Below are 56989 nucleotides of genomic sequence, written 5' to 3' on the forward strand. Positions count from 1 at the left end.
TGATTCAAGTTATTATACTTAAGTCATTCTTTAGGTAAACATCAGATGTTAAAATTGCTAGAAATTCTACATTTTATATAATTATTTTAAATACTGATTTTCTCTAGATTCGGTTTCAATAAAATTTCGGTAACGGTTTCGACTAAAATTTTGATTTCGTTCGTTCACTGCATAAAGCAAATTTGAGTTTTATACCCTTAGTAGTCATCCTTCAATAAGGTACTCTTAACATTCGTCTTAAGATTTTTACTTTTATTATTCAAATAATCAGTGTCCCAGTTCAATAAAAATATCAGGAAATTTTTGGGCTGCAATTTGAGGCAGCATTAAATTTACAAGGTTTTTTGTCCGTGACAATTCAAAAACTTGATCATTTTTTAGATACAAACCTTAGTAGTAGTAGTAGTAGTAGTAGTAGTAGTAGTAGTAGTAGTAGTAGTAGTAGTAGTAGTATATATTTGCTACAACAAAAGTAAAAATAATTGACAAAATACAAATCATAGATTGTCAGATTACAGTTAGTTTTTGTGAAGCTCATATTGCAACTTTCACTAAGGAAAGCTGCGAGCTGTAGTAACATTAGAGCTTATCGAGGTTCGCTTTAAAACTGTTGACAGTTGGATAACTGATTACTTTATCTGGTAACATGTTCCATGCCTTGGCAATGCGATTGTTAAAAAAGTGGAAACGAGCTAAATTGTTGCTGTACTTCTCACGGTGAAGTATTTCTCTGTGATTTGTTCTTGGTGGAATTGTGATGAGGGGAAAGTGCCAGTTGACTGTGTCGATGTTGTTAATAATTTTATATTTTTTGATGAGGTCACCTCTTTTACGACGTTCAACTAGAGAAGATAGGCCAAGTTGTAAACATCTGGACTTGTAGTCTAACTTTTTCAGTTTCTCTGGTATTTTTGTGGTTCTGCGCTGTATTAATTCTATCCCAGCAAGCACACAACGTTGAATCAACGTTGAAATAACGTTGATCAACGTTATTTCAACGTTGTGTGCTTGCTGGGATAGTTTATTCATCTTTCACCTTAAAAATTGTTTAATGAATAAATTCTTTGAAATATTTTAAAATACATAATGTAATCCTAAAATATTGTCATGGTCTATCAAAATATAACAATACAAAATGAAATTTGACTTACTTGAAAATACTCATTTGGCATTATGATATATAAAAGAAATGTTTTTTATTTTTCGAGCAGATCTGTTTCATTACTTTTGGGGCAATTTTTTAAGCTGAACCATTAAGATTTGTTTAATGTACTAAAGCTAAGTTTATTAATTTGGAAGGAAATAGAAATATTGATTAAATAACACATTATTGGCGAGCACTTTGGCTGTTGTTTTAAGATCGCGCAATCAATTAATTGAAACACGTTTTTAAAAATACTCCAACCTAATAACACTGAATAGATATTACCACGCAGTTTATATTCAAGAAAATACGGTAAAGATATTTCAAAGCCAGTTTGAACTTATTTTAAATAGAAATTAATACAAAACGGTTTCATGTTTTTAAATGTACTTTAATGTGCTATTGCTATTTTGAAAAAATTATCAGGGAGTAATTCAGTAAACCATATTTTCTAAGTGTTTTACTATTAGCTCGTATTATTTTCTTCGGATTCAATTTGAAGCGTCTTTTCTACGTATTTCAAAATAAATTATTTAAACCACTTGACATTCCATTTTTAACTAGAGTTGAAACCATCTTGAGCTTAACACGTGTCATGAAAATATTCTTTTTATTGCAGCTCATGAGCTCAGTTGAATTAAACTTTGAATTCTATGCGCCAAAGCTGACAAAAAAGAATGCCTAGGAGAACGCCCATGGACCTAAAATTATATTCAAACATATTTTAATAGCAAAACTTGATAATAATGTAAACAAAAGAGAATCGAAAACAGAAGTAAATAAATAAAAACCTGATCATGGTCGAGCACTTTCATCCAAAGTTGTTCGTTAATTAACGTTGCAGCTTCACATTTCAACTATTCAAAAAGGTCCATAGATTAATAAAAAATAAATCTTAACAAAAATAAAGATTTGAAAAATACGTTAAAATAACTTCAAAACCCGTACTTCTAGTAAATCCTCTCTTTTTATTTTTTTCTCAGCGTTTGTTCCACGTTTTGCGAGATCAACTTTTAAAGGACTCGAAATAACACTCGACGAAAGGCTCCCTTCTTTTCTCGATTAATTAAGACAAAATTGATTCATTAAAACTGGTTCATATCAAAAGGAAATTTTTTAAACAAAAAAGGTTTTCATACCAGTGAGTTTTCGAGCACGCGAAGAAAAATTAGTCTTTGAAAAGCCTCCGTCTTCGAGTAATAAATCGTCACTTGGAATACAGTGGATATAAAAATAATCAAGATGTCTCCAAAGAATATAAACCACGTGCTCTAAAATATCTATAGAAAAATAGTAGGGTTTTTGAACGTTTCACGATGTTCTTGTTTTTATGACAATTTTCGAAATCTTTCATGAAAAAGAAAAAAAAGTAAGCAAACGAAAAAAATTCACTGAGATTTTTAAAAAACAAACAAAATAACATGCATGTAAGATGGTTGGCTTGCTCTTCTCGTAAAACAAGTAACTTCTCAAGAATTCGGTGAACAACAGCCTTTCGTTGATGAAACGGTAAGCGGTCCGTGTCAGGTTCTTGGGACAAAATCTAAACCGATTCAATAAATTGCTATCATGAAAATAAATTCCAAAAAAGAAGATCAATGTCTACAAACTTACCTCATTGATTTCATCGTGCGTCATATCAGATACAGAATTTGCTTTTCTTTTTAGAACATTAGTTGCCTCAACGCATTGTTTTAATTGCTCTGGGCAACCTTTCAACTCGATTAACAGAAGATGCAATGAAGGCAATTGTTGATAGTTAACTAAAACACAAACATAAAAAGTTAACAAACTTTACATCATTTAAAACAAAAGTAAAAACTAATCTCTCTTTTACCTGGCTTTCCACTGTTCAGTCTGGTCTCTTGTGACTGAGTGTCAGTTAACGATGGAGCAAATATGATTCGAGAATAAGGGCCACTCAACCCTTAACAGAAAAGAAATTATAAATGACTAATTAGTATATTAGGGCTACGTTCAAGATTTTCTAGAGCTTCATTCACTAGAAGGTAACTTACTTAAAAATTTTACTTAAGTCTCCTCCTTCTATGCATCTTTTAAATTGTTTTTTTGCTAATTATCAAGGCATAATAACAAACCTTTGCTAGCTACTATGTTTTTAAAAAAGGTGAACACCCGAGAACGTATTTGTAACAACGTGTTTTGCACTTCCACATGGCCAACGTTGATAGGTGACACTGGACCTTCGAAATCAGTTTCCAACACCGTTTCAACTTGCTAAAACAGACTTCCTTTTATCAAAAAGAGTTTGGAACTATCTTTTTTAAAAATTGTAAAGTCCAAATTAAAAGTTAATACATTTAAATAATATAATTTAACATACAAAGTTCGAATAAATACCCTTTACCTTATAAAAATTTGCGAAAGAAAATTTTTTGAGCATTAAAAACATAATTCTTTGCACTCTGTTCATGAACATACGCCAATGCCTTTGTTCGTCGCTTAGTATTTCCCATCCATCGTCTGAATCCTCGTTTAAAACTAATAGCGACATAATGGATATAACCAGCGACAAAAGTTTATATGATTTCTTTGAGAAACTTTCACAGCCATTGTGCAGAATATTAAGGAAAGCATCTTCGTGATTTATTATTAAAGTATGAATCTGTAATAAAAGAAAATAATGATAATATATCAAAGTCAGTTCTGTAGTGTAGTGGTTATCACGTTCGCTTTACACGCGAAAGGTCCCCGGTTCGAGCCCGGGCAGAACTATGTTTTTTCTATACTTGTCATTATTAGTAAACGTCTTTTTTTTTTTTTTTTTTTAGAGATCTTTACGATGGTGTGACCAGATGATTCTCTTGTAAGGAAAGGTTTTCTTGTTATTTTACTATTTATTTCGAGAAAAAAAGAGAAATTAATTTTTTTTTTTTAAGAACATGAAAATGTTAAAAAACTTTTTATTTTAAAGTCTTAAAAAATAAGGATGGGCGTCTTGTATCGCAATACATTTCGATACGATTCCGAAAAAAAGCCATTTTAGTAAACTCACATTTTCGCCACGAGGTATTTCATATTTTAAGATCACATCATAGATGAGATACTAAATAGCTCTTCTTAGATGTCCGCGCATTTTAAAACTTTATGGTTTCAATATATTTTATCACGGAATCGCATTGAAATGTAAAACGATAAACCCACCCTTTCTTATTACGCTGCACTATATGTAAAAATTTTTGATAGGGTAAAACACCCAGTGTTCGCCATGCGACTTAGTCCTCGCCACTCGGTCACTAAAAAATATGCAGAGCAAGAACTAATTGATGGAAAGTTCAAAAATCGTAAAAAAAAAACTTTGATGTTCTCTTTATAACTGACGAAAATTTGACTATTTTAACTTTAAAAATAAAGGCACAGAACTTTTTAGAAAAAAACTGTCCTAACGAAATCCTTAAACTTTAATGACAAATTTTAGAAAAGCTTTTCGATAATCCACTTAAAAAACATGTTTATAATCTAATTTTTTTTTCTTTTTTTCTCTTTTTCAAAATGTTATTAGGATGCAGGAATATCTTATAAATATAGAATTAGTAGATGAATTTGAAAGGGAAGGTGTGGGGTGGTGGTGGCGAAGACTAGAAGCAATGTAGCCCCCTTGCTAGTAACCGCCATCAAAATTTTTTTTTAAAATTTGACTTTTTTTATCCTTATCATAAAATGTAAACTGTGACACATAATTCAATACGCGCATGTCTCAATTTTATTCAAAAATGGCCACGTAATGAGCAGTTAAATCTTTGCTGGTCTTCGCCACAACCAATTAGCTAGTAGTCGCCATCGTTGATAATTGCCATTTTAATTTTTTATAAACCATTAAGCAATACCGTTTTTTTTTTTTTTTTTTGTTTTAAGATTAATTAAAGAAAAAATTAAAACATGTAATTGAATAATTATGATATACTTTTAAATTTAATCATTAAATAGTAGTCGCCGTCGAATAGAAAGATTTAAAAAATTTTTTTTGATTAATAATATCATACGCGTTTATTTTTTTATTTTCAGACTTTATTAACAGGTTTTAAACAATTTTAAAACTAATTTTGCATTTAATACTTGGTACCAGGCTACCAAATTTAAACTTGCTACTACTGTTTAAACTTCAAATATTTTATTTAAATAATCAAAATAAAGATGAATAAAAAAAGTCGTAGCACATCTAGAAAGTCTACTAGAGATGGATATACTGAAGAATATTTAGCGGAGGCTGTTGCGGATGTAAAGAGGTAAGCTTAAACTATGTTTACCTTTACAGAATGTCACTATCTACTAACCTTTCACTATCTAAATAACCTTTGCTGTAAGTTCTTACTGCCTAGGAAGCTACATATTTTATTTATTATCTTTTAGTGGTCGAAGAACCGCAACTGGTGCAGCAAAGCATAATGGCATTCCTAGAACAACCTTAAGAGATAATATTTGTGAAAAAGCCCCTAAGGGTAAAAATGGGCCCCTGGACATTTTTGACCGAAGCTCAAGAGCAAGTGTTGGTTAACATATAATCAATTCACAAAGGAGAGCTCATCCTGTCACCATAGACACCATCATGTCAATTATGTCCTGTCTATTGTCAAATGAATGTTTGATGAGGAAAATAAACAGACCTTATCAATTTGGTAGATCAGGGTCGTTAAAACCTGGATATAAATGGTAATGTGTCACAACAAGAAATTAAACAGTGGTTCGCGGACATTAGAAGCTTCTTGGCGGAGAAAGACCTAGATATCCTATATGAACCCAAGCGCAATTTGAACTTCGATGAGTCTGGGTTTCAATTTTCACCCAAAGCTGGAAAAGTCTTAGCTGAAAGAGGATCAAAAAATGTTCCTTATGCTACGGTAAGTTTCAAAAGAAAATTTCACAGGCCAACCACGTGGTGGCAAAGAGGAAGCGAATGTCATCAGCTAAACCTAAGAATAAGCCTAAAAAGAAATAGCCAGTCATGCAATACTCTTCTGATTCTGGTAAGAATATCTTAAAATTAACTAAAGTTAAACAACCTATCTGCTCTTTTATAACGTAACATAAAAATATCTAGAGCTTTAGGCTAACCAAGCCTATCAATTAGTTGCAATATTGATACAAAATGTGTTAAATTTTTCTTTATTTTTCAGGTGATACGACGTCATTGAGCAGGTGCAACAAAGTTTGAGATGGTAAAACTACATGAGTAAGGAGCAAAAAACCAAACTTTTAGTTGCAAATCATACAAATGTATAAATTTTTTTTGATATCATTCTTTCGTTTGTGTTTATAAATTTTAAATAAATTTATTTCAAAAAACTACTGAAAAAATATTTCTTTTTTTTTAAAAAAAAAAAACAAAAAACGTATAGAAGAACACTGGCGTAAGTCCAAAAACATGGGGTGCGAACATAGAGCACATACCAGTGGTTGCCATTTTTTAATTTTCGGGGGCTATAGCTTCCTTATTCATTATAGGAAGTCATTCGTTCTAAGGGCATCGTAAAGAGTAATCTTTTCTCTATACGATCAAACTTCGAGATCGATAATTTTTCTAAAATTTTTATATGGGACAAGGTCGAAAAAATCGGCGAAACCTGTTTTATCCTATTCAATAGGTTCTTATCGAAATCTGAAACGATTTATTATTAACAGTCCTTGGCATAATAAAATGCCAAGGACTGTTAATAATAAATCGTTTCAGATTTCGATAAGAACCTATTGAATAGGATAAAACAGGTTCCTCTGATTTAAAAAATAAAAATTTGTTCTATTTTTATATTTTGTACAAAATTATCAATCTGCAATTTAAAGATATGTGTGGGTGAAAGTGATTTATTGAAATTTAGACGATGCCATCAGTTCTGTAGTGTAGTGGTTATCACGTTCGCTTTACACGCGAAAGGTCCCCGGTTCGAGCCCGGGCAGAACTAGTTTTTTTTTTTTTTTTTTTTTCCTTCAGACGGCAAACTAAGTGAATTTTCAAACTAAGTGAAATTTCAACATGGAACAAATAGAAGAAGCACAACTGGGAAATTAAAAATACACTGGGAAAAATACACTGGGAAATTCGTCTGTAAAATTGTGACTTCGAGTTTTTTCATATGGTTTTGCTATTATATTACTGAATAGCTGTTTTCTATTTCATTCATCTTGATCTTTTTGTGTTGAAAAGTCAAATGAAAACTCAAAATGACAGTGTTAGGTCAATAATAACTTGAAATAGTGGTCTTACTTTTGCTTATTAAAGATGTTATACATAAATATGTTTCGTAATTTAGTTAAACTGATCTTGGATGAATATTATTTAAAAAGATTTAAAAAGATGAATATTATTTTAAAATATTATTTAAAAAGATTTTCAATAATGATGCTATAAAAGAGTAAGAAAAAGCGAACAAAAAGGTTTATGAGTCTTTTGAAAAAGCATGCGCTACAATTGCTCAAGAAGACCTTCCCAGTTGAGATTATGTGTTCCTACAGGATGGAGCTCCTAACCATGGTTCCTAAAAGACCCAACAGCCTTTAAAAGACAATATGATTAATTATGGTCCAAAGACTTTTGCTCTTCCTCCATTCCAAATTTGAATACACTGGATTACTTTTCACAAATCAAGTTTTGTGGAGGGCAAAGGTTGCAAAAAGGACCGCTTAAATCTCAGGTCTCTCAAATCATCCATTACAAGAGCTCTATGTCAAGAGAATAAATCAGCAGTACTTCTCAACAAACAAGGAGCTTTAACTTTTTTTATAAAATAAAAGTTCCTCGTTTCTTTCAACATTTTATATCACTACTTACAAACTTTTATATAAATAATTAAGCGGATATTATTTAGTTATAACTAAGCTCTAGACAACCGTCAATCGCCTAGGTTTTTTTTTTACGATTTTTAAACGTTTATCTCTGATTACAAATTCATTGATGCACTTATTACTCATAATATTAACTTTTCTAATAGCTCTCTTCCGAATGTAATGGTTCTCATTAAAAGTAACATAGATGTTTGAACAAATAGCGCAGGTTAAACACTGAGTTATAATTACATTTTTATTGAAGAAATTTTGTTAGCAAGCCAAACAACAAACCTTAGTTTTGATTTTCTAAATTTTATAAATTACTAACAAAAGCATAACTCAAAAAAACTGTTTTACCTGTTTTATAGCAATTCGATGACGTACACCAAGAGATGATAAAAATGCAATTAGCAATTGTGAAACAGCAGTAAATATCGACGAATAACGTTCAATTAAACTTGGCAAAAAAGGATCCTGGTTGTTGCTGTATGCCAGAGAGGAATTTGCCATCATGGTTAGTTTATCAATATGAAAATCTAAAAACTGGCATTCACTCAAGCGAGATAATATCCCAACTTGAATCAGAGACTGAGCACCCACATCAGTTAAGGCTATTTTGGTTAACAATGCCTAAATTTATAAAAGAGAAATAATATAGAAAAGATATAATCTACATTAGATACACACGACCCACGTATGCAACAATGATTTAGAAGTACATTTTATTTTTTTTACTCTATGTTCTGAGTACCCACCATTTTTGATTGGAACATATACAATGGTTTCATACTATCTGGCTGCAAGGATAATATGTTAAGTAAATCAGCATCCTCCTCCAGCAACTGATCAACAAGAACACGTAAATACCCCCGAGATGACATAACCGATAGATATTTGCGCTGCCAATCCAATGAAGCAACTACATCTAGGACACTCATTGACATCATCTTAAAAGTGTAAAACAATTTAAAAGAAAAAAGATACGATACATTAAAAAAAAGATTAAACCATCCATAAAATAAGGATAAATATAAAACTTAAACAATAACAAAAAAAAGAAGATGAACCTGTAACTGTTACTTTTAACATTTTAAGAAGGAGACTTACTCTTGATATACAAGATCCTTGACATGTATCTTTGGCAACTACTTCAAAAAACAAGTCACCATATTTACTAAGTTCTTTTGCTGCAACTGTTTCCCATCCTTCCTTAGATTGCTTGGAAAAAAGATCATCTGAAACACCTGAAAAAATTACTATTAAAAGTTGAAAATAATGTAAATGACCATGATAAATGCAAATATTCAAAATAGCCTATCACACCTTCGACAATAGAATTTTGCATATTTCCAATTTGTACATAGTACAACAATGCACCATAGAGATTTGCCCTCATACGAGCATTCTTTGCTGAAGTTATTGCTGAAACAAGGGAAGGGAGTAAGCCAGAGATTGAAGACATAACAGTATAGTTTTTTGAAGAAACTCTGTAAATAAATAAAATGACACCCAACATTATTATGACATCATTCTTAACTTTATGCAAGATAAAAACTTAAAAAAATCACCTTTCGAATTGCATAAATAATAACCATAAGTTAGCCATCAAACTAAGAATAGTCCCAGAAATAGGAGAGGTAAGTTCTGACAAGTGTTCAACATTGTTTAGCTGAAAAAAAATTGAAAAAGAAACTCTGATTTTTTTTTTTTTTTCTAAACTAACTTACCAAATAGTTACTACAGTAAGATTTCAGATTTAAAGCATTAAACTTAGGATTGTTTCATTAAGCACAAGAATTTGATTATCAAACATTTCTACTAGTATACTGTGACCTACCTGCAATAACAATTCTTTTAAAAGGCTCACTAGAACAGTTTGCTTTTCATTAAGAGATAAAATATCTTCAGGGCAGACAGCAAATACCACTTCCACTACCTGACGCCAAGCATCAAAAGCATTGGTCTTTGCTAGAAATGATTCACGTACAAGATTGCGATCAACTGCATGTTTTAAAACTAATTTCACTTCCTATTTCATAAAAAGACAAGATGTTTGTTAGCTTGATCATCACATGGGCAAGAACTAAATATTCAAAATTGAGTTGTATAATGGAAATATTTTTTCTTCACATAAAAATGCATATATACAAAGCAAAATGTTAAAAATCAAAAATAGGAGTTACACACATTTAATACTTCATGACGCTGCCCTGTTACAACCTGTGAGTTATTGATCTCATGCATAAGCACTTTATATAGCTTCTTTACATTACATAAAGAATATCCACCTTCATCTGTTTCTTCACAAGTAATTAACAACTGTTCAATAGCAGCATAGTCAAAAAAATTTAAATTTATATTGGGAGGATATCTCTGAAAAAATGACATTGAGGAAAGAAGAGATAAAATTAAACTTTTAGAGTCATTTAACTTAAAAGACAATCCTGTAAATGATTGAGCTGTGTCATTTTGAGTTATATCAGAGAGGAGAGTATAGTTGCTAGTAGTCGCTGAAGCCCTCTCATTAGAAAGAGAGTCATTAAAAAGAACAGCTACCAGTTGCTGTAAACTTGATCTTGCGTGACTGGTTGCAACAACTTTAATTTCAATTGCAAGAGATTTTAGTAACCATGATTGTTGATTAGCTAGTCGAATAAACTGTATCTCATCAACATCATTTTCATTTTTCAGAAAAGGTAAGGCAGAAGCATGCCGAACAAAAAAGTTTAAGCTTGTACGAAGGTATCTCCTTGTTGGCAAACCCATTTCTTGATGTGAACACATTAAATACAATAAATGATATAGCAGTTCTTTAAATCTTGGTGTGTAATCACACAAACTTGAACTTCGATTCAAAATAGTAATAATTGCATGAAAACATGTTTTGGGAAAACCCCTAACACCTATTCAAAGAAAAAAGCAATAGATAAAGATTTGTATAACTAGAGTCTTTAAGATGCAATATGCCCATAAATAATACCATAATTACTCAAAAAAACTATTAATAACAACAAACATTACAGAAACAATATGCTATTCATTTTTTTTTTATGAAGTAGTACCATATATAATAATTTATATATATATAAAATTACCTGCATCTTGTAAGTTCGTTTTAGAAACAGGAATGTGAATTTCAAATCCCAATAAAAATTGTGCCAGGTTAACTGAAGGTTGTTTAATTGTTAATATCAACAGGTGGATAAGCTCTTGTCGAATCAAATCTCGAGTATTTCCACTGTCTAGCAATTACAAAAAATGTTGAAGTACTAATCAATATTATAGTAACAATTAATACAAGTATATTTCTAAGCAAAAAGTTTAATATATCATTTTTATATTTTTTAACTCTCCAAGTCAATTATCTTTTTTATTTTAATTTAGTTTGTTTAACTTAATTTCATAATCAATTTTGTTAAATTTGTTATATTTTCTTAGCCACTCTTAGATACTCAGGAAATCAAAACATTTTAAATTTTAAGAAATAAATCTACCATTTTCCTTCAATTCATCAACAACTTCTGGTTCATCAATTTCCAGTTGTTCTGAGAATCCAACCAAAAGCTCTCTGGAGCCTAGCTATTATAACCATTAAATAAGTTAGCAAATCATTGTGGGTTAAGGGGAAAAAAGCTAAATATATATACATTAGGATAAGCTGTGAAGTTCTGTATTTAAGCAATTTCTTTCTAGGTCATTAAAAATGATTTCTTCAAATCAATTAAATCAGTTAACCAATTGAACACTATAATCTCTTAATTTCGGTTTTTATAGTAAAACTACTACTGAATGAACTATTGCAAAACATTATTATAAAAAATTCTTAAGAGGGACTCTAAAGTCAATAAAGCTTGATCTTCAAGATCTTCAACACAAAGTTCAAGAAACTAAAAACTAGTTAAACAGTTGAATTTTTCTTTTAAAACTAAGTTTAAAACAATTGCTAATACCCCATTCACACCAACAAAACCAAGTTTTAATAACACTCGCTTTTAAAACGGTGTTTTATTTAGCTACCATTTTTTGAAACTCATTTATTTGAAACATGGTTTTAAAAAGCAGTGTGAACGGAAAAATGCGTCACAAGTTTAAATAACCACCATTAAAACAAGTTTTATTTTTGGTGTGAATGGGGTATAAGATGCTTTGAAAGGAACACTCATTAAGTATATGGATAATAGATCAGAAATATATTTCTAACATCTACTAATTCTGAACTTTTTCCATAGCCAAATATAGAAATTAAGCTTCTAAATATTTTTCTTAAATTTCTAGTAAGTTACTGAATTATAAATACAAAAGCTGATAGTAAACCAAACTAAAATCTCATTCAAATTACTATTGTCAGGCTCATTGTAAAAGGTTATCAAAAACCTAGTGTAAAGGATGGATTACACAACATCTCAGAACTTTTAAATCATCTCATTAATTGGTTCCATAAGAAAGAAATCTAACGTTGTGTCAGCATAAAGTCACTTTCTAATTTAAAACCTCAAAAGAACATTTCATTGACAAGGATATCAAAATCTTGATTGAATAAAAAAGATTTTATAAGAAAGAAATTCTGCCTTTTATAATAAGGAACTTAGCAGCTAATCATTGTATTAAAAATTAAAAAACAATATTTGAAATTAGGGGGAGACTTTCACAAAAGAATAGGAAAAACAGGTGTAGTTTTTATTTAACTAATCCCCCAAGTGTTGATAACATATTAATTTAGAACAAAAAAGAAATAAAAAACCTCATCTTTGCAAAGTATGCCAACAATTTCTTTTTGAACTCTTAAACCATTGCATGCATGTTTAAGAATTCTTAATGCACTTAAAGTAACACTTGGTTTCAAATTGTTTATTGTCAAAAATCTAAAAACAGTATAATAGAAAACTAACAAACTTAATAAAATCTCTTGCGTAAAAATTCAAACCAAATTAAGACAGGTTTAATCTCGGCCTACCATGATAAATATCAATAGAATGGCTTAGAAATTTTACCATTAAAATATTCTCCTTCAATTGCTTAGAAATTTTACCAGTAAAATATTCATCTTCAATTAGCAAATTAGTTGTTATGATAAACAGTAAAATAACATTAAAATTTTATTCCAGACAACAGCTCTACCTGGAAATTAATAGCAAATAATCAGGCAAACCAGTTCGAGGATTGAGAGAGAGCAATAAGTCATCAAGTGAGGATAGTAACTGTGATGCAGCATTTTGTCTAACTAAATCTGTAAACAAAACTTGTTTTTCAAAAACAGACTCCAGCAATAGCATGCACGAACCAACAGCATCTTCAAGAACAGCTTTCAAACCTAAATTAAGACATTATCTTAGAGACATTGAATTATAGCAAATATTCATAAATCTGCTTTTGTATTAGAATTTCAAAAACTAATTCATTATACTGATGTAAGCCATAAAATAAATTGTCTAAAAATAAGTTGAAAAAGCAAGTAAAAGAAACTTTTTTGTAACTTATTTCTTTTATATACTAATATTACACTTGTTAACTACTAGAGTTGGAAAGATTTTAAATTTCCATGCTAGATTGCTATTTTGCTCTTTTTTCTATGTTTATCATTTATTCTAAGGTATAGAATTTGTTTTTAAAAAAATTTGTGTTCTAAAGAATAATATATATAATACCCTAAACTTCAATACACTTAATCAAAGAATGCTATTATGCCAGTACTATTATGCAAGAAATATTTTTTTTGAAAGTTCTCTTGTGCTGCTATGGGTTTTTCATTTAATGAAAACTGCTTATTTAGTTTATTTAGTTTTGCTCACTTCATTACAGCTGTAATGAAGTGAGCAAAACTTAATAAACTAAATAAGCAGTTTTAAACCTAAAAAGTTTAAACTATTACCACAAGGTTTCAAATTTCTTAACAATACCTTATTTCTATTTATTTTCTGTTTTTTTTTTTTTTGTTTGTTTATTTTTTTGCTTTGTTTTTTTTTTTTTTGTTTTTTGTTTTGTTTTGTTTTTTGTTTTGTTGTTTGCTTGATACATTTATAAATAAAATTGTAAAGAGAACACCATAAATAGATTGCTAACATCAGTTTTACATATTTTAGAGGTTATACTGACAATAAAAAAAAAGTAAGTTAAAAAGATCTTTTAGACAATCACACCACTAAGTTTAACAACAGAATACAGCTAAAATGAGCAGGATGATAAAAGATTTAAAACCCTCAGCAGATTCTAAAGAAGCTGATTTTTCCAGGTATTTATTTGAAGAATTTCAACCACAAACAAAGTCATTAAAATCATAAATCATAAAAAAATTATCAGCCTTTCCCAGCTATCATAATTATTATCAAAACTATTTTAAAACCATCAGAATTTAAGTACTACAATTATTTTAAAAAAGAACTTACTACTAGAAGAGGGAACAGTTTTTAAGAGCTCCAACACATCATCAACCACAGAAAATACCATTCGTAGCATCGGAGAATAATTTAATAGTGAACTGAGAAGTTGATAACCAGGAGGTTTGGATGCTTTACCAAAGTTGACTCCTTGAATCAGCACATGATTATCTTGAAAATGTTCAGGTAGAGGATCATAATCTTGGAGTATTTTAACAAATAATTGTAATACTTCTGAACAAATATCCCACTAAATAAATGGTATTCTAATATATTCTATTTACTTTTTTCAAATTAAAAATTTATTTGCATTTAAAAAGAACTAAAAACATAAAAACTTTTTCTAAAACCTTTTCCTTTAAGTCTTTATATGCTCTTGTTTTAAACTTAAGAAATACACTGTCAACTAAAAAGTGAAGATATGGATCAAACCCTGGAGTTCGATTACCAGCCCCTAATGTTTGGGGAATAGCTATATTGGTTAACTGATCAAGTAACTTCATAAAACCACGTGTTTCAGGATAAGTTTCATTTCGACTTTCTATTTCTTGGATTTCAACAGCTATCCCTGATTTTTGTGAAGACATATTGGTTTGAAGAACCTTGTAAAAAGTAATAACTACTGCAAAAACGAAGAAAAAAGCTATATATATATATATATATATATATATATATATATATATATATATATATATATATATATATATATATATATATATATATATATATAATATAAAAGTAAAAACAAACAAACAAACAAAATACTTGAGATGCCTCTAATGAATGCCATACAGATGCTGCAATTTCTGATGTCTTTGAAAATGCAGCTAAAGTCTCCAAAAGCAAACCCTTTAAACTGGTTGGTATTGGACAACAAACCAATCCCAGTAGAGAAGCAACTGGAAGCCATGTTTGATTTTCACAAAAGGCAATTCTAACATTCTCATTCTATAATATATAATTTTTGTTTAACATAAGTAATAATATTTACAAATCTTGCTTCAAGACACTACAGGCTGGAGAACACACCTACATGCAGTATTTGACAAATATGAGGAAAAAAAAAAAACAGAAAATTTAATTGGTTTTCTTTATAATGACAAAACAGGAAAATGTAGAGAAGATACTTTGCACAAGTGCAGAAAAAATTTTGTTTTATTTTGGAAGCTTAGTTTGAAAAAGTAAGTGGATAAAATTATAAAAACTTTAGATGTTCAAGCAGGAAGTGCTTCTTAAGGCCCTAGAAAATGATTTCAACAAACTCAAATCCTTATAAAATGCTTACCAGAAATCTAGAAAGCATTAACTCAATCAGTAATTTAACCTCCATATAGTGAAAAAAGTTACACAAAAATTAAAATTGACCCAACAAAGAAAATTAACCAAAATTTAAAAAATTAAATTTAAAATATAATAAAATATAAGAAACTTTTTTTGTAACTTATTTCTTTTATATACTAATATTACACTTGTTAACTACTAGAGTTGGAAAGATTTTAAATTTCCATGCTAGATTGCTATTTTGCTTTTTTTTCTATGTTTATCATTTATTCTAAGGTATAGAATTTGTTTTTATAAAATAACCAAAATTAAACAAAAATTTAGTAGAAAAAAAATTTTACTTTTTCTGCTACAATTTTTATTAGCTTGATGATGCTTTCCAAACCTGCAAGCTCTTCAGGTGAAATCTCTTGATGTCTGTGTATGTGAGCACGGTGATCTTTAATAAAGGAACCGTTAAATAAAACATTGTTCCAACAACAATGTAAAAATTTTCTATATGCATGATAGTTGATAAAAATTCAAACAGGAGAGATAATGATTTGATTGAAGCATAAAATTTTGAACTAAAAAACTCCTAAGAACAAGTGAAACTCAAAATGTAATATAACAAAAAAAATCTTTTCTGAATTTATTTTGATTTGACAAGCAATGTACACTTTCTGAAATTTTTACCTGGTGCTTCAGTGACTTGTCTTAAACTCAAATAGTATTGCTTTAGTGATAAGAAAAAGTGATCCCAAGACACTATGCAAAAGCTGCTCCTTTCTGTGGATCTAGTTGATGTTAAGAGACGAAAGCAAAAAGAAGCGGCCTCCTCATTATTTGATAAAGATGTTAACATATCAATGTATGGTATATATAGTGGTTGCAGTAGAACATCACCAGCATGCTGTATAAACTTATTTAGCATCAGCTGGAAAAAAAGCAAAGCTAGAATAAATACTTCCAATAAATTTTTTAATCATAAAAACATTTTAGCTTTTTTAATTTGTACATCAAAAAAGAAAAAAATCAAATCAGCCATAATTAATGAACATTTTTGCAATTAATGAACATTTTTGCAACTTTTAAACTAAAAACAAATATCCAATAACCTTTCTTTGATCAACGGCCTGCAACACTTTTTTAAGTGGTTTAGGTGAAAAGATTCCTCCAAGTGGTTCTGGTGGTATCCAATACTCACAACAAAGTTCTAACTGTAGTGGATCTTTTGAATACAATGCACTAACCTGTTAACATCAAATAAAAAACAAAATAAAAAACAAAATAAGTTAATTTTTTATTTTATTTTTATTGTAAACTATAATAAATAAAAAAGTGTTTCATTTTTATAAGAGTAAATTGTAATAAGAAATTATAAAGTTTTTTGCCACAGAATAGTATAAAAAAAAAAACTTTATATACAATACCATATTAGAATAAATAACCTACCAAAAGCATAAAATCTTTGAAGTCATGCCTTAAACCTTGAGGAGGTTCAATACCTTCGTAAAGATGAGCTTGTATAATACGTGCATTTTCATCACCATGGTTACGAATATCTTTAATCTAAAAGTTAGATCAATCCCAGCAAGCACACAACGTTGAAACAACGTTGAAATAATGTTGATCAACGTCTATCAATGTTATTTCAATGTTGTTTCAACATTGTGTGCATGCTGAGATTATTGTGTCGATAATTTTTAAAAAACAATTTTGTAAGTTAAAAATGGTAAATAAATCAATATTAATATCAAATATTTGACTTCATAAGTTAATCATTTTTTATTTCTTTTATGATTTCTTGTGATTATTGACATTAAAATAGAGTTACACCAGGAGAGTAAGGTAACCAAAGACCCATTGTTTAAATGTAAAAAAATTAACACAATTTAAATATAAGTAATAATATATATTTAACATAACAAAATAAAATATAACAAACTTAAATTCAGTGCCTGAATTATTCATTCATAATAGTTAAAATTATTCAACAGAATCAAAGCATATTATTAAACTGAAGAAGCAAATTACCTTCAGAGGGAACTTTACAATAAAAGAAGTGACAAAAGAATGAATTGTCTTCACAAAATATTCCTAAATAAATACATATTGAAGGATAATGGCATCAATAAAATATAGAAACTGATTACTAAAACAATAACAAAAATATTTTTATAAAAGGGAAGGAAAAAAAGGAAAAAAAAACAAACAAACAAAAAAAAACAAGCATATATATAAATACCTCTTCATGAAAATGCTTTGATTGTATAACTGACTTTCTAATAAAATTAAAAGCATCCCCTTCAATTCCTGAATCTAGCAGACTCTCATCATCTTCAAAGATATCAGCAAAACTTACAAAGTGGGGATGGGCAGCACAAGTGCGCAAGAAAATTGCCCAACATAGTAATATTGTGGATTTAAGTCCAGGTGTTTGCCAAAGTTGAATATCAGGACGACAAAGAGTTTGGTTTAAACACTGAAGGAATGATTTATCTTTAAAATAAGGAAGCTGTTCATCTAAAAATAATTATTATTCATTTTCTAAATTGATCTCAAAGCTTTCATTTTTAAAATGAAGTAATGTAATATATTAAAAAATGTTGCTGACTGTATCACCATCAAATTTCATTTAACTCAAACTATGGAAATCAAGACCCCTGACAGATATAACAATAAGCATAAGCTCAACTACTGTTTTATAGCTTACACTTACATTGCTCATTGCCAATATTTTCTACTGCAGCATCCATCACATCACAATTAAAGCTTGACAAGAGGGCTAATAGTACACGAACTGTTACAAAATCAAGACTTCCATCTGGTGTATTTGGCTTTGCCATTTTAAGAAAGTTTAGAAGATTTACACAATCATCAATTGGTAAAGGGTTCTGCTTTGCTACAATAAACAGGCAATCAGCAAGTAACAGCTGTTGTTCCTCTATAAGTTCAGTAATTTGTTTCTTATGTTTACCATCAGAAAGAGCACGAGAAGACTCTAGCTTTTTCAGTTCTTGAGGCAAACTGATATCTTGCAGCAGCTGTAACAGTTTTGAAATAAGACCTGAAAAGATTTTAGAAGAAATTTTTATATCCTGTCTAGGTAAATAAATTGAAAACTTAAGGAAAAATATAAATATAGAGTAAGCAGGAAAGGCAGCTTTTTATTTATAAACCTTAATCTCCTTTACTTATCAATAGCCTGTAGTATATAGACAATTTCTTGGTAAAGACCAAAAATAATTATGTGGCTAGTAATCTGGATACAATTTATGGATACATTATATGATCTGCTTAACAATAAAATTTCTACTGTTATTGACTCTTTTTTAAAAAAATAAGCATAACCAATAAAAACAATTTTATTCTTCTCTTAGTTAATCAAGCAAAATACTAAGTTTGGTGTGTATTTCTTTTACTAATAATAAAATTCATCGGTGTGACTTCCTTTGAAAGTTTTGAAAAATCATACCATTTTCAATTAGTTGCATAGTAAAATTTTCAATAAGCTCAACAATTCTGTCATCTATTTCTAATGTCCATGTAACGCCAGGCCTAGCAGTAAGCAAAAGTTTAAGAGCAGATAGTAAAGACTTTCTTCCATCATGATATAACAATGCTGCAACCAAGTTTCCAGATAAACCTAATTTTAAAATAAAAAATAAAATCTAATGGTTCTTTATGAGATATAAAATGTATTATCAACCATTTTAAGATATAAAACAAAACCTGGGAAGTTTGGTGCTTGTTGCTCTCCAGAAAGAAGAAGCTCTACACATGCATACTCATTTAATTGTAAATTATCACTTAGCAGAAGAGCATCTTGAATGAGTGATTCTTGAAGTTTAATTGCTGAAGCATGTCCTTCTATTTGAATGCCTTCTTTGTTACCTTTTTTAAGTTGTTCTCGATGGAAAGTATCTTTTTCCTAAATTAGAGAAAAACAATTTAGATTTTTAGGTGAGTTATAAATATAAAAACAAGTTACAAAAGGAGTTTTTTTTCCATCAGTAGAACCAATTAAAGATTATCTACTGACTTAACTTCTGGAAAAGAAAAAAACTTACCTTATCTTTTAATAACGTCAGAAAATATGGTTTGTGCTTTGTTAATACTTCATCAAGCTCAGCGTATATATTAGATTGTTTGTGAATTATAGCTGTTTCACAAACAAGTAGTATTTCTTTGGAAGATGACCACATGTCTTACAAAACTATTCTGTAAAATTAAAATCAAATGAACTTCAAATGCAATAGACAATTTATACCTTATACCATAGACAAAAGCTGCTATTAAAAGTATTACAGATTGTATATCAAAATCCTATACTTTTAATAAAGAGTTTTAAAATATACTTGAGCAAAAGTGGTTATTGTTTAATACATAAAAGGCTGTTGCTATTCCAAGATCTCAGCCAGGTTTATTTGTATAGGTTAGACTGAAATTATATAAGACTGAGAGTACAATGTTACTTTTATATATTAGACTGTGATTAGATTGGAGTGAGTATAGATAAAATTGGGCTGATTGCAGTGTAATAGAACATTAGTGTGGCTTTTTCTTGTATTAGAATGTGATATATTATAGGTATCTATTACAATTTTTTCTAATTGAATTAAAATTATATTGAGATACTCTGTCGTTTTTCTTTTTTCTCTCTTTTTTTTTTTTTTTTTTTAAAAGATGCTCTATCATTAAGAAAAAAAAAAGTTTAAAACAATTTTTTAATTTAAATAACAGTTGGATTTTAAAATATCAAAACTCAGAAAAAAAAATACTTAAAGTAGGAAAAAGTAATTCAGGAAAGTAAAAACTATATAGGAATAACTAGTCTATCAAATATGGCTATATTTGCATAATTTTTATTTACAGATTATTCACTCGAATTTTTGCAAGTGTGCACGAAGTGGCGGTAAACACTTCTTCCCTCAAGTAACCGGGAGCGGTAATTTTATGATGGTCATAATGTAAACGGTTGCTACATTAAGTCAGAACGGTAAATTATATGTCAGAACGGAAATACCGAGATATAAATTTGAAACGAAGTTTTGATATGTAACTAATTTGACGATTCGCATTTTCCCGTGCTTTGTGCTTCACTTAAGCTGCAAAAAGGCTGTTTTAGCTCTATGCGAAACACTACTGAGGTGATTTACGATATCTGGAAACAAGACATTTAACATAATCGCGCTTACAACTTTATTGTGTAAAATAATAAAGTCACCTTTATAAAAATGTATTTTTCATTCACTTGAAAAAAGATTTAAGAAATGACTAAATAAAATTACGAAAGTAAGTCTCAGAACTATCAAAAATTTTTAAGCATGTTTTATTTTTATTATTATTATTGTTTTTTAGGCATGTTGCAAAATGGTAAATTTTATTTGGGCATTTTTGTAAAGTCTAAGAGCCATTCTTGTCACCGGTCCTCAGAAAAAAGAAATCTTTTTTTTGGAGGTTCTGGTTAGACACAAATTAGCGTTTTTTCTGCTACATATTCGAATGCCGGACATTGCAGTAACAAAATAAAAAAAAACAAAACATTAAACGCCGTAAAGAGTTAATTCGTCTATGGAATCTGACATTCCAGAAAGTAATTCTTTTGCAGGCAAGATTTAATTATTTGTTGAACAAGGCGATATAAATCTTTTAGATAAATTCTTTTCTTTAAATTACTTTGTTTTGAATCATTTACTTTTATTTAATGAACATAACAAATTTTTTTATATTCAAATATCTCAAGTTTTAAGTTATGAAAAGGATTGAGCTTCATATCAGCACCATTCTGATTCCGTGAACTTAAACTTTAAAAAAGTTACCACTCAGCCGTAAACATAACACAGCATTATTTTATTAAAACATTGATCAAACTATTCACCTTCTTAAGCTACGTTTATTTAAAATTAACCGATTTGATAAAAAATTTATTTAATGGATCATAACATTTTTATTGATAAGTTTTGCTTCAGTTTTAAACTTTTCTGATAAAATTTATTTCCTAATTTTCAAAAAATTAACAAAAAAAAGTCTTTTTAATTAGATTTTAAAATTTTCTAATCAAAAGAAGCTTTTAACATTAGAACCCCCAAGGTGGATCAATTGAAGCACGATTTTTACACAGCTAAAAGTAATTCATTGAAACCAAAGTGGAAAAATACTTTTGTAAACGTTACACGCTTTTTTTAACTCAGAAGTATTTTATCTATTATCCAATTTTTATAGGTTGCTACATTTGAATACAATCCATACGAGTGAGGTTTGGCACATTCGAAACCCGACGACACTATTCCGGCAGCGAACCAAAGTTCTAAAATTATGATTCACAAATTAGAAAAGTAAAAAAATAAATAAAATTGCAATGATTTTAATGAAGAATATAAAAGAACTTTTAATGAAGATATAAAAGAACGAAAAAAAAATTCAGTGCACCGTTTTTTTTGCAAGCCAAAGCTCCACCACTGTCAAAATTACAAGCGTCAACTTTTCCATCGGGGTAACCAGCGCACAATAAATAATCTTTCTTTATGGTTTTGTTGTAGGCTTTGGGCTCATTGCAGATAGTATTTGATACGATCGGTACAGAAGCAGTTTGAAGGGTCTCAGGTTGACTAGTACTGTTAAAAGCGAGGTGTCCCCAACCAACAATTCGACACTTCTCACCATCATTAGCAGGTAAGTAATTTTTGTCCGGTAAACACAAAAAACCACCGTCATCAAATAAGTTTGAATCGATTGGATTCTCTAATTCTAGCAAGGCTGAAATATAAGAATATATACAGATTTTTATTTTTCATCAATCTTTAGTTTAATCTCTCTGAAAGGTAAACCTCAACCTTTCTCCATATTATCTTTTTGGGTTGTAAATGTCCCGTAACATACGACATATTAAAATTTCAATACAGCTTCAAATCGTTTGACTACCGTTTGCTAATTGTTTTTTATAATTCTACGGTGGTAATGACGGTGGGTAATGACATAACATCCTATTATTACATATAGTGCTTAAGACGAGCTTTTGCTTTATCGAAAAGAATTTTGACAGACTTTAATAAATGCGGATGGATTGTTGTACATTTGCTGTAGCGAACAAATTGTGTTGCGCGTTATAGCTGATGTTGACTACATATCATGTTTTCCACATTAATGGAAATTATATTTTTATATGATATAGTATTTATTGACAATTTCACATTGTAATGGAAGGGAATAAGTAATCATCAAGTTCTATTACAAGCAGCTGTTTTCTTATAATGCAAGACTCCGGCTTAAAATTATATAGCGTCACTTGTTTTAAAAATAGCTTACCGATATCATTGAATCCAACAGAATAAAGCCCATTGTTTCCTTTATTGAACAGTTTCATTTCAAACTTTTCGTGTATAATAATTTTTTTCACTTTATGAGCAACTTCGTTATAATCTTTTGTGGAAAGAAGGTAGTCTCCAGTCAAAACCTGCCAATGAGATGCGATTGTACTTGTATACCTGTCATCTAAGATATTATCAAAAGAAGTTTAGCAATAAACGCGATTTAAAAAGAATGAGAATACGCAATCGCTTTATTTAAGAAACTTAGTTCGGGTTATTAAAATGTTGCTATTAAAACGCTACAGTATTTACTGATTTTTTAGAAAAAATAGAACGCAGAAGTATTACTTTATCGCAAATAAGTCCGTCAAAAAAAAAAAATGAGTCATTGTAAATAAGCATACTGTGGGAAGCTTACACAACGGTCTAAAAAAACCAAAAGTCTTCCAGCACTTTTGTAACTGAATAAAGTTTAAACAAGTTTTTGAACGTTAAACTATTTTTTTAAATTTCGACGGTAAACCAAGGTAACTTGATGATACTAAGTCTTTTTTTTAAAAGTTATTTAATGAAACTAAAAATCTTGAAGCAATATTAAGATTAACTAACAGTCAACAAGTTAGTGATTATCACCAAATTTCCACAGTTTACCCTAAAATATCTCGTGTAGAGGTCTCACTAACCGAAGCAGTGGGCTGCAGTTAAAACATATCTGTTTGTGATAACTGAACCCGAGCACCACTGCTTATCTTTTATTCGTAGACTGACATGCCAAGGCCATTGACCCTCAATGCTGTCTTCTCCATAGACTATGCGAGACACTATTTTCTCCCTCTTATTACATTTTAAATTTGTTAGTTCACTTCCTGCAAAAGAGAGTTTAATAAAAGTCATTTATTCATTTAACAATTCCCATAGATGAAACTTTAGAAATAGTAACATATATATATATATAAAGCAAAGAACTACAAAATGGTTATAGAAAAGAACTAAAAAATTTACCTGGGTATTGACAAGCGCAATATTTTGAGAATTCATATGAACTACACGGATTTGGAGCAATTTCCTCAATAGCTTTACATTTTTCACGCAATAAAACTGGAAAGAAAGTATTTCTAACATGGTGCAATGGCCAACATGCTGTAATTAAAAATTACGTGTAAAAGATAATCATTCAGGCACTGAATTAACTGTAAAGCTTTAATGATCTTAATCTACTAGTTAATTTTAAAAAAAGTCCAAACTCACCATCTAGTTTTAAAAAGAAAGCGATTAAGTACAAGAAAACCATGTTCAAACACCTTTCCAACTGAATTAAAAAACAGATATTGCTTGTAATTGATCGAGCACTTAAAACCGGGTCAATCTGTCTGTTTTTAAACAGATGTATTTTTTTCTTGTTCTGCTTAATTTTCATCTGTTGTTACGTTTCATTCTGTTGTTATTAAACTGACTCGTTTATATACGTTTATATACTTGTATATTTACGTATTTTATTAAAATAATTTATATATCGTATGTATAAATTGTTTTAATAGAATACGTAAAATTGAAAAAAAAAAAAAAAAAAGCAAGTTTCTTCGTTGATATTTTAAAAACTTAGAAGACTAGAAAATTTTAAATCACTTTTGAAATTAAATTTAAAATGTTATTCTTTAAATTGAAAATGTTATTCTTTAAATTGAAAATGTTATTCTTTAAATTGAAAATGTTATTCTTTAAATTTAAAACATTATTCTTTAAATTTAAAACATTATTCTTTAAATTGAAAATGTTGTTCTTTAAATTGAAAATGTTATTCTTTAATTATTAAGAAAAAAAAATCTAAAAATAATTTAATCGAAAAACATGCCATTTGTTTATTTTAAGACTCTTAAACAACAATAACTGAAAATCGCTGTTTTAAAAAATCTGCCTGTGTTTAAATTGAAGTTCTTGTTCAACCAAGTCAGAGTCTAAAGTTGTGAAGTAACAAGAATCTCAAAACTATATCCGTTAAAGAATCTCAAACACTTAGTAAAAAAAAAAAACTCCGTTCGAAATTTTTAAATACACCCATCGCTCAAAACACGTTTTATAATTTTAATTGTTTTAGGTCATAACAGAGACGCCCAAGATATATAGCTCAGAAAAGTTAGAAAGTATGGGTGGGTAAAAAAGGAAGGGTGAGGGGGGGGGGGGAGGAAAGGAGGGACAGAGCACCCCAATAATTACATAGGCCATCAAAAAATATGTTGTAAAAATTTATTTTAAACCAATGTCTGTAAACAACTTTTTTTTATACGAAGTACATTTACACCAATGCAAAATATCTTTAAAAATAACAGTTAACTAGTTTTTTAGTGATAACTAGTTTTTCATTTAACAAGTTTTACATGACAAAAATGATGTTTAACATTCAGAAAAGAATAAAAAAGATTAAAAAAAAAAGAGAAACCAAAGTTTCCAGACTGGCATTGAGTTATTCCTAGTGTTATGATATAAGTTCTATCTTACACTCTTTGGTCATTTTATTAGAAAATAGGTTTCTCTGTTTGGTGAAGCTATATAAGCGTCTAAAAAGTTTCAGAACTTTAAAAAAATTTGTAATGATAAAAATACGACCCATTAAAACCATCAAGTCATTTTTAAGGCTAATACATGATGTTTTGATGTTTACAAATTTAGCTTGGTTCCACCTGGTTCCAAGACATATGGAAATATTTAAAAACAAAATGTCATTTGTTGACTTTATCTAAATACCCAATAACATAATTTCACAACACACTATATATAACACCTTTTATGAAAGATTTATCAGGTCATTTCAAACAGGCCGGTTTTTTTGAAGTTCGCAAAAAGGCTAATCAAGCTATTCCAGTCGCAAAAAGACTTTAAAAGTTCCCATTTATTTAGATATATTAGTTTAATGGAATTGATCATTAAGTATTTTGAAGACAAGGGTAAAAAGGAACAAATAAAATTGGGAACTAAATCAAATACCTTTTGCGCATTCCCTAAAAGTGTTTAAATATTCTTTGAATCTTTCAACATCTGTTATATTAAGAAAGGGCCCAAAAGTACCTTTTACGCAACCTGATAGTTATGAATGCTTCTAACAAGAAGATTTGAACAGCCCTGGTGATTTTTAAAATAAGAATGCTAAACTTAAAAAGACAAGTATACTGCAAAACCTTGGATCTTATTTTTAAAAATGTTACTAATCAACACTTTTACTAACCTTACAATGAATAAGAAAAAGAAGATACTACAAGCCTAAAAAGCATCTACTTTTTTTTCCATTTTATGTCATCTGATACTGTGAGTCATCTTTTACTGTGATACTGTGTTAAGTCATCTTTTACTGTGATACACTTTTTCGCAGCACAGGATAAAGAGTTCCTTAGAAATCCTATAGAGTTACTGGAGACTTTTGAGATTCTATAGAAGTTTTATAGTACTTCTCTGAGATTCTAATAGAATTTGTATGATTCAAGTGGAACGATGTCAAACTGCCAATAGATATGTTAATAGCTGATGAAATATATTTTGCTATAGAATCGATATTATTAAAAAAGGGAAATAGGTACAAAGATTAAAAAAAGTTTTTTACATAGGAATTGTAGTGTTTATTATTCTAGATCTAAAAAAATCAGTTATTTACACTGTAAAAACCAGTCCTTTGAATTTTAGAATTGAGAATTAGTTATTACACGATATTTCAGGTATCATATTTCATATTTATGATACAGAATTTACCTGGCAACCTTTGTAAATTAAAATATTAGTTCATATATATATGAATTACTGCATTATATATTTAAGTATAAAATATGTAATTTAATCATGTTTACACTATCTAAATCTATTGTTAGCAACTTCTTTCAAAATACCAATACACTCTAATATATAGGGGAAAGGTGCCTATGATGGCATAGCGCCTATGATGGCATACTGGTCATATTTCCAAAAATATTACTTTTGGTGCATAAGTGATTAGACCAACATGTGTATATTAGTAATTCATTACTTCTGGTAAAAATTCGTCCCTCCGTCATAAATAATGCTTTTGTAATCAACAAACATAAATTTTCGCATGTGGTGTTATAGATTTAATGCCCTCATATATTTAGGATTACGATTTTATTATAGATCATACAGAAGTGAAATTTTCATGCATTTAACCTGAAAGCTTTGTACATTTATTAGAATACTTATTTTAATGCTATGTGTAGAATAAGGTAGACACCGCTTGTTTTAATAAATATGGCGACTCTTTCCTATGATGGCATACCGAGGAGTTGCCATCATAGGAAAGTCTGCAAAATGAATTGAAAAAAATGCCTGAAATAAATTTTAATGCTCATAAAAAGGTGATCAGGCTAAGAACAAAGATAAAATACGAGAGTTTGAGAAACCAACACATTTGGAAATGAGATCTCCCCCATCAGAAGCTTCCATATGCATTGGATCTTCTGTTTCAACGAAAGGATAAGATCTAGTATACAAAAGTTGTGTCCGGTGCCTTTAGCACCCTCTAAAATTGAATTGAAAACGTGGAAAAACTGGACCTCTGAATACCTCACCGGATATCCAAGAATTAAAAGATAAGGCAAAAGAAAAAGATAACAAAGAAAAAGGAAAAATTTGTTAGAAAAACAAAAAGAAAGACAACTGTTGAAGAAAAATACTGCAGTGAGGAGATTAAAAGAAGTAATAAAAAAATGGATTTCGAACCTGATACAGCATTTTTGTATTGTTATGAACTTTATTCGCTGTCTTGCTCTAAAGAACCATGGATTTGTTGTCAAAAATGTGGATCTTAGTGTCATTGTTTATCTGCAAGCATAAAGAAAAGTAGAAAAAAATTTATATGAGAACTATGCTTATAGACCAAATATTTATTTTTAATTTTGTTTTTCTGATAAGTTGTGTTTCCATTAATAAAAAACAAAAAAAAATTCTTGTTTGTCTATTTTTTTAAAGTGTGCCATCATAGGAGCAGTTAGTTGCCTATGATGGCATACTTGTATTTTTTTTTTAATGGTAGAAACTTATAAAAAAGCAAAATAGTAAAAATTCTGAGGTTCATTATTATTCTGCATGCTAGAGGGAATACACCCATGTCAAAAATTATTTTTTAAGTTTTCAGGTAATGACTCAGAGAAACGTTAAAGTTAAGTATGTCATCATAGGCACCTTTCCCCTAATATAGTATAAAAGTATTTTTCAGTTCATCACCGAAAAGTCTTCTGAAATATATAGTCCAGATCCTTTGTTCTGAAAGAGACACTGAATTAAAATTTTTATCAAGCGACCCCATTCGGAATGTTTTAGATTTGATTTATCACTAAAATGCGATTATAGCTAACATATTTCTGGACAAACCTTTCAGTAAAAAATTTGACATTTGACTTGTTTCTTGAAAAAATCAACTCCCCACCTCACAAAATTTTTAATTCGAAAATGAATATATTTTAAACGTAAAATTTTTTTTCTATAATTTTACCATTACACCCACTTTATTTAAACTGTTTTTAATTTTATATATGTTTTCTAATCGATGTAGTCCCGCATGGTCTAGTGGCTAGGATTTCTGGTTTTCACCCAGGCGGCCGGGGTTCGATTCCCCGTGCGGGAGAATTTTCCTTTTAAAAATTTTAAATTTAAAGACTATAGTGGCTAGGATTTCTGGTTTTCACCCAGGCGGCTGGGGTTCGATTCCCCGTGCGGGAGAATTTTCCTTTTAAAAATTTTGAATTTCAAGACTATGGAATGTCTAAAAAATAATCTAGAAATAGTTTTTAAGTGTTAAATAAGATGATGAAATATATGAAGCACAATTTTATCTGCTCCATACAAAATACCTCAAATTTTCACTTTGTTTGTACATACATACATACATACATACATACATACATACATACATACATACATACATACATACATACATACATACATACATACATACATAGGCCCCGAGCGCCGTTTTGGTTAGGGTGGAAAATCGGACAAGTTTAATTTCAATATTTTAAGTTAGTTTATTGTAAAGGTGGCAATTTTCAATTATTAAGATTATTTATCTCCTCCCATCCCATCACTCGCAAGTTTCTTCTATCAATGTCTTCGACGATTCATAACTTAAGTTAAAAAATCTCATTTATGTAATAATTAACTTTTGTAAAAATGCCGTAAAAAATGATATTCATCCAGTATCTCAGAGAAAGAGCAGTGAAAGACTTCATAGAATCTGCCAAAATAACAGGAAAAGCAATTGACATTGACACAGACTTCCCAATTAAACAAAAGAGAAAAGTCAAGCGAATGATGTTTGATGAGACTGATGATGATGGCTTTTTAATCAAACCAGAACAAGACTTTGTCATTCAAATCAACTGTGTGTTTGACAGCATTATCACACAAATGCAATGGCGATTTGTAAAAACGCCGATTACAATGGCGATTTGTAAAAACGGTCAATATGTAAAAACGCCATTCTGGACGCCATATTTTTTATACCTACGTAATATTAAAGAAGCCCAATTAAAGCGATCTTTAAAGAAGCCATTAAAAAGTGACGTTACCGTTAAAGTTTGTTTGTAATTTAATTAAATTAATAATTTGTAATTAAAGCTGAAGATGCTAGTATCAATAATCTAGCGAAAATTTCTTAGATAAAATAAAAAATTAGTATTGAGAGAATTCGTATTTATTGATGTTCATATATCAACTTTATTCAACTCTCATACAAGATGTCGTCATTTAATATATATATATATAGGTATGTGTGCAAAATTTTTAAACTATTCAGCTATTTAATTATTTTACATCATTGTAAAGAGCTTTAAATCAGTATAACGATGGTGAAAATTTCGTAAAAAACTAATGGTTCTACTAAAAGTTATGCCCACTTAAGTGACAAAAATTCATTATAAGGAATGCTAAAGAAAACTGCAACCAACTTAAAAAATTAGCGTTCGGCTTACGGTGGTTTTATAATAGAACTTCATTGTTTAGTTTTTAGCGCATTTCTTTGCCTCGGTTATATTTTTATTCAACTAATAACAGAATATGGTTTTTTTTGTGTGTTTTTGGGTGTAAATCATGTTTTGAATACTTTAAAAAAATCACCAATATTTTAAATAGTTTCATTTTTCTAAAAAAACAATTTTTTAATGAATAAAAAAGTCAAATATACAAAAGGTTCATAATCTTGAATCCCCACCCAACCTCTCCAACAGAAGAATATTTTGTACCTTTACTGCGTGCAAAAATAGAATATGAGCGTGTCATTATTTTTTAATAAAATTTGGCAGGTACATAGAAAATAGATATATAAAATTGATTCAAAAGTTAGAAAAAAAACCCATCATCCCTTCAATGTCAATTCACTTCCAGAACAGGAATGAAGTTTTTAATAGCAATGAAATCACTAAAAACTTTAGTAACTGCAAAAAAAAACAGATTGCAATAAACTTAGAACACTCTACTTTTAAAATATTATCTAAGTCAATATAAAACTCTAAAAAAAAGACGAGAAAAATCCATCCTTACGACACCTACCTCGAGCACGCGGTAAAAAAATGGTCACAGATTTTAACTTTAAAATCGGTGCCGTAAATCGCAGATACGCACATACCTAATATATATATATATATATATATATATATATATATATATATATATATATATATATATATATATATATATATATATATATATATATTAGGTATGTGTATCTGCGATTTACGGCACCGATTTTAAAGTTAAAATCTGTGACCATTTTTTTCATATCAGTAAAAATTTTCTGATTTAAAATAACAACAATTTTAACCCACGTTTTTCCCACTGAAAACTCCGTTTGTCTAAATAAACGAAAAGAACATTTAATTCTATAAAAATTATTTTTAATTTAACCATTACCATATTCAAAATTTAAAATAAATATATTGTAACTTGAATGTGACAGTAGCATGTATTCAATCTACAATTTTCGAACAAGATTGTGAGTAATACTTTTTTTTACTAAACGTTTCATTATCATACTTTTTGTATTGCGAATAAGAATCACTAAAAGGTATGTGCCTTTCAACTTTAACGGAAGTTATGGTTGAATGATTTCGACCTGCAAAAGATAAATATGTTGATAATTATAATCGTATATCTACCAAAAACAAAAAAACAAAAAAAATCGAAAATAGTACTTCTACAAACAAGAAAGGAACCTGTAACTGGTTTAGAAGTTTTACTCTTTGTCGCTGTCATCTTTACATTAAAAGGCTTCGTTATAGAAGACGACGATGATATTGACGAAGTCATTGTCTCACTTTTTTTTAAGCAATCGTTCGCTTGATTGAAACTCACTTTCTTTTCTGTTTTTTCTGAAAGAAAAAAAAAAAAACAACAGAAAAACAATTAGGGTTATTATGCACCAGAAACCTTTTTATATATATAGAAAAAATTAATAATAACCATTTGCTGATTGACTTGTTTGATAAAGCGTTACTGGATTAGATGTAGATGGGATATGGTTTCGTTGAAATACTTCATTTGTGTCAGTTTCTCCTTTAAAAATATTCATCGCCTCCATGTTTAAAGCACATACTCCTCTCATAAATGCCTTTTTCATTGTTTCCTCGTAACATTCTCTTTCAGAGTGCATTTTAGCAATTTCTTCACGTGCTTTTGTTAATTCTTGGTCGAGCTAAATAGAACATGCTAACGTTAGTCATCGTAAAACTTGAATTTATTTTAAAATTTTGAAAACATTTGATTTAAAATTTTTCATAGCTCAAAATTCTTTTACTGAAATCTTACACATTTAAGTCTCTCTTCATAATCCTCAGATAGCTTTACACACACTTCTTGTGATTTTATCTATATTAAAAATTTAAAGAATTCAAAAAAAAAAGATTCTTTCTATTTAAAAGAGGCTAATTAAAAAAAATTAAATAATATAAAACTCAATATTAATCAAGAGCATCAATTTTTAAGTAATGAAAACAAAACCTGGCAAGCTTTTTCTGCACGCTGTTTCCAGTTTTTTTCAACTGTACATCTCCAAGCACTCCACACAGTTGATAACAACATTTTTTTGTAATATTTATCTGCCATCTTTGAACAGAAATGTTGGCGCTGTTTATTGTTGTGCCTTAACCGCCACATGCTAAACAATCGAAGTTTGTCACATCGTTCTTTCTAAGACAAAAACAAACCAAAAAAGATATTTAAAGTCTTAATTCATGTTATTTAACTTTTATGTTTGAATGTTAAAAACCTGCTTGTTAAGAGCATCTGCAAGATTTTTTATAACTTCATCTTTTTGCTTCACATTTTGTTCGAGTGTAAATAACAACTCTCTCATGCTGTCTAATTCATGGCTATGACGTATCAACTCAATATCGAACCTGCACAATAAAAAAATAAATAAAATGGAGGTCAAATACTTAATTATATATTAAACACTGAATGTAATCAAAACAATTCAATAAATTTCTATGTATAATATTTTTTTAATTATCGAATTTCACTAATGTAACAAATTTATAAATATATTTAAGAATTGCTCTCAAGAATTAAAACTTGAAAATATCATTGGTATTTATTATCCCTATAAATATGTAATTACTTGTTTTTTAAGTCTTGAACAACTTGCTCTTGTTGCTGAAGATGAATCATCTTCATATCAGTAAGCTCTTCCTAGAAAGTAAATGAAATGTATAAATAAACCATGTATGACAAAAACAACAACAACAAAAAAACAGCAACTTACAAATGACAAAAATATTACTAAAGTTTTTTAAAACTAAGTAAAAATTAATTTAAAAAAAAAAACAAAGATCATATTTCAAGAAAAAATGTCTATGTAAATGTGACTACAATATACACCAGATTACAATGTATGAATGTAGGAGACAATCCATCCCTACATAAAATTTATATTATGTTTATAAAACATAAAACAAATAGACAAAAATATATAAAATTTAAAGATGAGATTTGTCAATATTTACGGAGGGGCAAATGTTACAACACATTACAGCCCCTTCATTTCTTCCTACATCACTTGATTAAAAATAGCAAACATACTTGCTAGTTTATTTATGTAATAGCCAGATTATAATGTTATAGACTCACAAAAATGGTAACTTTAGTAGTTTTATAAAGACTCATAAAGAGGTCTCATAAAACTTCAAGGGTACCATACCAAAAAAAAAGTACATAGAAGCCTGTCAAAGGGTAATAGGAGGTGAAAAAACAAGAAACAGCCAAATATATGTATATATACCATACCATGATATGTAAAAAAAACATGAAGTGAGAAAAAAAAAAAAGCCTGCATATATATATATATATATATATATATATATATATATATATATATATATATATATATATATATATATATATATATATATATATATATATATATAATCATTTATTATATACTTTATTTATTGTTCATTCACAGCTCGAACTTATATTGTAACTTCAAGTTGTCTTACTGACAAATTTGGGTGTCATTTCAAATTGGGAATGACAAGTGATGATTGCCATAAAGGTTTTATACCAATCATCACTTGCTATTCCCAATTCATCCAAATGTTTGGATATTTAGATTTTTATCCTTTGGCAAACTCATATGCCTATTTATGCAAATCTTGCCTGCAAAAACAATGTGGCTGATAACCTGTGTTAGCTCAAAAAAAACACAAAACAGGTTTAGGCAATTACTTCATAAGAATGAGAAATATTAATCATGGTTTGTTTGAGTGTTAATGCTATTAGCAAACCATCGTTCTTTGCCTTTCACAGCTAAAAGTTTGTCTATGAAATGGACTATTAAGTGGTGGATTAGGGAAAAAAGTGTCTGGATGTAAGAAGAAGCATTCTACAGTTTACAAAACATTTTGTTAAATTTTCAAAACTTACAATATTAAAATTTAAGACTGATAGAGCAAAAATTACGACAACTATATACACTGATAATCTAGAGAAAATTCCTTTGGAAGAGATAAAAAGGAGGCTGGAAAAAAACTTTCCTAAAATTGCCATATCTAGACTGCAAATAGAAAAGCCAGAACAAAATTGTACAGAGTGCGTGTGTGTGTGTATATATGTAAATATATATATATATGCCTTTTTTGCTGTAAACATTACCACAAGAATACTAATGGTTGTGTAATACTTGTATGAATAATGATCCCTATTTCATCTGTCCTTTTTTATATGCAATGTATACCTGTTTTAAAACTATTTTATGAAGAAAGTTTTTTTTTGTATAAATATATATATATATATATATATATATATATATATATATATATATATATATATATATATATATATATATATATATATATAATTCTATTTAATACAACAAAGAAGCTAACACTCCTCATTAACATTTGCACCTTTTATCTATTTTATTAGTTTAATAAATATGAGTTAAAATTATTTCCACTTGAATTACCTACTGTCATAATTGATGATACAATGGTACAACTTTACCCTCTGACTTGTTACAAAATTAAAGTTATCTTAACAAATGAATGTTTTTTATATAAATTTTTCTTTTAATATTTAACTTGATAATATATGTGCCTCATTTCTTTCATATATGTGTGTACCTTAACCAATATATGCTCTTCATTTCTATCATATATATATGTGTACCTTATTAATGTCAAAAAACTTAAACAATTTTTTCTATGATTAAAGTAAGTTTTCAAATCAAAACCAAAATTGTAACAAATACACACCTCTCCACTACTCATGAACTGAGTAAGGCTTGAAAAATGCATGAAAATAATTTACAAATATATTTATTTAATATATACAATAATTATATTGGCAATATTATCTTATTTAATGTTGCCTCAATATATATGTTTGTAAAAAACTGGAGCATTTTATACACTGCTATGCCAGTAGTTTGGAACTTTTGATATTCACCAACAATAAAAACATACATTTATTATTTTACTAACTTATGACATACTAAAAACAGTACAGTAATAGTTTATGCATAATAAACAAATAAACATTACAAATTTAAAGTAAACATAGCCTGATATTTCGATTTTTGTAACTATATGTTCAAGTGTATAAGATTTACAGAGCTAGATAGCAGAAGTAATCTTATAGAGCAAATAAGTTTTTTAACAACCTTTATTAAATGTATATTTTTAATCTAAATGTTACATAATTTAATTGCTTCCACAAATTCTGACTACTGATAAAATGATATACAGATAGCCATGTACAAAAAGACTTCTAAACATATATCTTGAAAATCTTAAGAATGAGATAATCCTACTTGTAATAATTACACCTTTTTAAAAAAGTTTTATAAGAGTAGTTTTTTGACACTACCTTTCAAATAGTGAAATGATAGCCATGACTAAAGATAAAGCAGAAAAAGATGATTCAACAACAAATTCAATTATGTTGAAGAAATCAAGACTACTTAGTTGAAGAAAGACCAAACAGAAGAATTTTAGATTATCTAACTACACTTGCTACCTGAATTTTCTTTAAAGTACTCTCAATTAAAACTTTAATTAAAAGATGCAGAAAAGTGGTCAAAGATGCTTATCTTCATATACCATTGAAAAGAACAGTTGAATCTTTAGAATAGTCATTAACAATACTGAGAGGGGCATTGTTTTAAACAACAGCTTTATTATTTGCTATAAAAACAGGAAGAGCAGAAGCATTTGATTTAAATTGTTGAAGAACATTGTAGACACTTCACCTATATAAAAAAAGCTGTGTCATAAAATGAATAAGTCATATTTTAGGTCTACTTTTTCATCTATTATAACTGCAGTTATAACAGATAGAAGAATTTGATTCTTTTATATATCTGTATTGCAAAAAGTTAGCCTATTATTGAAAGCTCATGGTCTTTGAACCAGTTTACAATACATGCTACTCCTATAAACCTTTTGTATGATTAATACTATGATTGAAAGAAACACAAAAACAAAGTAGCATAAATATAATTAAATTTATTAAACTACTCTAATTTTAATATACAGATAGGCTATTTAGCTTATATCAAGTAATGTTAAATAACAAAGCAAACCGTGCCAAAACATTTCTTTTAAGCTGTAAACACCAGGTATCCATATGCCTACTCATGCTTATTAGGTCATCATCAATCTTAGTACTCTGAATGGAACTAACAACTTCATTTTCAAGTGGTGCTCTGGTATTTTCTGTATTTAAATCATTATCTAATTTCAGTGTACTTGATGGAAGATTTTTAACAGGTGTATTTGAGTATTCTGTAGCGTAAAAGAAAAATATATTATAAACAGAAATAAAAAAACTGATTACATGCTCACATATCATGGGGTGGGGTTACAAGTAAAACTGAGCAATAATTAGGCAAGTACAAGCAGATATCTTTAATATATATATATATATATATATATATATATATATATATATATATATATATATATATATATATATATATATAAACTAAAAATTCTTATGCATACATACATACATACATACATACATACATACATACATACATACATACATAAACATACATGCATGCATATATATATGCATACATACATATGATGGGGTAAGCATAATATTAAGTACCTACCTAGTAAAGAATCTAAAGCACTGGATGGAAGAGTATTAAATCTTAGTATCTTATCATTAACTCTTGAATCTTCAGTTATTTTAGATGAATTATTGTGTATTTTAGAACTTTTGTTTGAATTCTGAATCAGTTCATTTGCTGTTTTATCACTGTTATCTATATTCTTTGATGATGAAAAGGATAGCTCTTCTTTATCATGAGTGGGTTTATTTATATAAAAATTGTGAGTTCCATGTAATTTAGGCGCAACAATAGCGTACTTCAGTATTTCTTCGTATTCATTTACAAATCCAGTGGAAACAGAACTTCCTCGAGATAAATCTTCTGTAAAATCTGGTATAGAATCTGATTTGGTTATTGTACTCATTCTTAAAGTTTAAATTTTTATTTAGTAAGTTATCGGAACTGTAATTTTGTTTCATGTATTTCTAAAATAAAGTTTTCAGAAACAAGAGACCTTTAGCTAGTTATGAAATTATAAACAGTTCGTAGAATGTAGGGTTTGTTTTCATACATTCATATGGTACTATTTATCTTATAAAAAAATTTGAACTTTAGTGACCGGTTTTCTTTTCTTTGATAAGATTATCACAATTAAGGTTAACTTTGTCACGTTTTTATGTTTAGAGACGTCCTGATTGATTAAATGGATAGCTTTCGCGGGAGATTTTGTTTACTTTTTGTTTACTACTGATTCGCTCAAAATGGCGCAAACAAAGTACATATAAACCACTTATCTCTTGACATAATTATAATCAATTTCAAATAATTATAGAGATTTTTTTAGAGATCAAACACGCGCCTCCCCGCGTGTTTTAATAACAGATCACCATGCAAATAACGTCATACACGTAAGGTAAGATTATGTGCCATACTCTAAAGCCTAATAATTTATTTTAATAAAATTCCAGAATTTAAAACCTTTGGTTTTTCTCGAAAACTAGAAAAAAACAAACAAATAAACAAACAACCTTTAGTTGACAGTTTAGTATTAACCTAACCATTTAAACTATCTGTTACACTATCTATTACAAATTTATTAGCGACTAATACTAATACGCTATACAACATTTCGAAGTGAAGCAATTTTTATGATTAATTTAATTATAATTTATAGTTAATGCTGATTGATACTAATATAGTTAATGCTGATTGCAGGCTAAATATAATCAATTAAAATATATTTGTAGAAAATGATTTCCCAAGAGGATTTTTTTTTTTTTTTTGAGAGCTAAGTTGAGAATAACTCCCCCCCCCCCCTTCTCTAACACGCACTTTAGGAAAGAAAATCGCCTAAAATCAGGAAATTAAATGCGGTTGTAGGTTAAAAAGCAACAATAGAAACTTTATCATGAGCTTGTAATTTTTTTAAACCAGTTTTATTTTTAAATAGAATTCTTTTGGAATTGCATTTAATTGACAGAAGATATTTTCCGGTTTTACCCTCTTATTATGATTGGTTATCATTCCAGATGTTTTAACAAGGAAAAAAATACTTCAAATAAAACCTTACATGTAAAATTAAAATGCACTTTTTTATTACTTAAAAAATGTGACTTCAGTACTTAGAGTCTTGATTTCGAAAAATATGAACGGCTACAAAATATTTTCAAAAATTAATAAAAAAAACAACACCTTTTGTTTTTAAGAAAACCTTCAAATATCGGGGACAATTTTTAAAAAAGCCAAAATCTTGCTCAGAGCTCTATAAGAACAGAATTGGAGCAGGAATAGTAGTACTGCAAAAAATATTTGATGTAAAAAGGAAACTACTTAAAAAACCTATGAACAACACACTCACAAGACTTTACATACAAAAACACATTAATGAGGTTTAACACATAAAATCAAGTTTTCCTTTACCTACATCAAATTCTCATATGTTTGACTTAGCTTTGACTGGAAAATGAAAAAGGAGATAAACAGTGTAATAGAATTCTTTGAAAATATTAAGCAATTTACTGATATTTTAAATACGCATACTTTCAAATTAATAAATTGTCAATTTGAGAAAATAAGTAGAGAAAAATTTTAATGGGCAAAGACACTTTTAACAAAAAAAAAAGAAAGAAAGGGGCTGGAATGTGTCCTAACTTTCAATATAGATTTTTCTTTATAACTTTATTTACTTTTCGTTTTAACTTATATGTATATAATTTTAATAATAAAAGTTACAAACTCTGCTATTACAGTTAAATATTGTAAAATGCTGTTAACATCTAAAATTACTTCATAAAAATTTCATCTGTTTTATGTGCCATCAACTTGTTTTTAGATTATATGTGTGAAAAAAAAGTATTCAACAGCTCTTTTAATAATGATATATATGATAATGTCATCAGCAATTCAAAAACACTTTTGGACCTTCAAAGATATTTGGAGGTAACTTTCAAATTTATTCAATATACAATTTGTTATTGAAAACATTTAAAATATAAAAGTTTAGTGTGTAGTATTTAGTTCAACATTTATTATTCAAAATTAATAAAGTAAAAGATATTTTGATTTAGTTCTTAAAATTTATCACCTCAAATCAAAAGTCTGATTTATATAACAAGTAAGAAGAAATTTAATTTAGATCAAGAAGGAAAAAAAAAATTACACTTGTAGGATCCACTGTAAAATTGAGTAGCTGTCTGACATAAAATATTGCAAAGTATTTGTATATTTATAGTATGATATACAATTATTATGTATAGAGCATGTTGCTCCATTTTTAACTAATACTTATTGTAGTTGTTTTGTAAAACTTGTATTTACAGTTTTAATATATACAAAATGCAATTACAATATTGAAGTATTTAGCAATTGTAAGGTATTAGTTTGAATTTCTCCATTCAAAGTAAACGCCTGCTAGTGGCTTTAAATAATGATGAGATTCTAAAAGTATAAGTGCCATTTTTTGATAATTTTTCAGTATTTTTTACATTTATATTTTGAAATCTTAGCATAATTTTCTTGCAACTTTGATTCTCTTTTACATTTAATTGCAGAAATTTTATGTTTGGTTGTCAAGTTCAGTTCTGGTCGTGACTATTAAAATCTTGATCTGTTCAAGAGATTAAAGAATAATTTTTACAATTATTGCTGCTTATTTTAGATCTGAAGCCTATAGCAAGGCTCTGTAGATTATCTAGCAATAAAATTCAAATCTCTTTATACAGATTTATTCTAGCTTAGGAGTATATTTACACTGATAAAAAAAATTTTTTTTTTTCAGCAGATCAATGTGATAACTAGTATTTCATGTTTTAAAGTTTGCATGACACAAATGATCTTAAAGCACATTCAGAAAAGAATAGAAAAGATAAAAATGTTTACCAAATATTTTGGCCTTAAATTCATTTTTTAAGCTCTTCCTAATGTTTTGTTTCAATTAAATAATATGTAGTATTATGATAAATTTAGCTTGACTCCACCTGGTCTGCATCTGCAGATATAAAAGATGTAGAAGAGCAAATTAAAGTTCTTATCAAAGACTCAGGTAATATTATTAGAGTAAAATATTATCTATCATGCAATAAAATGTGATGAAAACTTGACAATAGCTGGACAGTCCTCATGATTTTTAAAATGAGAATGCTAAACTTAAAAAGACAAGTATGCTAGAAAACCTAAGGTCTCATTTTTTAAAATGTTACTGATCAACACTTTTACTTGTCTTACAAATAATAAGAAAAAAAGATACTGCAAGCATAAAAAACATCACCTTTTTTTTCCATCTGAAATCTGAAATTTTACAAGGTGTATTAGATTAGCATTCATATTTTACAAATCATGTTAATTTAATTACAATTTATGGTTAATGCTGATTGTATGCTGATATAGTTAATGCTGATTGACATGAAAGAACAACATTAATTGTAATCAATCAAAACATCTGAAATCATCTGACATATACTTTTACTGTAATACACTTCTTCACAATCAAGGATAAAAAGTTATTTAGAAATCCTATAGAGTTACTGGAGACTTTTGGGGTTTTATAAGAATTGGTTGCACATTTTTAAGATTAGTGGAGACTTTTGAAATGTTACAGAGCTTCTTGTCCTAGAATGCATGTAAAGTTTTTTTGGCAAAATTTCTTTTACTCTCAATCTCATTACTAAATAAGGTTCAAGCAAATGGTGTTGATGTGTTGAAATCAGTTAAATTTTCAAGTGAAATGATACCAAAAGCCATGTTAATGGTTGATGAAATGGTTTTAGCTAAAGAGATTCAATGTTACTAAAGAGAGTATAAATGTGCAAAGAAGGCAATTTTTACATAGAGATTGTAGTGTTTATGATTTTAGGTTTAAAAAAAAACAGTTTGGTTATGTTATAAAAGCCAGCCCTGAAAAGGTTAGAAATAGGCATTGGTTGTTATATGAAATTTCTAAAGGTATCACATTTTATTGTGTTTATGATAAAGACAAGACTAGTAATCTTTGTAAAGCTACAAAATTCTTATAAAAAGCAATATTTCATGAAAGAACAGTAGCATCAATTTCAGAAAGAGTTAATCGGGGAAAGGTGTTAATTGTTTTTAAAATTATTCATCATAATGAAAAAAGTCAACATGATTGAGATTCTAGGGCTCAGTTGGAAAACAGGAATAAATGTCCAACATTTTGTTTTTTTAGATAAAATCCATATAAATTGTTGTAATCTTGTCAGATTAGTATTTTTTTTTAATGTAATAATTAATTTTATATTGTTATTGCATAAAGAAAAACACTTTATTTTTAATTAAATAAAGTCTTCCAAGTATTGTATCTGAAAAACCAGCCTTGAAATTTGGTTAGTTAGAAACAGCCTGATAAATGTAACATTAAAGGATAATTATATAGTAAACCATAACAGTTTTTTTTTTATGAAGCTTTAAAACATTTATAAAGGGATGAAAAGAAGCCAAATGTGATCCCTATGCTGCAAGACTGGAAATCCAGAGCCTAAAAAGATACCAAGGATCATCAGCAAAACCATCCTAAATAATCTGTGTAATGCTGGCACCAAATCCCAGTTAAATTGTGCAAAAAACTAGCCACAACTATAAAACTATTTATTCACACACTTATGTATATGTGCTCGTGTGTCCAGTAAGTAGGTGTTGCAGGGGATAAGTTTTTTGATAATAAAACAACTATATAGTTCTAGACCTGTTAGCTTTCAATTCTTCTTTTGAAAATAACTTTGACATTAAAAAAAAAAGATAATTTTTAAAAGGATTTAGTGGTTTATCTGTAAAATATGAAAGCTTCATTCTGGTATTTTTTTTTTTACTCCCAACTCAAACTAAAATGCAATAAAAAAATGCCACCTTTAAAGATTCTTTTTGACATTTTTAACAAAAATCCTTCGGTCCTACATCAATATTCCATGGAAAATCAAATTAATTTCAAATTGAATTAATCTCAAAATCTAATTCAAATCTGCATTCATATATACTGTAATGCATATTTGAATTTAATTAAATTTAAAATATTGAAATTAATTAAAGTATTTTAAATAAATATTTTTAATAAATTGACAAAGTACCTACTAAACAATAAGTATTCCCTTTTAATACTTGCAACAATAATCAATTGCACAGTAACAGTGCTTAAAGTGTTGTTAAATTATTGATTATTTTCTGTTTTAAATATTTTCTATCAAAATACATAATCTGGATGATGACCTTTTTTTAAGCTTCAAATTTTAAGATATCATATTAACAATTTTTAAAATTTGCATTTATTCATACTAAAGATAAAAGCACTTTATGCCATAATTAAACTTTTTAAAAGTTTTTTTTTGTTGTTGTTTTTTTTAAACAGTTTTATAAAATCTGAAATCAAATAATTGTAGGATATTATGTGGAGATAGAAAATATGGTTTTCACTCACATGAATAAGAGGTAGCAAACTTTTTTTTTTACCCTTTTTTTATTTACCCTACAAAAAAATTACTTTTGAGGAGTTTAAATCTTTTATCTATGACAAAAAAAGATTTTATAATTTAATTATGCGTTTATACAAAATAATTGTAAAATTTCAAATTTCTTAAATAAAAATTACTATTGTTTAGACAACAAAGCAACAAAAATAATGGAGTTTTATCTTACTTAAAAAATGCTGAGGTAAGCAAATTTGAGTTTTTAAATGAAGTACAAATAGAAAAAGTTACACAGTTGATTAATGAAAACTCAACATAAACTGTGAGCACTTTTGTTACATTGGTAGGTTTGGATTGGCTGGTTTTAATCTAAATTTGTGACTTAACTGTAATAAGATTTGTATCTACTTTTGTTTATTTTCATTAACATAATATAAAGACAAAAGTGTGAAAAATAATTCTCTAAATCTCTTGCCACCAAAATAGTCTGTTCAAAAGATTTTTAATTGGTGATGCTAGATTAGTCATTATTATCAGTCAGTAATGACAATTCATGTAAATTTACTTAACTTTTTTGTTATTGCATTTTCTGTTTGTTGGACCAAAATGTAACAGTTTTTTTAAATTCATTTATTTCTGATTAAAACTTTAGCATTATTTAGAAAGCTTTTAAAAATAATTTAAATGCCTTTTGTTAAAAATAAAATCTTTCTAAATAACAAAAGTGTATTCTTATGATTGTCTTTATTATAAATTGTTGAGAGATGTCATTTAAAGATATATAATTAATTGCTCTTTTAGGAATTATGGAAGAAATGTATTATGAATAGTATTTGTAAGATGTGCTCAGAACTTGGACTGCCTTTATCCAAAAAAGTAAGCTTAATTGTAAAAGAGAAATTTTTTTGTCTGCGTTTGACTCTCAATCAAAACCTTAATTTTTTTTTACTGAATTTTTAAGTCTGACAATAGATCTCTCATGCTTTAAGGATCACTTTTTACATTAAAAAGTGATCCTTAAAGCATGACAGATATCTATTGTCAGACTTAAATGGAAAAAATATTTCTAATGATAGCCACCAAGAAGATAAATTAAATTGCTCAAAAAAATCAATATTATTTATTCCTTTCACATGTTTGTTTCAATAACTTTGATAATATAATATCTTTTATCTAATGCTAAGTTTGTCTATTCTAATTATATGAGGATTATATTAGCTTATCAATTGTTATCAATCTTCTAATTGATTTTTTTTTCAATTTACCTACTATTTTAAAAAAGCAATCACTATCATTTTAAGTAATTGCTGACTTTTAATGAAATGTTTTAAAAATTTATTTTTAAATCTCAGAATGGAAATAAATCAGAACAGAAATGAGTCAGAAACAAAAAATGTTGCAATAGAAAATTGTACTGCTATTGAAGCAAAGTGTCAGAACAAAAAAATATTAAAATTGAAAATCTTAAAATACAAAAATATTAGAATCATAGTATGTCATCAGGAAAGAAATTTCAAAATCTCTGTTTGTAACAGTTTATGAATTCACATTTATGAATTAACATTTTCTTGTACTTTGGTTTTAACTCAACTTTTTTAAAAGAAAAAAAGAAAGCTGGAATATAACAACAAGATTGAAAGTGCACAGGATTTGAGGGAAAATGTCTTAAAAAGAACTTAAAATGGGCAAAAAATTAAGCCAAAGTTTAACAAGAGAACAAAGATATATATATATATCACCAAAAGATTCTGTTAAACTATGTTATTGCAATAATATCCATATAAGGTATATCTCTCAAAGAAGGTACGAAGTGTGGGCCAAGATTAAGAAGATTTGGTGTTTTGGAAACTCGGTACTGCATAGATTTAAACCAGCGTTCTTTGTATACGTGGTAATTTGCCGCTGTTATTATTGTGGTTACTTTTAAATCCGTTTAGAAGAACATTATGGAATCTGGAAATTGGATGTATATTAGGAGTATGCAAAAGTTTTTTCATTTTTATTTCAAAAAATAAGTTCAAATAAATTAGTCTTGAATAAAATAATTTCCATTATAATTAATGATCTTTTGTTTGGATTTAAAAAAAAGATATGAGGAGATTTTCAAAGTTTTGCTGGGTTGTAAACAATTTCTCTCAAAGAAAATGCTCAAGTGAGCAAAACAAATGGTTATCTGGCAGTGTTACGTCTGGTGAATAAGCAGAATGTAGCATGACCTCTCAGCCTAGTTCAAATATTGTATTTCATAGCAATCTGTGGATAAGAATTGCCATGTAGTCATTTTCAGTTCTAAGATTACTTCATCCAAACATCTTAGTTGTTGAGAATAATGTTGAGTATCAACAGTTTTCATAGGTTCCAATAGCTCAAAATACAATATACCTTTCATATCCCACCAAAGGCAAATCACTTTTTTACAGAAGTAGTCTCATATTGGAGTTGCAACTGCTGTTTGACTACAACTTAACTTTTTTGTTGTCACATTTTCTGTTTGTTGGACCAAAATGTAACAGTAGTTTTAAATTCATTTATTTCTGATTAAAGCTTTAGTATTATTTAGAAAGCTTGATGACACAAAAAAGTCATTTTTGCAAAATGGGCTGACAATCTAAAGCCCTATTTAGTGCTACAAACTATCAGAAAGCAGCAGTTACAAAATAGTGATTTTACTGCTTTATATCCTATATATGAAATTCAACATTAAGGAAATTTAAAGATACTGCTGTTACAAATTTTCATAAGTTGTTTTTGATGAGCAAATATTTATTGATGATCGAATATATCTATGAAAAGTTACATTCAGACTGTATAATGTCCACTTTAATGGCCACATGTGATAGCTTTTTCTTCTAAGGTGCTTAATTTTAATCGTAAAACTTGACATTATAAAAAATATTTTTTATGCTAATGTGAAACTATTTACCAAATATTATCATAAATTGTTTATTGCATACAATTATTATTTTTTTATCTTTTTATATTTTGTTACTTTTAATGATTTTTTTGTTATCTCATTTTGTTGTTTGTTGTATTTACATGTTATTACATTTTTAGTTTTATTTTCTAAAATAACTTTGTAAAATTTGTCTGTTGCTGCACAAAATTGTGAATTAAGTTTTCATATTTAACTTTAGAGAACTGTTGACCAGCAATTAGATTTAGAAGCAACAATTTATAGCATAATGTCGAGCCATGAAGATTATAATAAAGGTATTGATTTTTATTTTTAATTATGATCTTGATGTTTGGTATAATTTGCAAAGCTATAGATTTCTTAAAATTTGGTTTAGCTTACATCAAATTAAAACCTGTGTATTCAGCAACAGATTTCTTTCAAGTAAGAAAAAAAATTATAAATTATTGAGTTATGAGTTAGACCCCCCGATTTAAATTTGATTGTTGTTGAAAATGCATATTAAATTTTTTAGATGTTGATATCCTTAAAGAATAACAATATGAGAGAAAGGTAAAATTTTTGTTTGTTTATATTTATTTGTGTGGAAGTTTTTCTGCAAACATTTGTACTATTTTTCCAATTATCATAACATTAGTGCGATACCACCTTTGGGTTTAATGAAGACATGCCTATATGTTAAAGATATTTTGGAGTTGGTTCGTATAAATATTTGTTTTTTAAAAAAACTTTATTTATAATGATAACTGATTACTAATGATAGCAGTTATAAAACAATGTTTGATAAAATAACAGTTTTATTTTATTCTTTTCTTTCTCTTTAGCAGTTCTCCAATTAGTTTAAACTTTCTATACTATATTTTTTGTGATATGTTTATCATTTTAGCTTTTTAAAAATTATATTATTAGGGAAGAAATGTTAGAATTAGACTTTTGGAAAATTAGGAAATTTTCTTTAGCAATAATGCAACTCAACAATTCTAAAACAAAAAAGAGGTTCAGAAGTATTTGAACAATTTTCATTTCTAAAAGACTAAAGGAATAAAGTAGAGAGATTCTATGTTAAATTTTTGTTTTGTTATGTTAAATGTTTATTTTAAAGTTAACTTTAATGAATACTTTTCTGATATTATAGTAATATTTCTTGATTAGTTATGATGGTTTTCATAATTATAGCAAAATAATTATGAAAACCATCAAAAAAAGCTAGTTAATGTTCTGTACCATTTGATAATGTTGTGTTTAATGGTAATATGAATGGTTATGAGTTGTTCACAGTCAAAGTATTACATCAGCAAGCTACTGTGAAGTTGAGCTAAATGTAGTTGTTTTTTTTACTATAAGATGTTTATTTCCTTTGTATTACAACTATTGAAGATTACTTTGGAATATTTTGTATGGATATTTTTTATTCAAAGTTATATATTTTTATTTTAGAAATCTTTTTATTCAATTCTTTGCACTTCACCTCAAATGGGTTTAAAGTGTCAATTTCAAAAAGGTGAGCTTGTTTTTATTACAACCAGTGAATTTTTTTTTGACAGTTTATTTGTAACAGTTTTAAACAAATTAATGGGATGCAACAATTTATTAATGTTGCTTTCATTTTTCATATTCTTTTATAATGTTGCTTTTGTTTTTCATGTTGTTTTATGTTGCTTTTATTTTTCATGTTTCAACTTTATAGAAGATTGCTTTGAAAATGAGTGGATAAAAGTTGGAAATAAAGGTTTTTCAAAATATGTTTTTAGTTGTAATTATATTTAGAATAATTCTGTTTGTCTGATCAAAAGTTTTTCTGTTTATCTGATCAAAGTACAAATGTTTACTTTTTGTTGCAGTTTGTTCTAAAGTTTTAAATTGTATACATTTCAATAAATGAAAGTTGTAAAATATTTTTTGTATAATTTTGATATGAATTGCCACATTTTTATGAAAAATGTAAAATCCAGGCTTACAAAAGGTTTTTCATTTCAGTTTATCACTTAACATGAAATATAAAGAAAAACTTAAAATTTTTTTTTTTTATACTAGTAAATAATTTTACAATCATTCTTACCTTTTAACATTCTTAGTTATAACAAGGAGATCCAGTAGCGCAGCCAGACAATATCTTAAACAAGGCTGTCCTATTGGTTTACGAAAGCAAATTTGGATGGTTTTATTGAATCTAAACTTGCACGATGAAGTGAGTGTTGTTTTTTTGTTGTTGTTTTTTTTAATTTATGTAGTCTAATAAAATGTTATAAAATTAATTCTTAGATGTGAAAACTAGATAGACCCTAATTATCTGTTATGGATTTTTTTTTTTCAAGCCAGGAAAGTTAACAAAAAAATACTTAATTTTCTTTTTTAAACAGAAATGAATATTTCAAGCTTTTAACAAATCAGATTTTCTTAATCAAAGAATTTTTCTAAAGATCAATAGTTTTATTTAAAAAGATAGGTGATACCAAGCAACACAAAACTATTTCCAAATAAGAGAAAAGGATAGGTGTAATTTTTCTGCATAAACTGTGTTATTAGCCTTAGAATTATGATTTAAAGCTTACAGTAATTTAGCATTATTTCTGAATAGTAATTTGAAAATAGAACATTCTCATAATTATGATCCCATTTAAATTAATGTTAAATCTGTATATTACATAAAGAAAATTAATTGCAGAATGCTCAGATGGATTTTTAGGTGAGATTTTAAAATTTGCAAAAGTTAAGAAAAAAAATACTTTTCTCTTTTTTTTAGGACAAACTGTACTACTTTCAGTTGAAAAAATCAGTTCTTGAATATGAAATGTTAGTTGACCATTTGCTCAGGCAGGTAAATTTTTACTCAAAAGAACTATCACATAAATCAAAAATCTTTTTGATGACATTTGATGATTACAACAGATGATATTTGGTATCTTTTAATACCTGATGACTTATTGTTTAATGCCTGATGACATATTGTTTTGCTTTCAAAAGTTTGTAAGTTGATTTGATTGCATTAGGATATTCTTCTCAGTACAACCAACAGTGACCTTTTTTTTGTGTTTGAAGATTTGCTTTATCAAGTAAGAAAATTTGATGTAGTAGTAGAATTACTTGTTTTACAGTTCTATAAGTATGAGGAGTTTGGGTAATTCTGTTTGTTAATAACTTTTTTTGTCAATATTTTACAATATTTATTTTCTAGATTTTAATTGCCTTCAGTCGAGATACTAGCTTATTGAATATACTTAATGAATCTTCAATCACCCCACAAAAATATTTTTTAAAAGGTTTTTATTTTGTCTTAATCTAAAAATTTTTATGCTTCATAATCATTTTTTGTTAGTTATCTTTTTTTTTATGTTTGTACAGGTGACTTATGTTTACATAGGTGACATGTAAATTAAATTTAAACACAATTCTGTTTTCAGATAGTAAAAGAGAAGATAACTTCATTATTTATCCACCTTGTGGTATGTATTTGATATTTTTGAGACACCATAATAATTGTCTGTTGTAACTTTTTTTAACATCCTTTTTATCTAAAATTGTTATTATTACATTGAATTATATTCAGTTATATTTGGTTATATTCTGTTACATTGTACAAAAGTAATACATTGTATAAAAGTTATTAGGAAATGCTTCTTTTTTAAAAAATTCTATTGTAAATTTGCATTGTTTTAATCCAATTCTTTTTATGTTTATTTTGCATAATTTCATGTCTTCTTAAATGTTTTAACTGTCATGTTCATTATAATACTGTTACTCTTTTAAAATGGTAGAATGTATATGCCTTTTATCATCTTACAAGCACCAGAATAATATTATAGTTTCTTTTAAAATGGTTGAACGTATGTCTTTTATCATCTTACAAGCACCAGAATAATATTATAGTTTCTTTTAAAATGGTTGAACGTATATCTTTTATCATCTTACAAGTACCAGAATAATATTAAAGTTTCTTTTAAAATGGTTGAACGTATGTCTTTTATCATCTTACAAGCATCAGAATAATATTATAGTTTCTTTTAAAATGGTTGAACGTATGTCTTTTATCATCTTACAAGTACCAGAATAATATTATAGTTTCTTTTAAAATGGTTGAATGTATGTCTTTTATCATCTTACAAGCATCAGAATATTACTATAGTGTCACAGTATTTTTTTAATTAATACAAAACCAAATATATATATTTTTTTATATACCAGGCATTCTCCCATTTCATGGATTTTCTGTGTTAGGTATGTAATTTAATAATGGTGGTATTTGGTATATTTATGCATTAGGACAAGTGCAGGCAGATTATGTTAAATTTTGTTGATTATTTTTAGTAAAGTTATTATGATTGAACTACAATTTTCAAACACTATTATGTTTAAATTGAAATATTTTTTGTACTTAGGTCACATTTTTCAGTTGCACTTCTTTGTTATATTTATTTTTCAGCCGCGCCTCTTTGTTATATTTATGAAAAACCTGAAGAACTTTACTTTGTTTTTCGTGAATTGTATGTCAGGTGAATTGTTCTGTCTTTTTAGATTTTTTCCTTGACATGATTTATTGTTATGCTGCTTACTTGCTTGACAAATATGATTTATTGTTATGCTGCTTATTTGCTTAGTGTAATAATTTATTGTTGTTAAAAGTTTAATTGTCAGTTTTGTTCGGTTTTTTTGTTTAATGTAAAAAAAGTTATCATTTTTTATTTTTTGTTAATACACATTTTATTAAATCACTTTTAGAATGAAAAAACAAAGTTTCCTCAAGAATTGATACAAGTTTGTTCAATGGTTTTTTCTTATTTTACTATTTACATTTTAGGTACTTTATCAAGCTGCATTCAGTTTCATCAGATTCACAGGTAAAATATACAAATTTGATTGTAATGTATGATCACTAAAATTTATAAGATTACATTGATTGGTTGATTTGGGGAATATTATAAAATAATAGTTAAATTCTAGTTGACTTCTGCAGAGGAATTGGTAAAATTTAGGTATAAAATTTTACTAAGTTAAATAATATGTAAAGCAATTGTCGTGAAAATCTGTCAATCAAAATGCAAAGATCATATTGGGTTGTTAAATATTGGTAAAATACACTCCTAAATGTTTCTATTTTATGATTAAATTTTGTATTTGGAATTGTTTTAAAAATTTTATTCAGTAAATGATGTTTTTGAGACATGCATAAGAGGTGTAATTAGGTTGTTAAATTATCAATTTGAAACGAAAATACTTTTTTGAAAATACTTTTTTCTTTTGGCAGAATTGGGCTATGCTGATGATTTGTATCAAAAAATTCCTTTACGAACATTTTTTTTTTCTGTTATTGATTTATTCCGTCTATGATGTTGGGTTTAAAAGAGTTACTTAACTATAAATTACAGTTAAATAACTCAAATACAGTTTAAAGAACAGGACTTTTAAACTCTAAAGGAACATCTTTAATTATTGAAGGTGTGGAAAGTTTTGAAGAATTTTGTTTATAGTAACCACTTATTTTGCTTAAATCTGTTACTATGATTTTACATATTTAGGGCATCTTGTCTATCTGCTCACTATTCGAATTGTTATTGATATCTGAAGATATTACTCTTTTTAAGTATTTGACGGATATTGGCGCTCCGCCGTATGTCATTTTTACCGTTTTCATTTTTGCCGTTTTCATTTTTGAAAAGCGGAAATATTTCTCTATGAAAAAAATTTTAGTTAAAATCAAAAAGTGGAATATATATTTTTTGATTCAGTTTGAAGCTGGTGTTTAATTGGTTAATGTTTGCCTATTCTGGTTATTTGGCGACGGAAGAAACTCTTCAACTCTGGGATCGTATTTTTGGTTTTAACTCGTTAGAGGTTCTTGCAGGTAATAAAGTCCCTTTTGTTATATTTTAAAAAGACGTCTTGTGTTTCATTGGATGACGAAATTACGAATTTTTTTGTTTTTATTGAATGCAGCTAAGTAATGAATCTGAATTCAAAAGATGGTCTGTGTTTTGCTTTACATACTTCTGGTCACAAAACATCTTCTCCCATGCTTCTTCCATGCTTCTTCTTCCATGCTTCTTCAATGCTTCTTCCATGTTTCTTCTTCCATGCTTCTTCCATGTTTCTTCTTCCATGCTTCCAGTATCTCATTAAAGTAGGTTAAAAAAAATTTAAAACAAAATAAAATAAAAAAAAACGTTTTTCTTTAGTTTTAGCTGTAACAATAATGGAGTTCCGAAGAGAAAATCTGCTTAGTGCTACCAACTTAGAAACAGCAGAGGTTTGTAGCAATTTTTATTTTTAACAAATCATTTCAAAACAGAGCAAAATTGCTCAATTCTTTTCCTTTTGAAATCATAGTAATAATTATCAATATTAATAGTTAATTAGTTAATTAGTGGAAGTTAATTTATAATAAATAGTAGTAAAGAATAATTAGATGGTTAAAAAGGACCTTTTTTTTTTCTTACTTTTTGAACGGTAGTTCCTAAATAATGATGAATCAAAACCACATTTGTGAGGGTCATGGTTATGGTTTTGAATCAATCTGATTTATGAGAACTTAGATTTCCTTTATGATCTTTTTAGTGAAATCATTTTTCACTAGGAGAAAGAAAATAACTCTCATTTTAGTGGTCATTAATTTTTTTATTAACTTTTTATTATTAATATTTAATTTTTATTTAATAAATTAGAAGACCTAAATTTTGTGTCTCGTATGAGTTGGTTTTACTCGTTTATTTTCGTTTTAGGCAGTTCTTGAGGACATCAGTACGATTAAAGTTGTTCCTTTACTTACTCGATTCGTTAATGGGGGTGAACTCAGTGAATATTCTTGTAAAAATAACAGTAAATAAAGAATTAAATGCTTAACTTAAATTTATTAGAAGGTTTGTAAATAGTTATATAGAAAAATATTTAAAGTTAGCAATATAGTTATAAAATTAACTTTATGGTATAAAGTTATATAAATTGATTTATAAATATATATTCAGTGACCAGTTATTCTTTTATTTTTTCCCTTTCATATGCTTCGGATGCCCTTCGAAAACAACATTTAGATGTAAATTTTACATTTATGTAATTTTACATTTATTTCTCTATCGTAAGTGTCATAGTTTTTTAACTTTTTGCTTGATTTCTTCATCATTACTTACTTGCTGCCTTTTTACATCTAAACGACAGCTGATGTGTAAAAAGCACTCAATAAAATAAGAAAAGAAAAGAATCCACACATGCAATGTGGACTAATCAAACTCGTAATGTTCTTTTTTAACAACAAAGTCTTTTAATTTAAAGTCCTTTTTTTTTATAACGATATTTTATATAATTCTCTTTCAAAACCTTGTTTCTGTTAAAGTAAATTTACTTGTTTCTTTTGAAAAAACTAAACTAAATTGGTCGGCAATAGTGTAGATAAAAGTGTCGAATTTTCAAAAATGTTTAGGCCGTCACTCAATCTTAATGGAACAAATGAAAATATATATAAAAAAACTCATCAGTAGCATCAGAGTTTGTTAATGTTTATTTATAATAAATTAAATGTAATAAATTAAGTATAATAAATTTATAGTGCTGTGACCAGAGCTTCCGTCACATCCCTATTTGCAAATCAATATGAATAACGTAAGAAACGGGACATTCTTAAGAACGTTGTATTGCGCTTCAACTAAACGTTACTAGTGTTATCCAGTATGCCTTAAAGATTAATTACGGTACTTGTTTCTGTATTAGAAATGTGCTCATCTAGAGAGTAACATTAATTTTTCGAGCTGCTTAGACTGTGATAAGATGGAAACACTCGATGTCTTACCCATAATGACCACTATACTATTATTATTATTATTATTATTACTATTATTAGTATTATTGTTATTGTTGTTGTTACTATTATTATTAGTAGTATTAGCATTATTAGTATTATTGTTATTGTTGTTTTTGTTATTATTATTATTATTATTATTATTATTATTATTATTATTATTATTATTGCTGTTGTTGTAGTTGTTGTTTTTGTTATTACTATAACTGTTATTATTGTTTTAATAAGGTATCAAGGACTAGTTAAACAAGGTATAAATCATAGTAATGATGATTTAACTATAATCATTAAAATAAAAAAAGGTTTTTAAAATCAGTTTGTTTTCATCCGAATTCTGTTATCTCATATTGGATTTAGTCCAAAAACTGTTATTCGCACTGTGTTTAAACTAAAATACGATTTTTACATAACAAGTTCGAACCCAATAAAAATGTGGTAAGAAATACCCAAGGAAATTCCCCCTTCCCCTCGCATAATCATTCACTATAACAACAACTACGAAAATTTCTTTAAAGTATTTTACATCGAATAATATAACTCAATACTTAATAAAACGCAATAATAAAATGCATGAGGTTTCTCTTATAAGACAATAAATTTGAATGTTGCAGTAACTTTCTTTATCTTTCTTCGCTGAATATTTTACTAAAGCGTAAGTACAGCTTTTTTAAGTTTATGCTGCGCTCAAAAAAAAGCGCTATAGATAAGTAATTAATTGTAAAACGAGTAACACAATAAAGATGGTAGCTAGTTCAAAGTGAAAGTAATTGGTAACGAGAAGAAATATTAAAAATACTTTATAAGTGAGAAGAACCAAAATCTTGCTGGTTTAAAGTCGTTAACAATTTTGATACTGTTTTAGTATTTTCTCTGGTTTTTTTCATCAATATTTGGTGTGGTGTGTATTTAGCTGTTTTTAAAGTAAGTTAAATAAAGGCTGCTTTTTGTGGGACGTCGAACTTTTATATATTATATTATCTTTACTAGATTTTATGTCAATTTTATGATCAGTTTGTAAAAGTAAAATTTTACAAATAACAACAAGGCCATATGTAAAATCTATTAGTTTCTTTTATCTATTATTATTTTCTTTTTTTTTTTATTTGTATATTTGCATAGATTTACATATATTTTATTCAAAATGACGACATCGTTGAGCGTAAAAAAGAGGACGGAAGGAAATAATATTTTTAAAGGAATAACAGAAGGTCTTGCACCAGTGTTAAAAGAGAGAAGACTTTTAGAAGCATTGAAGCTGTATCAGGAAGCTATCAACACAGCAATTTGTAGAGAAGAGCTAAGCAGCGCCTACAAAAAAACGGTTGCTTATAGAATTTTCCAGTAAGTATAAGCTGTTTTAAAGTTGATCGATAAATTTCAATTTTCAACAAGTTTGATTTTCATTTGTCATTTAACAAATTGGTTATGACTAGAAAAAAGTGGAGTTGACGAATTAATTTTTACTTGGTGATTAAAAAAAAAAAAAAGTTTTTTATGTCAACTTTTTAACTCATTATGTTCTAAGCATTATAAATTTTTGAAAATAAGTTTGAATTTGCAAGATTAATTTCTTTTACTTCTCGACCTTTGTTTTTTTTTTTTTTTTTTACATGTAGTTATGCAAATAAGAACCGTCGAAACATTTTCCACTTTTTTAATGTAAATATAGTTTAAAAAAAAAACAAAAAAAAAAACGAACTGCCGCTTGTTTCCCTCACATCAAGTAATAAGTGTAAAAAATAGTTAATTCCTTTTTTATTAGCTATGCACAATTTGGCATGACTAATATACGATAAGAATGATTATTGAAAAACAATGTCTACATCTAATCTAAACCTGAGCACTGTTATTTTGATAAATGAGAGTTGAAAATCAAACAAGTTTGTGATACTAATACCTTTTATTTGCATTTAATCGATATTCAATAGATTCAATAGATTATGTATTAAGAATGTATGAATAAAAAGCCATCAGTGGCATTTTGTTCGTACACTTAAAATGAAACAAGTAGTGCAGCTCCGTTAACAATAAAGTTTATATTAGATATACCGCGGCAAAATTCCAACAAAAATACTGTAAAAAGTTTTTCCATTTTTTGGTTTACATATTGAACTTGCAAACAAACAAAAAATAAAAAATAAGAAAACTTTTTTCTTCAAAAAGTGAAAAATGTGTCGATGACCTTAAGAAGTTGCAATTACTGAATAACTAATAAGTGTATATTTTTAAAAGGTTATACTTAGCTTGGACACCTAAAAAACAAACGAATATTTACGACTATTATTTGTTAACATGCCAAAACAGTTACTTTTATGCTGTTGAGAATTCTATTAATAAACCAATCGAATGGCTTAACCAAATCAAGCAAAGCTCAATTGAAGCTATTGACAATTATATTTATAGCTTTTTATTTGGCCAAGACCTTTCCGTTCAGTTGTCTTCCTTAGGTAAATTAAACCGACAGGATAATGTGTTCAAGCATATCAAAGCACGTGTGAGCTATCGACTTTGTAGCTTGCACTACCTAATGTCAATTACGTTTTTAAACGATAAAGAAATAGAGGAGAGTTTTAGATCAATTAATGAATGCAGGTATTTTTATGAAGAGTGCTATAAGTTTAGCAAAGGTCTGGATGCTGAAACTTTTGACATGGAAACAGACGATCTTGAACAATATAAACTCAATATCGACTTACAATTATGCGTTCTTGATGGGCTTAAGGCGAAACGCAAAGCGGATTTAATTTATGATAAATGTATTAATTTCTATGAGACTGTTAATATAGAACTGGCTTGGGATGCTATCGACATGTATCGAGTTGCTATTAGAACAACTAATAATAAAGACATTGAGCTCGAAGCTGAGATTACGAGTTTAATTGGCGTCATCTACGAAAAGGTTCTAAATATTAAAGCGCGAGCAAAAGAATATTATTACAATTCTTTCGAACTAGCTGAATCCATGAAACCAAAAATATTCACAGATGAAGCTTGGTATAAACGAACTGTCAATGCCATTTCCAGGTATCAAAAAGAAGTTATTGATGAAGAAGAAAAAGAAAAAGAAGCTGAGAAACAGAAAGTTATTGAAAAAATCCAGGCTGATTTAACTAAAATCAAAGAGAAGTCAGATGGGTGTCCCAAACTATTTTTGATATTTATTTACGAATATTATCCTCCAAAAGTCCCTACTCACAAACTTGATAAAGAAAAGCTTGATGAAAGTTTAAAAGTCCTATTTAAGAAATCTCTGATTCATTATCATACAGACAAGAATATTGCCGAAACATACGGCATGGAGTGGTACTTTATTGCTGATGAAATAAGCAAGCAATGCGGCCGAATTTACAATACTTTTAAATAAAACTTTTAAACAACTTTTTTTTTCTTCTTCTTAAACAAATAGAATTATAAATTTAAGCTCATATTTTAATGGAAAAGTTTATAAACTTTTACCATAGTACTACGTTTTGGTCACAAAACACCGACCAGAAAATATAGACAAAACGTAGTGTGTAGTTTCATACGCCTTAACATTTTGGCTTTTTTGGCACTGTGTACAAAGTAAACTGCTTTTCATTAACTATTATATATATATATATATATATATATATATATATATATATATATATATATATATATATATATATATATATATATACAACTATATCTATATTAACTATATCTATATCCAGAACTTTGTGCGATGGGATGCATATTCAGTTTTACGACGGTTATAATTTGGATAAAATGTTTTAGTTTCCATTTCAGTTAAAGACACAACTTTTGCAATTTTTTGAGAATTCTTTAAAGTTGTTTAGGATTTCTGTGACGTAGTGCAAAAAGTAATCTTTAAAAATGCGCTACAAGCTAATTGATAATACTTCAAACAAAATATTTGTTTTAACTGCTAACTCCAGAAACAAATTGTAATAGAAAGTAATAATCAGATTCTGTTGT

The 56989-nt window shown here is 27.9% G+C and overlaps 5 protein-coding genes and 3 non-coding genes across 12 annotated transcripts; 5 read left to right on the top strand and 3 right to left on the bottom strand.

The window, feature by feature from the left end:
• Positions 1–1465: 1465 nt before the first annotated feature.
• Positions 1466–20004, bottom strand: LOC145202469 (nuclear pore complex protein Nup205-like). Its single transcript, XM_080075425.2, has 33 exons — positions 19632–20004; positions 19294–19492; positions 19037–19207; positions 18281–18628; positions 17807–18084; positions 17596–17658; positions 17014–17130; positions 16677–16811; positions 16255–16495; positions 15921–16018; positions 15064–15246; positions 14649–14900; positions 14308–14548; positions 13043–13235; positions 12666–12786; positions 11419–11503; positions 11020–11166; positions 10112–10827; positions 9762–9953; positions 9493–9593; positions 9248–9411; positions 9032–9168; positions 8680–8871; positions 8282–8554; positions 3513–3770; positions 3244–3382; positions 2982–3071; positions 2759–2907; positions 2570–2687; positions 2284–2424; positions 2093–2196; positions 1936–2001; positions 1466–1845 (listed from the first exon to the last, which is right to left on the bottom strand). Exons 1-33 carry the CDS (start codon positions 19764–19766, stop codon positions 1765–1767), a joined length of 5928 nt encoding a protein of 1975 aa, XP_079931551.2. The 5' UTR covers positions 19767–20004; the 3' UTR covers positions 1466–1764.
• Positions 3808–3880, top strand: Trnav-uac (transfer RNA valine (anticodon UAC)). Its single transcript has one exon. It is a non-coding gene; the product is annotated as a tRNA-Val (tRNA).
• Trnav-uac (transfer RNA valine (anticodon UAC)) lies at positions 6990–7062 on the top strand. The gene has a single exon. It is a non-coding gene; the product is annotated as a tRNA-Val (tRNA).
• A 1589-nt stretch (positions 20005–21593) lies between the features above and the next one.
• LOC145185684 (serine protease 27-like) lies at positions 21594–24355 on the bottom strand. 2 transcript variants are annotated; one of them, XM_080061670.2, is made up of 6 exons: positions 24120–24350; positions 23874–24011; positions 23555–23737; positions 22870–23055; positions 21994–22320; positions 21594–21871 (listed from the first exon to the last, which is right to left on the bottom strand). In XM_080061670.2, the coding sequence occupies exons 1-6, from the start codon at positions 24286–24288 to the stop codon at positions 21747–21749; spliced, it is 1128 nt and encodes a 375-aa protein (XP_079917796.2). In that variant the 5' UTR covers positions 24289–24350; the 3' UTR covers positions 21594–21746. The 2 variants fall into 2 exon arrangements, with proteins under 2 accessions (XP_079917796.2, XP_079917804.2); XM_080061678.2 differs by lacking the exon at positions 23555–23737 and having other exon boundaries at positions 24120–24355.
• A 4064-nt stretch (positions 24356–28419) lies between these two features.
• Trnae-uuc (transfer RNA glutamic acid (anticodon UUC)) lies at positions 28420–28491 on the top strand. The gene has a single exon. It is a non-coding gene; the product is annotated as a tRNA-Glu (tRNA).
• Positions 28492–30710: 2219 nt separating this feature from the next.
• On the bottom strand, positions 30711–37152 carry LOC149892282 (centrosomal protein POC5-like). Its single transcript, XM_090078740.1, has 9 exons — positions 36478–37152; positions 35946–36142; positions 32479–32549; positions 32128–32257; positions 31860–32048; positions 31668–31727; positions 31323–31554; positions 31076–31231; positions 30711–30975 (listed from the first exon to the last, which is right to left on the bottom strand). Exons 1-9 carry the CDS (start codon positions 36842–36844, stop codon positions 30830–30832), a joined length of 1548 nt encoding a protein of 515 aa, XP_089934866.1. The 5' UTR covers positions 36845–37152; the 3' UTR covers positions 30711–30829.
• Positions 37149–52210, top strand: LOC145182476 (TBC1 domain family member 19-like). 4 transcript variants are annotated; one of them, XM_090078738.1, is made up of 24 exons: positions 37149–37333; positions 38753–38859; positions 39886–39961; positions 42306–42354; positions 42525–42576; positions 43134–43208; positions 45467–45542; positions 45623–45669; positions 45761–45798; positions 45884–45944; positions 46684–46747; positions 46934–46975; positions 47322–47434; positions 47990–48064; positions 48237–48299; positions 48422–48506; positions 48648–48689; positions 49429–49461; positions 49667–49736; positions 50042–50081; positions 50760–50851; positions 50970–51085; positions 51417–51487; positions 51960–52210. In XM_090078738.1, exons 2-24 carry the CDS (start codon positions 38758–38760, stop codon positions 52062–52064), a joined length of 1587 nt encoding a protein of 528 aa, XP_089934864.1. In that variant the 5' UTR covers positions 37149–37333; positions 38753–38757; the 3' UTR covers positions 52065–52210. The 4 variants fall into 4 exon arrangements, 3 of the variants coding, with proteins under 3 accessions (XP_089934864.1, XP_089934863.1, XP_089934865.1); XR_016449810.1 differs by lacking the exon at positions 37149–37333 and having other exon boundaries at positions 38744–38859; positions 47990–48060; positions 51960–52056; XM_090078737.1 differs by lacking the exon at positions 37149–37333 and having other exon boundaries at positions 38744–38859.
• Positions 52211–53532: 1322 nt separating this feature from the next.
• On the top strand, positions 53533–56407 carry LOC149892283 (uncharacterized). Its single transcript, XM_090079788.1, has 3 exons — positions 53533–53950; positions 54149–54370; positions 55262–56407. The coding sequence occupies exons 2-3, from the start codon at positions 54171–54173 to the stop codon at positions 56391–56393; spliced, it is 1332 nt and encodes a 443-aa protein (XP_089935914.1). The 5' UTR covers positions 53533–53950; positions 54149–54170; the 3' UTR covers positions 56394–56407.
• The last annotated feature ends 582 nt before the right edge of the window (positions 56408–56989 follow it).

Source organism: Hydra viridissima, unplaced genomic scaffold (assembly GCF_058129835.1).
Source record: "Hydra viridissima isolate aposymbiotic clone 2 unplaced genomic scaffold, HvirCarnegie_v1 scaffold_2, whole genome shotgun sequence".
In the NCBI taxonomy this organism is placed as follows: domain Eukaryota; kingdom Metazoa; phylum Cnidaria; class Hydrozoa; order Anthoathecata; family Hydridae; genus Hydra; species Hydra viridissima.

Excerpts from the sequence above, each read along its gene's own strand:
- LOC145185684 (XM_080061670.2), bottom strand. The coding sequence starts at position 24,288 with ATGAAAATTAAGCAGAACAAGAAAAAAATACATCTGTTTAAAAACAGA. Across the intron at positions 24,012-24,119 it reads TTTCTTTTTAAAACTAGATG|CATGTTGGCCATTGCACCAT; the intron begins GTGAGTTTGGAC and ends TTTTAATTACAG. Across the intron at positions 23,738-23,873 it reads TTGCGCTTGTCAATACCCAG|GAAGTGAACTAACAAATTTA; the intron begins GTAAATTTTTTA and ends TCTCTTTTGCAG.
- LOC145202469 (XM_080075425.2), bottom strand. The coding sequence starts at position 19,766 with ATGTGGTCATCTTCCAAAGAAATACTACTTGTTTGTGAAACAGCTATA. Across the intron at positions 12,787-13,042 it reads TATTTGCTATTAATTTCCAG|ATTTTTGACAATAAACAATT; the intron begins GTAGAGCTGTTG and ends TACTGTTTTTAG. Across the intron at positions 9,412-9,492 it reads TTATTTATGCAATTCGAAAG|AGTTTCTTCAAAAAACTATA; the intron begins GTGATTTTTTTA and ends ATTTATTTACAG.
- LOC149892282 (XM_090078740.1), bottom strand. The coding sequence starts at position 36,844 with ATGAGTACAATAACCAAATCAGATTCTATACCAGATTTTACAGAAGAT. Across the intron at positions 36,143-36,477 it reads TGCTTTAGATTCTTTACTAG|AATACTCAAATACACCTGTT; the intron begins GTAGGTACTTAA and ends TTTACGCTACAG. Across the intron at positions 30,976-31,075 it reads AACTTCTAAACCAGTTACAG|GTCGAAATCATTCAACCATA; the intron begins GTTCCTTTCTTG and ends TATCTTTTGCAG.
- LOC149892283 (XM_090079788.1), top strand. The coding sequence starts at position 54,171 with ATGACGACATCGTTGAGCGTAAAAAAGAGGACGGAAGGAAATAATATT. Across the intron at positions 54,371-55,261 it reads GTTGCTTATAGAATTTTCCA|GTTATACTTAGCTTGGACAC; the intron begins GTAAGTATAAGC and ends TATTTTTAAAAG.
- LOC145182476 (XM_090078738.1), top strand. The coding sequence starts at position 38,758 with ATGTGTGAAAAAAAAGTATTCAACAGCTCTTTTAATAATGATATATAT. Across the intron at positions 38,860-39,885 it reads ACCTTCAAAGATATTTGGAG|CTTGACTCCACCTGGTCTGC; the intron begins GTAACTTTCAAA and ends TGATAAATTTAG. Across the intron at positions 45,799-45,883 it reads AATAACAATATGAGAGAAAG|TGCGATACCACCTTTGGGTT; the intron begins GTAAAATTTTTG and ends TCATAACATTAG.